This window comes from Rosa chinensis, chromosome 5 (assembly GCF_002994745.2).
Source record: "Rosa chinensis cultivar Old Blush chromosome 5, RchiOBHm-V2, whole genome shotgun sequence".
NCBI lineage: Eukaryota > Viridiplantae > Streptophyta > Magnoliopsida > Rosales > Rosaceae > Rosa > Rosa chinensis.
In genome coordinates this window covers 25,760,677-25,814,775 of record NC_037092.1, presented here as the reverse complement: position 1 = coordinate 25,814,775, position 54,099 = coordinate 25,760,677, and the positions used below count along the sequence as shown (strand labels likewise).

Below are 54,099 nucleotides of genomic sequence, written 5' to 3'. Positions count from 1 at the left end.
ATAGATTCCTAAATCTTCTATTGTTTTAATTGCATAAAACACAACAAAAACAATACTGACGCTTGTTGGAGATTTATTTCAGACGACAGAGTCATTCCAACAGTGTGGTGTGATATTCATTTCAAACATCATATAGTTGTGTTGCTGTTGTCTGAGATTCATCACACACAACACAGTTTTCCTAAAACTGTTGGTCTAATATAACTTTTCTCAACAGTTAATAAACGAACTGTCGTGTGAGTTTGTAACAGACAATAGTTAAACCTAATTATTTTAATTTGGAAATATTCAGACGACACATACTTAGCTATATATGTTGTGTGAATTTTGAACAGACAATGGTTTTTAACTGTCGTTTGAATGAGGTCAATCAGACAACAGGCTACTAGACAACAGCAACTTTTTCATTCAGACGACAGTTAATGAACTGTCATCTGTTTAACTTTGTGGTATAGTGTTTCTATGAAATACATGGACGGTTTATCATAATAGTAGTAAGTGTTGTTAGAACCATCCATTTGTTTGATTCAATTAGATAACTAAACGATTTCTGATTCGATTGATTTTTACAGATATGATCTTTAAAGGCTTATTTAAGATATGGACCGTTGGATTATAAATTTATTAAGTAAAAGTATGTTAATCGACAATAGGGGTGAATATGCTCGTTCACCCTAGGGGAGAACCTAAGAATTGTCCTATCCAAATATATTACTTTTTACAAGTTGCTATTACTTTAGGAAACTCATTGGTTTTTCGCCTTTCTACTATTCGCATTGAAAATTCTAAGCCTATAAATCCAATCAATCAATTTCTTCATCAAAAATGTAAGTCAAAGAACGGATAACTAGGACTCCACGGCCTCTAATCTACACAAAATTATCAAACTATTGAAAGCACATATGTAATTGATTCAGTTTGTTAGAATCTTTCAAGAAAACCGAAGATAGACGAGGAGTGTGATCAAAATCACAACATTGATGTGTGTTCTACTTACATGCCATATACATTTTAAATTTTAATGATATAAAGAGTCTTATCTATGAACACCAAGCATGTAATACTGTTCTAATGGTAGGTGAACCACCTTTTGGGGAACCACCTAGAGCCCACCTTAGGTGGCAGCTTATGTGGCGTATCCATATCATTAAAGCATAATTTCTGATTTTTATATTTCTATGTTTTCTTAATTACAAAAATTCCTTCTTCTTTTTTTTCTTTTTTTCTTTCTTGATTTTATCTTTTAAACCCTATTTTTTTTCTTTGTGATATTATCTGGGCAACGTCTAGATCTTCTCTATCAGACGTTGTTTTCTTTTCTCCTCCTCTCATCCCTCCTCAACCCTCTCACCTCTTCTTCAATTGATCAACGCATTCTCAACTTGATCTCGGTTTCCTCGCAAGTATCGTCAACAAACCCTAAGCCTAAATGTGGTTAGTTTTTTTTTTTTTCTTCCTGAGTATGAAACACGAATAGCATAGCTTGTTTGAAATTAGGGTTTAGGGGGAAGTGGATTTGAATTACGATTTGATCAACACATTCTCATTCTGATTTTAGTTTCCTCACAAGCATTGTTAATAGAGCCTTTGCCCATTCTAATCGTGGTTAGTTTGCTTTTTTTTTTTCCCTCTTTTTTCTTTTTTAGTGAAATCACGAATAAAATGTGTGTGTGTGTGTGTGTGTGTGTGTGTGGGGGGGGGGGGGGGGAGTGGATTTGATATGCTTCCATGTCCTAAGTATGAAATCTACTTGATTAAACTATGCTTCAATGTTCCACTTGATTTGGTTTTGACAAGAGAAAGAGAGTTACGTATGATTTGGCCTATAGATATAGGCCAGTGAGGTAGTGCCAATTTCAATTCATAATACATATGCACATAACTTTGACATCATAGATTAATATATTTCTTCAGTCGATAAAGGTTTTCCTTTGATACTTTTCCATCAGATTCATAATACATAGTAGGAGACAATAACAACGCACGAGACTGAAAGCTCCCAGACCTTATTTTTGAGCTTATAACAGACAGCCATAAAAGATCACAACTGGACAACCTAGAAACATAATGCAATTTTAACTAGCCATATTCAATCTTACATAGATTTGCTTTTCATGTCATTCTTTAACAATATTATAATATGTTACTTCTGGTTTATTGTTGCATAATGTTATATAGATTAAAACTATATGTCAAGAAGCCGGAATGCACGCAGTTCGTAAGAACCGATATGTCATACTCCCAAAGGACTTTGAAAAGGGTTATTAGAAGCCTCAAGCCTGATATTGACTTTGAATTCTACAAATGATCGGATGCAGGAAGTTCGTATGACATAGACCCTAAGGTCCTGAAGAGGCCTTGTTAAATCTTGTAGTTGCCTATATGGCTTCTTTGCCATTACAGCTCACTGGAAGGCTTTTCTAACTTAATGTCAAGTTTGTCTTGAGCTGTCAATTGAAACTATACTGTTGTTTATTGTGATAGCAGTTCTTCTAGCTTGTTACTTGATATTCTTTTTCGTTCTAAGCATGTGTCAAATTTATAAGAATACTTTCATGTTAACTAGAAGACGAGTCAAAAATACAAATTATTAGAGGCCGGATTATTCCTTCAGCAAAGTAGAATGGAATTTAATGAAGTGCTAAGCAAAACATTAAACAAAATGTTGAAATAATTGCATTAGGTACGTTAAACAAAATGTTGAAATAATTGACCTGCTTGTACTGAATGATTGTTTTCTATTAAAATGTGACATAAAAATCCTTCAACTGAAATATGGTTATATATGAAAATGCCAAAAAAAAAAAAAAAAAAATTGCAGTCCTAGTAAGTTGAAATCAAGTCACTGGTCACCATTTGCACTCGAACTGGATTACATACTTTACCTGCATCACATCAATTTTAGAGTATCAAAAATAAATAATATGTACAATAAATAACTTAATACACAAAGTTCGAATACATACCTTCAATCATTTTTTCCATTAAATTGTTTCCAACAATCTTTTGGACGGTATACGAACTGTTTTTGGATTGACATCACTTTCTGAGGGTGATAAAACCTTTAACATGCAAGCACACAATGTATCAGAAGAATTCTTTTCTCTATTCTCAGAATTATGAACCTACATAACACAATAAAAAATAGTCTCTTTACCTTCAATCCTTCTCCTTCATGATTAGGCTTTTTATTGGATGAAACATTATTTCTTCTATTTTGTTTGTTTTTGACCTCTTGCTCTTTCTTAGATCCAGTCTTTTTCAATGGAGGGCGACCTCTTGATTTTGACCCCTATAGAAACAACATAACAATACATAATATGGTATTATTCTTGGACAAAATGAAACTCAATATCTATTAAAAAAAAAAAAGGACTTTGCACTACTAAGTTGTGTACCTTCACTCCTACTTCTTCATTAGTACTGTTCCCACCACATTTGTTCTTTTGTTCTCTTTTCTGTTTCTTTTTTACCTCTTCCTCTATCTTAGATACCTTCCTTTTAGATGGTGGGCGACCTTTTCTCTTATTTACCAATGGAGTAAGTATATGTTGAGTTGGATTTGACATACCATCAACGTCGACACTCTCATTTCTATTGATAGGTGAGTCAGGAATAGGTTCAGCACCACCACTAGCACCAGTGTTCTTGGACTCATGTTTGGATAGTTCATCCTTTAGGTTATGCAAACAAGTCATAACAATCATGCACTTATCTTCAGAATCGTATGCTAGCTCCTTAATGTCATCAAAATTCTTCTGCATCTTGTTAAGTCTTTGTGATTCAGGTCTAGCATCCCATCTGCCATAACTGATTTTAACCTTTGTGTGCCATCTCTTCACATCCTTCCTCCATCTTCTCATGATATATTTATCTGTAATCATGTTTTTTTTATGACGAATCAAAGCATATATTGCATGCCTGCATAATATACCTCTAAACTGAAAGAGGCAACAATTGCAATTAACTGCATCCTTCTCTTTATTGAATGAAACATGAAAATGAACAGTTTTCTTCATCTCCCCAATCTTGATATCTTCAGAAACTATGTACTGTAAAATTGAGTTATCCACTTTAACTGAAATAAAGTCACAATACATTTTACATGTTAATTCATCTCGAAACTCTTTGAACTTCGAAGTTGTGTAGATATCATGTGCTTATTTTTCCATGTCATAATGAGTTGCACCAGGAAGACTATGAGAAACACTTGAAATCTTCATGGTTCTCTTTCTCCACCTTACTTCTCAATGCATTTTCATATTGCTCCACAAACTGTTTTAATGTCTAAGATTTAGCAGTAGCCGAACCTTGGTTAACACGGGTTTGAGGAGTGAACTGCTACCTATGATGTCCTAGTTGCTTCCGCTATCTGTCAAGTAAAATACAAAGGGCGTCAGAGGGAGACGATGGTTGACGGTCTTCTCTTCTCCGATGCCTAAGTTAGTCAACATATTTATGTTGACAAATAACGTTAGGTAAGTAGTAAATGCGTAATTAATGAGGAGAGAGGAGTGGACCTTTTATAGGTGGGGAAGAGACTGATCTCTTCTTTGTTTTCGATTTGGGACTAATATGCTTCAGTTTCCAGCTTCTGATGCTTCAGCGAGGTGATCTTGGCGCAGCGCGTGGTAGCGATGATCTCGGGGTGAGCCGGGGCTCAGGTGATAGCCTGTTTGGCTGTGTTTCCATAGGTCACACCCTCGATGGTTGTCGGTACCGTTGGCGACAATATGAGCGTGGCTAATTGTAGCTAATTATATATGCTTAGGCAAATGGTCATACAAGTACAAGTACCCCAAGTCCCCAGTCAAGCCCATAGTAAAGTCAAGCCCCACCACTCTTGGGTTTGACTAGACAAGTCGTATGGTCGTCCAACCCTCGCAGGTTGATGGTGAAAATGTTGCCGCCGCTCCAACCAATCCGTGAAGACATTGCCCTAGCTTTTTCAACTCTCTGTTTTTTTTTTTGTTGCCGTTGAGGCTTTTTATATCTGTAATCGGACAAAATTTTGGTTGGGGAGTCCCAACGTAGATTTATAATGAAGTGTTTATTTTTTAGCTGAGTTTTTCAAAGTGTGGGCTTGCCGTTGGCAAAATACTTGTGTTGTTTGAGTGTTAGTATACCGCTAGAGCTTGATTTATGCTTTTGTTTATCAATGAAACATTAAGGGAATTAAAATTGTTCAAAGTGCACGAAGTAGCGGACGTGGTCCGCTGAATGTTGTTGGCGTTGCCAGTTAACTTTTGTGCTGTGGAGAACAATGGTTTGAATAATTCCTCATTTCATTGATAGCTAATAGATCAGCGTTTACAAAAGACGGAGAGTACCCGTTGGCTAGCTTCCCTTAGCTAAATATTGCACAAAAATTTAGCTAAGTCAAGATGCTCTTGGGTTAACGGTATAATTACTTGTAGTAATACCGGAAGTGTTCGGTATTCCAAGGGTGGGTCATTGTGACGCCATCCTTATCGCTTAAGTAGAAAGTGCCGGGGCTGACGACTTCTATGATTTGGTATGGTCTTTCCTAAGTGGGGCAAAGTGCGGTTGGCGGTGGGATGACCTCTTTCATTACCCAGTCCCCAAGTTGGAGGTTCCGGGCTTTGACTCTAGCGTTGTAGAAACGCGATATCCGCTGCTTGTTTTGCAAATTGTGCAAGTGGGCCTTGCGGAGTTTTTCCTCGAGGAGATCCTTGTCAAGGTTGATGCCCTCAGCGTTGGTCTCGGAGCGGTAACCCTCGATCCTAGCGGTAGGTTGTGTGACTTCGATGGGCAGGACGGCTTCAGTCCCAAACATCATGTAGAATGGTGTTTCGCCGTTAGCGGATGTTGGGGTTGTCCTGATGGCCGACAAAACCTCCGGGAGCTTCTCCGCCTATAAACCCTTGGTGTCATCTAGTTTCTTTTTTAGCAGTTTCTTGATTATCTTATTTGCCGCTTCAACCTGCCCGTTGGTTTGGGGGAGCACCACAGATGCAAAGCGCATCGTGATGCCTAGATTAGTGGTGAAAGATATGATCTCCTCGTTGTTGAACTGTGCTCCGTTGTCTGTGATGATGGCATGGGGGACGCTGTACCGGCAATAGATGTTTTTCCAGAGGAAATGGGTTACTTTGGCTTTGGTGATTGCCGTCAGCGGTTCCGCTTCTATCCATTTGCTGTTGTAATCGATGGCAACGATGATATACTTGAACTGGCCCTTTGCGGTTAGTAACTTGCCAACTAGGTCGAGGCCCTATGTGGAGTGAATCCATGGGCCGATGATTATTGAGAGGGGCTCTGCTGGGGCATGAGGGAGGTCAGCATATTGTTGACACTTGTGGCATGACTTGGAGACCTCTCTGGCGTCGTTGCCGAGCGTGGGCCAAAAGTACCCTTGCCGCATGGTGCAATTTGCTAGAGATCTGGCACTTGAGTGATTTCCACATTCCCAGGCTTGTATCATTGCTAGAACGACTTTTCCCTCTTCTGGGGTTAGACATCGGAGGTTGGGATGGGTGAACCCCTGGCGGTAAAGCTTGCCATTCTGTATGTTATAGCGGGTTGCCCTCCACTTGAGCTGCCGCGCTTCGACCTTGTCGGGTTGGCAGCGTTCCGTTGTGCTTATATTCGATTATTTCATACATCCAACTGGGATTGACCTCAATGCTGAATATTTCCGCTAGGGTTTTGGTGATGCTTTGCCTGTCAAGGCATTCCACCCTTGTTTCCGCTGGACTTTGGTGTGGTTGAGCAGTTGCCAATCTTGCTAGAGAATCTGCCTTAGCGTTCTTTTCTCAGGGAATTTGCGTGATGGTGTAAAACTTGAACTTCTTTAGCAGAGTTTTGACGTATCCCAAGTATGCTGCTAACTGTTTGTCTTTGGCCTGGAAACTGTCGTTGACCTGGTTGACGACTAGCTGGGAGTCGCTGAATATGTTGACACTGTCAGCGTCGGAGTCGATGGCGAGAAGCAAGCCTGCAATGAGTGCTTCATACTCTGCCATGTTGTTTGAGGCTGTGAAGTTGAATTTCAGTGCATACTCCACGTTTAGTCCCCCTGGCCCTGTCAAGATAACTCCTACACCACAGGCCTTGGCGTAGGCTAAGCCGTCTACATGGAGGTTCCATTTTGACTGCTGCTTGAGTATTGGCCCCTCAGTGGTTGTTATGGCCGTGTCGCCTTCTCCTATCCCTGCACTCGGTTCATCCTAACGTTCAGTGAGCTCAGCGATGAAGTCTGCTACCGCTTGGCCTTTCATATGGGTTCGTGGCTTGTATTTGATGTCGAACTCGCTGAGCTCGATCGCCCACTTGCTGAGGAGGCCGGAGTTCTCGAGGTTCTGCAATACCTGCCTTAGCGGTTGATTTGTCAAGACATGGATTATATGGGCTTGGAAATATTGGCGGAGATGTTTAGGGGCGACGATGAGTGTGAGAGCGAGTTGCTCTAATAGGGTGTATCTGGTCCCAGTGCCATTCATACCTCTGCCGGCATAGAATACCGGGAGCTCGTCCTGTCCTTCTCTTCGTACGATGGCGCAGCTTACCGCTGATGTGGATATCGCCAGGTATATGTATAGTATCTCGCCTTGTACGGGATTGGAGAGGAGTGGGATTGACGCTAAATATTCCTTCAAACTCTGGAACGCCGCCTCACAATCGAGGGTCCAGTCAATTTATTTCTTGTGGGCCTCTTCATGGCTTTGAAGAATGAGAGACATATGTCGGTGAGCTTGGAGATGAAGTGAGAAAGAGCGGTTTGCTTACCCTGAAGGCTTTGAACATGCACCTTCCATACCGGGGATTACATGTTAAGGATGGCTTGTACCTTGTCAGGGTTAGCCTCTATGCCTCGTTCGCTGACGATGTAGCCCAAAAACTTGCTAGCGATAACGCCGAAAAAACATTTCTCTAGATTGAGGCGCATACTGTAGGCTAAGAGAATGGCGAATATGATGTGAAGGTTTGCCACATGTCCGCTGGCCTTGATGCTCTTGACTAGCATGTTGTCCACGTATACCTCTATTATTTTGCCGAGGTGTTCCACGAACATGGCGCATTCATCAGCCGCTAGTATGTTGCTCCGGTGTTTTTTAATCTGAAAGGCATCACATTGTAGCAGTATTGGCCTTTGTCGGTTGTGAAAGTGGTGCATTCCTGGTTACCGGGGTGCATCTTGATTTGGTTGTATTCGGAGAAAGCGTCCATCATGCTGAGCAGCTTGTGTCCCTCTGTTGCGTCGACCAGCTGGTCAATGCGGGGTAGCGGGAAGCTATCCTTGGGGCATGCCTTGTTAAGACCTTTGAAGTCCACATACATTCGCCACTTTTCGCTAGGCTTCTTCACCATGACCAAGTTGGAAATCCACTTGGGGTAATTGACTTGACGGATGAACCCGATGCCTTGTAGTTTTGCGACCTCTTCTCCTATTGCATGATATCTTGCTTCGTCAAAAGCCCTTCTCTTCTGTTTTATTGGATACAAAGATAGCTTGATGCTAAAATTGTGCGTGATGATCTCAGGGGAGATGCCCAGCATGTCAGCGTAGGACCATGCTAAGACGGTGACGTTGTCTCGCAGAAATTGCGTGAGTTCCACCTCTATCTCGGGGACAAGCTGAGCGTCGATGTTGACCGTTCGCTCAAGGTGCTCGTCCGAGATGCTGATGACCTATAGGGATATTTCCGGGTTGACAGGTTCCTTTTTTACATACTTCTCCTCGCCGTCAGCGGTACATGATTTCCCACCGTCAGGATTTCATGGCGGCGTGTTGACCGCGCCACAGTTGTTGAGTAGCATTCTCGCGCTTGCTATTGACTTCCCTTTACATAGCCCGTGCCGTTGGGTGTAGGGAACTTCATGAGAAACATATATCCGGCGATGATGCAGTTCAGCTTGTTGAGTGCCGGTCGGTCGATGATGGCATTGTAGGAACTAAAGCAATCGACAACAATAAATTATGTATGTACCTCCGCTGTACATGGGCTAGCGCCGATGGCTAGGCGCATGTAGTCGGAACCAAGTGGTTGTGTGACGTCGCCGGAGAAACTGAGCAGCGGCTCGTGATCCTGGAGTAGCTTTTGGTTCCGCTGGAGTTGGTTGTAGCAGCCATTGAAGATGACATTTACAGCGGATTCGCTGTCAACAAGGACCCTTCCCACTGACTATTTATCGAGCATGGCGTCTATGAGGAATGGATCGTAGTGGGGGAGGTGTACTCCTCGCTCTTCCTCTTCGAAGAAGGTTATGGGTTCCCACCCAGATCTTGGTAGCGTAGCAGACCTTTCATAACGGATGTTGCAAACTTCTTTGGGGTGGTTGGTGCGTGCATAACACTTTCTTGCCCTATGAGACATGTTGGTGATAGGGGCACCGCCGTCGATGGTGTTGATGCGGCGCATGAGCTCGATATTGGTGACCACTGGCGGTGCTGTCGCACCTTGAATTGCTCCAACTTGGCATCACGATACAAAGTCTCGATTGCCTTTTTTAGAGCATTGCAGTTGTTGGTGTTGTGACCGCTGTCCTCATAGTATTTGCACCACTTACTGGTGTTCCTCAGTTTTCCCACCCTCGGGAACTTTCTTGGAGGCGGCGGTGGGATATGGTCCTTGCATTGATCGTATGTCTCTTCATACGAGGCCGTGAGGAATGTGAACACTGCATACCGCTGGGAGGACTTCGCCTGTTTGTTATGGTTATCCCTGTGGGATGAGCGGTTGCTCTTGTTGTGGTAATGCTGGTCCTTTTGCCGCTTGCTTTGGTAGTTATTTTGCTGCCACTCTCGCTTTTTGTCGGTCGGCGGTGTGGGAGGGGTTTTGTTAGCTGTCTCCTACTGGCTGGAGGAAGGCTGAGTGGATTTTGCTCGCGTCAGCGGAGGTGGTGGGGTTTCTCCGTATGTGATGAATTCTGACAGTGCGTGGAGGACGGCCTTGCTCATGACGAGGTCAGATGCGGCATTTGGATGATTGGAGTTGAGATGATAGAGAAATGGTCCCTTTAGGAGTCCTTTCTTAAAGGCTGCCAGTGCCATTGTTTTATCAAGATCGTGGCACCGAGATGCCGCCGCTCTCCACCTAGTGACAAATGCCTTCAATGTTTCTTCTGCGCCCTGCTTGACGCTAAACAACTGGCTTGTGTTGTGATGTCCGACAGCCAACAGGATGAACCGTGACAGGAAAGTGTTTGATAGTGCATGAAATGAGTCGATGGATCCCGGTGGGTACTCGAAGAACCAGCTCATCGCCTCAGTATCCAACGTCTCACTGAATAAGTGACAGAGGGTGGCGTCATCGAATCCCTTGTTGTTAGTGACCTTCTTGAAGGTGTCCATATGGCCGAAAGGCTCCGTCAGGCCGCTGTACTATGGCATTTTTGGCGTTTTCGCGTGTGCTGTCCTGACGGCTTGCAGGATCCTGGCGGTGAATGGACTTGGCCTTGATGCAAAGAGAGGATTTTAAATTGGCGCTGGGGCGCCTGCTTCGGCCCAGATCAGTCTCTGCTCCTGTTGCTGTATCCTTTCCAAGATTAGGGCGGTTGCATCGCCAGCAGGTCCTACCTGGAGGTTTCGCTGAGCTAACTCCAGCCTAGAGGCAGGCGGGTTGCCCTCGGTTCTAGCTCTAGTTGCGGAGCGGTTGGTGCGCGGTTGTGATTCCGCCTCTTGTTCTATCATCAATTATGGTGGGGGTGGAGGACCCATTCCCAACAGCTCGAATGGGTTTAGCGGGACTTGCATATGTATGACTGGTGCAGGTACTGGTCTTCCGCTGTTAGGTCGACTTTGTCTGGTACTCTGTGATTGCTCACTCTGCGCTGGGTTAGCGTTTGCTTCCAACGCCTTCTTCAGTTCGTCGAACTTTGACATCAGCATGGCCACCTGCTTCGGGGCCTCGACCTTTTCCTTGTGCTCTTGTTCGCGCTCCCTGTTTACCTTGTGGAAATGTACCAATGCCAGCTCATACATAGCGGCAAGGTCCTGGCCCGGCTGGCCGCGACTGCTCCCCGGATGAGCCTCCGCTGTAGCTTCAGTTTGTTGGATCTGGGGCTCCATGTTGGGATTGATTGGAATGTTGACTAGGGCGCAATTAACATTAGTCACGGGGTTGGTTGGTTAGGGATTCACAGATTGGTCCGCTTGCTCTTTGGCGATTCCCCCACTACCGTTAGTCATGGTGATTGTTATGATGGGATGACCTTTTGCTCAAGGGTTCATATAGACGGCGCCAATGTTAATGTCTAAGATTCAGCGGTAGCTGAACTTTGGTTAACGCGGGTTCGAGGGGCGAACCGCTACCTGTGATGTCCTAGTTGCTTCCTCTATCTGTCAAGTAAAATACAAAGGACGTTAGAGGGAAACCGCGGTTGACGGTCTTCTCTTCTCCGATGCCTAAGTTAGTCAATGTATTTATGTTGACAGAATAATGTTAGGTAAGTAGTAAATGCGTAATTAATGAGGAAAGAGGAGTAGACATTTTATAGGTGAGGAAGAGACTGATCTCTTCTTTGTTTTCGATGTGGGACTGATATGCTTCAGTTCCCAGCTTCCGATGCTTCAATGAGGTGATCTTGGCGCAGCGCGTGGCGGCGAGTAAGTGGTGATCTCTGGGTGAGCCGGGGCTCAAGTGATAGCCTGTTTGGCTGTGTTTCCGTATGTCACACCCTCGATGGTTGTTGGTACCGCTGGTGGCAGTATGAGCGTGGCTCATTGTAGCTAATTATGCTTAGGCAAATGGTCATACAAGTACAGTAGAACACACATAAGAAGTGAAAAAGATAATCACAATCAACTCAAAGCTCCCCTTATGACACCGTGTGTGCATAATATTTTTTTCTTTTTGCCTTTCACACACTATGAAGCTCTTCATATATATATTTTTTTAAGAAAACTAAGACTCATGTAACAAGTTTTATGCCAGCAACTCCCAAGTCAGTTGACTTTAGGGTACTAGATGTAACAAGGACATCCCAAAGGACATATCAACTCGAGTCAATAGTTTCACAATCCACCGAGGCGACCAAACCATTCCCTTTTCTTCCCAAACCTCATATCGTTCACCACGACCAAGGCCTGTTTACTTTAGGAATAGCCTGGCTTTGCTTCAAATATTTGTACCTTTTTAACAGGGAGCAATAAAAATATTCACTCAGTTAGTATGTGTGAACCAAAATCAAATCAACCAAGAGGATACGTACCACCACAAAGGAGTACATGTGAGATACAAAGTGATAAAGAATATGTTGTTCATGCTCAAGATCACAAAGTGATGCAAGTTCCCATTCAAAACATGTTATTCGACTCATCACAATCATATTTAAGGAAAGTATCAGAACACTTGTCAATCTAAGTTCAATTTGATTGCTGTCAGACACTTAGGGATACAAACCACACATGCAATCCTGATTTTCTAGAAAACTGAAAACAAAATGCAGAAATAAAAAGCGTAATGCACTTATACTAATATAATATCATATACTATGAATTCATGCAAAATGGATCAAGCGAAGTGAGAGTATCAATACTTAGAGCATCCACCAATGGTGCTTCTAAGTGATTCAAATCGAGCTGTGTCTAAGGGCTTAGTAAACGAATCAACCAATTTGTGTTCAGTAGGAATAAAAGCAAGCCCAAGCATATTATCAAGATTCTCCATATGAGCAGAAAAATAATTATTAGAACCCTTTTTAATCTAGATTTGCTTCTGCTTCAAATTCTGCTCTATCGGGATTACAATGCGCTCTGCAATCCTGTTGATCAACTTCATATGCTCTTTCAGCTCAGCTTGCAGCGATGTAGTTGAGCTTATTTTTTGATGCTTTCCTCTGATTTTGAGTAACCCTGCGAAGCATATTACACTTAGGACGTATGTGTCCTAATTTTCCACAATAATGACAAGTGGGAGTAAAGCTTTTAGAGTTATGAACATACCTAGGCTGATGCACAGAGATGTGACTATCAGAACTTACCTGAGCAACTTTTTGATGGGTTTGAAGGTCTAATTTAGGCTCTGATCTTTTGGACAACTTAGGGACAGAATCATTGTCATTCGAAGTTTGAGATGGGCCCAATGAATTTTCACATTCCTTGCCTTTTACAAAGGTTAAGAGCCTGCAAGTTTCACCTTTATACCCCAATCCTTCTTTGTTGCAATGAGTTTTACCAAATCCAATCATCTTAGAGACTTTTTCAGACCCTATAGAGAACTGGTTGAAGCTTTCCTTAACTTTCAATAGCTCATCCTGCAATTTCTCATTTTCAAGGTTTTGTGAAACATTTAGAGTGGACTGAGCCTTAACTTCAACCTACAAAATTTTGATTTTGTTAATAAGATCATTATGCTCTTTGTCATAATCTTGAGACTTGACCTCACCCTACAAAACTTTAATCTTATCAACAAGGTCAGTATATATGCTCTTTTTCCCATTCTTTTAAAGAAGATTCAAATTTTTTATTTTCCACTCTTAATGACTTATTTTCTTCCTCAAGTTTGTAATTTTTTCGAAGATCAATTTTTGAAGCATTATACAATTGCTTACACCTTTCATTCGTTTCTTCATCAAGAGCTTCATCTTCCAAGTCAGAGTCATCAAATAAATCAATATTAAGAGAGGAAGTAAGGGCAAGATTTATCTCTTCATTCTCAGATTGAGAGCCTTCATCGCTGTCACTCCAAGTTGACTTAAGAGCCCTGTTATTTCGTGAGCTATATTTTCTGTTTCCACAATCAGAAGAAATATGACCAATACCACCACATTCATAACATTTAGGTTTTTCAACAATGCTTTTCTTTTGATCAGATGAACTATTTGAAGTACTACCAGAAGAATTTTTATTTTTAAGAAATTTTTTAAACTCTTTGGTTAGTAAGGCAAAATCCACAGAACCATTATCATCCACATCTTTCAATTTAACAGAAGAAAAAGCAATATTTTTTATCTTTTTCTCGGGCTTGATCCTCATCTCAAAGGTTTTGAGATTACCTATCAGTTCATCAAGAGAATAGGTGTCCAAGTCTTGAGCCTCCTCTATGGCTGTCTGTTTGGATTGAAACTTTGACGAAAGAGATCTAAGGATTTTCTTAACAATTCGATGCTCTTCAAAAGGATCGCCAAGACTATGACACTGACTTGTCACATTCAGAAGACGAGCATGAAAGTCATCTATTGATTCATCCTCCTCCATTTGCATGTTCTCAAACTCCAAGAGACAAGTCTCTGAAGTTTCTGGCCTCTAACCTTTTTGTTCCCTTCATAAGTGACCTGAAGAATATCTCATGCCTGTTTAGCCGTGTCACAGCGGCTAATTTTCACCCTCTCCTTCTTGGATAAAGCTGTGAATAGGGAATTTCGTGCCTTGTAATCACAACTTCTGTTCTGAACCTCCTCTTCTGTCCATTCCTTCCTAGGTTTAAGAACTCTTGCAGATGTCCCTTCTACTTTCTTTGAGTCTTCTGCCTTGGTTGGGTGTTTCCATCCAGTCTCAACTATATTCCACATATTTTCATCCTGAGAGTATAGGAATGCCCTCTTCATGATCTTCCATTGTGAGTAATCTTCACCATAAAACAAAGGGGGGCAGTTTATCAAACTGGAGGCTCTGTTATAATAACGTTCCATCATGTCCTCGGATCTACTAAAAAGTTTTAGAACCTGCTCTGATGCCAAGTGAAAATACTAGGAAAAACGTGAATCTGGGTGACAGGGATTGATAGGCACTTTTCAATCCTTACTGGGCAAAAACCAAAAATTCAAACAGAACACAGAATTTTTGGTTACGCAGTGAAAACGTCAAACATGAGATTAAAAACACTGTGGGGCTCTTACTCTTAAGAACCCAAAATAAGAACAATTAACTTATGATGAAGGATATGTTCTTTACAAACTCAAATAGCACTAGCTCGGCTACAATCACATGACAAAACAAATGAGAAGTTTTTCTTCAATCATGAACTCCTTCTTCACTTGAACGATCACCAACTATCGCTCTTCTTTCTTCATAGTCTCTCTACTGATCTCAAGAGAATCATTGCATATGAGCAAATGACCAAGAAAACTTAACCATGGAACAAGTGTTTTTGACTCTTATGAAAACTCGATCTTAAGCAAGCAAGACTCTCAAATAATTCTTGCGTCTCTAGTCTCCAACTATGACCGTATATTTTCTGAATATATGAGGGACCAATGTAATACCCAATCAACCAATAAGATTCTACCCTAATTCTATTCCTATTAGGAAAAAAATCTTTTTGATTAAAGATAACCAATTAAAGACACCAACTCCTATATTACTTAGGATTTCAATAACATGATTTGGCAAACAGAAAAATATCTTTTCATTAAAAAAATATTAAACCCGAAAGATACTTTCCTAGATCAAACACTCTTTACCATGCTTATGCATGAGATGCATATACCTGAGATTCTCTGAGATTAGCCTGTAGGATACTTCAATATTTTGTATGGGAATGCCAATATATCAAGTGCAAAGCTTGTACCTACACTTCTGCTATGCATCTACTCATCACAAACCCTCTGAACAAAAGTTCATGTCCGTATACAAATCGAAGAATACATATGATCCATGAATCCCATTACCCATATCATAATAACAATTGAGATCAAGCAAGTTTATCCAATTAAGAATCAAGATTCAAATGCTTTTATATAAACAGAACCAAAAAGAGAAAATTTGACCAAAGGAAAAACCAGAATGCAAAAAGAGGCCTTCTCATGGATATTACAAGCTACGATCATTGGCATATAAGCTGAGTAGCCATCCACTTACCGCGGCAACCTGCCATGGCCTCTTCATCGAGTTCTCTCGATGGAGAGAGTGAAACTCAAAAAATATGTTCTTTTTGTTCTGTTTTTTACAAAAAAATAATAATGATAAATGTTAACGGGGTTAAAGCCTGTTAACGTAATTGACAGGTGTCAAATTTTGATTGAAGAACAGGGAAGGAGACAGGGTTTTGGGGACAGAAGATCTCCTCCCGATTGTTGTAATGAACTTTGTGACAATGACAATATTGGCCATGTAAATGCTACGCGTGGTTGCTGATGACATGGTGACCAATTATGGCAGTTCTATTGCGGTAAGATTGTGTTAGTTAGACCTAGCCCAAATTAATCTAGCTTTGCTATGTCTATTGTTTGTTGGCTCTGATATCTTCCAAACCCAAAGGAAGTATGAGGTACCAATACATGAAGGATCAACAACCTCCTGTTTGCATACAATAGACGTTGCGAACTAACATCCATACTTCGATTTTTTTTGTTTTTGTTTTTTTGATCTCTTGCAAAGATTATGTGATTTTTTTATCCGAGTTTAATTAACAAGAAAGTATCAATTTTTTTTTTTTGCAGAGGTTATGTCACAATCATAATTAGTGCAATCATAGTTTTGGTTAGTGCAGTCACATTTTTTATTCGTCTAGTAAGTTTCGATGAACTGTAGTTTCAATTGATGGAATCGCAATGCAATAACAATAGTTACAATTGTGACGCATATGTAAATCACATTATTTCATTTTGTTTTTGTTTTTGGAGAAAAGGGATTTGAATCCCGATTTAGTTAGGAGACTCATCCTTCTATCTAGTTATTTTATCGAAGTGTTAAAGGAAAAACATATTATGTGCCTTCGTCAAAGTGACTGACGGAGAGGGAATCAAGGAATCAGCGATTACCATCAATCAGCACAATTATAGATCAATCAGCATTCAATGTATTTAATGTAAGTAATATTTCCGTTGTAATTCTATCTCTATATAAAGGGACTATGAAATGAAATGAGTAGAACAATTCCAATTGTCATTTTACTTTAACACAAAGTATTATTTCCTTCGTTGTGTTTTTCATGAAGCTAACTTCATGGCTATTGCAATTACTTCGTGGCTATCATATAAAAACCCACTGTGAGAATGGAACCGAATACCTTTATATTACCTCTAATGAATGTGGAAGGAAACGCATTTTAGAGAATAAGTCAATCTAGTGGACTGTACCTTACTACTATTCGAATCATTGAGTCCTATGCTGTCACCAACAATGAAATGTGGGACACTGACTCACACAGGCTTTGGCATGACCGCTTAGGGCACCTTGGTCGTGACATGATGATCCGTATTTTAAAGAACTCACACGGACATCCCTTCTTTCAAATGAAAAATATAATGGGACAAAAATCCGCCACACTACAAGGTGTCGGTCCTAGTACTGCTCAAATGCAGCCATTGCCTTCTGAAGTACCAGAAGCAATACCTCCATCCCATTATGCCTCACTGACTATTTCAAAGGCACATCACTCGTTTTGCAAAGCCTGCTCTTTAACAAAAACAGGATCGAGACCTTCCTATGCTAAAGATACAAAATAAAACATTTCATTCTTACAAAGAATACGAGGAGATATCTATGGACCTATCCATCCAGAATGTGGACCATTTAAGTACTTTATGGTTCTGGTGGATGCTTCGACACGCTGGTCACATGTCGCATTATTGTCCACAAGAAATGCTGCATTTGCAAAACTCCTAGCACAGATTATACGTTTAAGGGCTCACCACCTTGATCACCCTATTAAGTCTATAAGGCTTGATAACGCTGGAGAGTTCACATCAAAAGCATTTGATGATTATTGCATGTCTATTGGGATAAATGTAGAGCATCCTGCACCCCATATGAATACACAAAATGGTCTCGCAGAAGCCACCATCAAAAGGCTACATATAGTGGTTAGGGCACTAATTATGCGCACCAACCTGCCTATATCTACCTGGGGTTATGCAATATTGACAGGTTCCCCCCCGAATTTCACCCTAAAATCTGAGGTGGCCCTGTGGCACCCACCTTAGGAATAACTCTACTAAAAATTTGGCAGAGTCACCCCAAAAATGGACTACCCAAAACCTGTAGAAACACATTGCATTTCTAATAAATCAACGTTATCTTCTCGAGCCACCCCACTCCCCAAATTCTAACAACTCCACAAAAACAAATTAAATCCGACAATACAACATAATCCAAATACACATGTGTAACTTCCAAACTTTACAACATTTGTCCCACAGGTTATCAGAGCAATCTAAAAGATGAAAAAGGAAACAAGATACAAGTAGGTTCCATAAATAACCTACAATAAGGAATACAACAGTAGCAGATGCTATGCCCCAAATCCTACTATGCCGAACCAGCTACTCTGCAGACTGGGCATTTAAAACTGAATGGCCCAGGGGAAAGTAGATAAAAATGTTAGCGTGAGTGGACAAAAATAAGTAATTGAAAAGAAAAGGGATTTTATACTTTCCCACATTTATTCCTTTAAAAACCCGATGCATGCAACATTTATAAAACACATTTCTTTAAACTCGAAATCTCGTGAAAATATACCAGCCCCGCTGGTTAAGAGATATCGGACTAGCCCCGCTAGTCAAGCAACAATAGAGTATGGGGAAGGAGTTGTCACCATACAAGTAAGGGAGCCTCCCAGGCTCTTGAGCATCCCATGCTCTTTGCTCAACTCATCCACAAACACATAGTAAGCGGGGAGGAGTACTAATAGGCTAGCTAGTAATAAAATAAAATGACCCAGGTATGGTGGGTTAAAATCCACGAAAATCAAAAATCAGTAAGGCTTCCCCAAAATCTCGCAAATAAAAGCTCGAGTACGATTCCCAACCGTACTTAGAGAATCGCATGATAAATCACTTGAAACAACGACGTGTCCCACACGCCAAAAGGATATTCTCAAATCCATCAACAAATGAATATAATTTCCTCGAAATTCCATTTTCGAAAGCCTTTCAAAAATCTCAAAATCGACGAATAAAAATATAATATGCAATTCCGGAAATCACCTCGGAAAATAATTCATCAAAAATCAACATAAATTATAAATCCAAGTTCGAGCATAGAAAACTCATATTCAAAAATCATGATGGAAGAATCCATCGATAAACCAGACTATAATCCGAAACCAAAATAATATGCTCTACAAATATTATGATAATTAAGTAAAATGTTAATTCTGGAAAATAAATGCATGCATCATTACTTAAAACAAAAGTCAACTCACAGTATACGGCTAACGTGGTACCCAAGCGTAAGGATCCGCGTCGAGCGATGGGTCGGTACCTCGTCATGTACACAATTATATTCCGTAAACAACAAATCGACAATTAAAAAAGAATCTAATACGAAACCCAAAAACCCCTTGTAAACCAATATCTCCATTCCTTTCTGGACTCAACTCAAACTTCACCACTAATATCAATCCGTCGATTACAGTATTCCATAGCGGAAACAAGGGAAAACCAAAGGTCGGCTTCCCATAAATCGACATATGAAACTCCAAACTTTGAAAATTCACAATCAATATCAAACTTCTCCAAATTTCACCAAAATCACATTTACAGATTCTACAACTCATAAGTAATTTATCTAGCTAAAAAAATAGAAGCCAAAATCCTGCCCTACATGCCCCCAAGCTCCGGCGGCAACCTCCACCTCCGGCCACCAAATTTCTTGTAAAACATAATCTGAACATTTCCAACATGTTTCTCAACTGTGACAAAGTCAGAAAATACCTTGAAGTGGCCGGAAACCAAGCAAACCCGAAAAACCCGACGAGGAATAGTGCAGCAAAAATTTCCCGACGTAATTTCTCCTTTCACGCTTCGATCTGGGTTGTGAAACTTGGAGGGATTCAAGTACACTCCAAGGTACTACCAAAGAACCAAGTTTTGTTGCCGGTGGTGGCTGGATTTGGAAGAAATAGGTGAAAACCCCGATTACAACAGTAACATTCTCGGCCCAAATTCTCTCTTCTTCGGCCAAATCATGATGACCCACAGCTATGGGCGTGTGAAGGAGGAAGAAGCAGTTCCAAAAAGTCCGGTGGCACGAGAATTGGTGGCCGGACGGCAATAAATCGAAGAAAATGGTGAAGGAGGATGACGGGGAGAGAGAGAGAGAGAGATAGATAAAATGAAAATTACCGGCCTACCACAGTAACTTTTCAAATATATATACCAAGTTACCATGAACAGTAATTTTCATTTTTCACTTATAACTTTAGCATACGAACTCCGATTTTTATGTATCACATATACACGGACTCGGTTTAACATCCTCTATGACTTCCGTGAAGAAATTTTTTTCAAAAACTTATCCGAACAAAAAGTCAACTTTTAGGACCATTAAAAGTATCGAAACAAAGTAAAAAGTGAAAGTAGTTATAGTTTACCGTCCAAATGACTAGTGAACAGCTAAATTGAAATACGGGACGTAACAAATATTACACGCAGCTTTACTTATTCATTTCAGACCCACTGCTAGCCAACCATTTTCTGCGTACCAGTTGGTAACTGGATATGAGCCTGACATTTCACACTTACGCAGATTTGGTTGAGCAGTATATGTGCCTATTGCGCCCCCACAGCGCACCAAAATGGGTCCTCAAAGACGATTATGTAATTATGTTGGATACGAATCTCCAACAATTATTCGGTATTTGGAACCCTTAATAGGCGATCTCTTTACCGCTTGATTTGCGAATTGTCACTTTGATGAGACAGTCTTCCCTTCGTTAGGGGGAGATAGCTAGGAAAGAGGATTTTCCAAGGGAAAGACAAGAATTGTCGTGGTTTGTCCCCACTTTGTCTCATTTTGATCCCCGCACTTCACAATGTGAAAGTGAAGTAAAAAGAATAATGGGCTAAATACTGACTACTACCCTGTAGTTTGGGTCTAAAATCAATTCAGTCCTTAAACTTCTAATTTCATCAAGAGCACCCCTGCACTTTCAATTTTGATCTAATAGGTCCAATTTGTTAGTCTTCCGACAATTGAGTCATTTAACTTGTTGACGTGGCTCATATATGGCCTATGTTTTATGATGTGGTGTTGAGGTGGCCTGCATAGTCAATTTTGGAGTGAGTCCCACTATTAGAAATCTATCAAATAATCCAACTATAACTTGAATTCATAACAGAATATCAATGAATTGGACCTATTAGATCAAAATTTAAAGTACAGGGGTGTTTTTGATGAAATTAGAAGTCTAAGGACTGAATTGATTTTGGACCTAAACCATAAGTTAGTAACCAGTATTTAGAATCGATCTTCAGAACGTATCAGATTTGATGCCTGATGCGTTTACTGATATCGCAAAAGTGATGAGATCACATATACCAGCTATAAATGTGCCTGCAAGGTTAGAATTCCCCAACAAGGGGCACGGCGCCGCAGATAGAGGCGCTGCAACCACACTTAGTGGAGGTGTGGTTGAGGCCGTGGCTCCCCAAAGGAAGAAAGGGAGGCCACTTGGTTCGACTGACACTCACCCAAGGAAGAAGAGGGCGAGTAAGGCACAAACCGATCCATTAATCATCAATGTAGAGAATCCCTCCCATGAGATTGTCTCTGATTATAGTTATGTCCATGAATCAATACTGGAGGACGCTCCAATGTTTGAAATGATTCCAGAGAACAAAGAAATCTCAATGGATTATGAGAGTGTGTCTGAGTTGATGGAAAGATCTTCTATACACATTGATGATGTATTTACATGCAATGTTGCTCAAGAAATCATAGAGCACGATGATATCGAACCACGCTCTGTTGCAGAATGGCAACAAAGAGCAGATTGGCCTAAATGGAAAGAAGCAATCCAGGCAGAGCTAGATTCTCTGGCAAAGAGACAGGTATTAGGTCCGGTAGTGCTAACCCCACTAAGTGTAAAGCCTATAGGACATAAATGGGTCTTTGTCAGAAAGCGCAATGAGAAGAATGAAGTCCTGAGATACAAGGCTCGTCTTGTGGCACAAGGTTTCTCACAACTCCCTGGAATTGACTACGAGGAGACATACTCTCCTATAACGGATGTTATAACGTTCCGCTACTTAGTTAGCTTGGTAGTTTCCGAAGGACTGGAAATGCAGCTCATGGATGTAGTTACTGCATATCTCTATGGGGATCTTGATTCATATATATATATATATATATATATATATATAGTGCATGATGGCCTTACATTACCCATGTCAAGTGACTCTAAACCACAGAGTGCATTTGTAATTAGGTTGAAACGCTAACTTTACGGATTGAAACAATCCGGACGGATGTGGTATACCCGTCTAAGTGACTACTTGATTGGGAAGGGATATAAGAACAATAAATTATACCCCTGCGTATTCATAAAGAAAACAAGTTCCGGATTTGCAATTGTAGCTGTATATGTCGATGATATGAACATAATAGGTACTCTTGATGAAATAAGAGAAATCGCGAGCTACTTGAATCCAAATTTGAAATGAAGGATCTTGGGAAAACTCGATTCTGTCTAGGCCTTGAACTAGAACACCGAGTTTGTGGAATACTAATCCACCAGTCTGCGTATGTCCAAAAGATGCTCAGGCGATTTAACATGGACAAAGTGCATCCTGCTAACACTCCCATGATCGGTCAAAGTTGGATGCAAGGAAAGACCCATTTCGTCCAAAGGAAGATGACGAAGAGGTGTTCGGAGCTGAAATTCCCTATCTAAGTGCAACAGGCGCATTATTGTACTTAGCCCAGTGCACTAGACCAGATATTGCATTCTCAGTGAACTTGTTAGCTAGATTTAGCTCAACGCCAACGCAGCATCACTGGAATGGTATCAAAAATATTTTCCCATACCTAAAAGGAACCATTGACTTGAGACTGTTCTTTCCCTACAGAGAGACGAGAGGGACCCAGATGGAACTGCAATCCCTAAAGGAAATTTTGATGGCGAAAGCGCCACCCACTACACCGAAACCCCAAATAATGTTTTGGTTGGTTTTGCAGATGCTGGGTACCTCTCTGACCCACATAAAGGTCGTTCTCAAACTGGTTATGTATTTACCATTAGCAACATGGCGATATCTTGGAGATCAACCAAGCAAACCCTTGTGGCTACCTCCTCGAACCACTCTGAGATCATTGCTCTACATGAGGCGGTTCATGAATGTATATGGTTAAGGGTTATCATTACACATATTCGAGAGACTAGTGGTTTGAGTTCTACCACTGAAGAATCTACTTGCCTTTATGAAGATAATGCAGTTTGCATCGAACAGATGAAGCTAGGTTATATCAAGGGTGATAATACAAAACACATATCGCCAAAGTTTTTCTACAATCAGCAACAACATGCTCTCCTCAAGATTCAAGTGAATCAAGTAAGGTCTGAGGAGAATGTGGCAGATTTGTTTACCAAATCATTGCCTAAGGCCATATTTGAGAAACATGTGAAAAATATAGGAATGCGAAGACTTTCCAAGCTCCCTTGATTGATGTAAGGATCAGGGGGAGGTGTGGACTTCAGGGGGGGTTTAACACACACATGTCATCATCAAATGTAATAGGTGTGTTGTGCTCTTTTCTATCGACCAAGGTGCATTTTTCCCACAGGGTTTTTGTTGTTACTTGGCAAGGTTTTTAGTGAGGCAACAATTCATGCACCATTTCGTTTTTGACTTAGCACAAGGGGAAGTGTTAAAGGAAAACACGTTATGTGCATTCGTCAAAGTAACTGACGAATAAAGAATTAGGGAATGCACCTCAATCATCTATTATTGTCATTATTGTAGTTTCTATTACCATTGCAATCCTCACCTTATATAAAGGGATTATCTAATTAAATGAGTAGACGAATGTCCCCATTTTACTTTTACACATGGATAAATGTAGTATCAAAAAAAAAATTGAGGAAAGAAAAGGGGCCCAAAAAATAAAAGAAATAAAAAGTGAATGGCAAGAAAATGGAAGGACCTTACACCGACATTTGCGCTCAACAGAAGGAATTGAACAAAGTCTGCCCACAATTTTCACACAGGCATTCGACAGTTGGAACAGATAATGTGGAAATAATTGCCATGGCTTTCATATAAACTGAACAGAATAACATGAATCACATTTTTGAATCATGTCGGCAAGGACCGGTAATATAACCTAAGTTAGTCGTGGCCTCGTGACTCGTGACGACTTAGTCATCTCCAATTAATAAAGTTGGGTCCTAAAGTCCCTTAAAAGCAAAAAACAAAGAAGAAGAAGCTTCTGCTATGCGCGTATATAAAATATATGTGAGTGAGCCGTGGAGAGCCAATTAATAAAGTTGGGTCCTAAAGTCCCTTAAAAACAAGAAACAAAGAAGAAGAAGCTTTTGCTATGCGCGTATATACGTGGGTGAGCCGTGCATATATGTGGGTGAGTTAACAATTAATTCAATTTGAGGGTTGGCAACTTAGACTGAGAGTAGAACTTGCAACCGCTTGCCCGGTCCTCATTCTAGTTTTCTTTGTAGCAACTTCATAGTTGCTCTCGAAAGAACACAAATTGGAGATGGCTGTCAACACAACAGTACACCAGTTCTCACCAGAGCGGCTTCAGTTCCTTCTTCTTCTCTTGTTTGTTTTAACCTTCTCTGCAACCCCATTGACGTTCAACTTCTCCAGCTTTCCCGCCAACACCAGGACTCTATTTCTAGAGGGAGATGCTTCCATCGACGGCTCCCTCCGACTCACCAAAAGTGCTCTTGATGACGTAATGAACATGAGCACCGGTAGAGCCACCTTCGGTGAATCGTTCCTCCTCCGGCAGAATGAAAAACTAGCTGATTTCACTTCAAGTTTCACATTCTCCATTAGCTCCACCGACATCCACGGCGGTGACGGCTTGGTGTTCTTCATTGCTCCAAACGGCTCCTTATTACTCGACAAGGCATCAGAAGGAGGTTGCAATCTTGGCCTCCCTGTCAACACTAAGCGGCCAAAATTTACCACTAGGTACTCGTTTGTGGCAGTCGAGTTTGATATCTACCCTAATGGGCGTACTTCAGGCCAACCAACAATCGAAGATCCTGATTACGATCATGTGGGGATAGACATCAACTCTGTCAAGTCTTATCTTACCACGGAATGGAATGGTGGTATCATTGGAGGAAAACAAAATAATGCCACAATTAGCTACGACTCTAGCTCAAAAAATCTTAGTGTTGCCTTCACTACTTTTAAAAATGTAGATCGTTACAGCAGAGTACAGGTGATCAAAAAATTTTATTGCTTAATTGATCTGCTTCAATACTTGCCGGATAGGGTCATTGTTGGATTCTCTGCTTCCACGGGTACTGCAGTTGCTGTGCATAAGATCATTGCATGGAATTTTACCTCCACTCTTCTGGTGGATGATAATTCGACAAACAACAATCCTCTGGCTGGCAATAGTACGACGACGTCCGACAACAACGTAGGACTAGCAGTTGGATTGGGTGTTGGTGGATGTGTTACCTTGGTTGGTGCGTTGGCTTTGGTTCGGTTCATCTTCTGCACGCAGAAGAGGGGAACAGCTGGGGAAAGTACTGATGATGGTACTTTGGTACTTCATGATCCTATTCCTGATGAATTCGAAAAGGGGACAGGCCCCAGGAAGTTTTCCTACAATGAATTGGCCGATGCAACTAACAATTTTGCAGAAGGAGAAAAGCTTGGGCAAGGAGGATTTGGCGGAGTTTATAGAGGCTGCATCGATTTGAACTCATATGTTGCTGTTAAGAAGATATCCCCAGGGTCTAAACAAGGGTTGAAGGAGTATGTGGCAGAAGTAAATATCATCAGTCGGCTGAGGCATCGGAATCTAGTGCAACTAATTGGTTGGTGCCACGAAAAGGAACTCCTACTTGTCTACAAATACATGCCCAACGGAAGCTTAGATGCCCATCTGTTCAAAGAAGAAAGCTTGTTAACTTGGGAGGTAAGGTACAAAATTGCACATGGATTGGCCTCAGGATTGCTCTATCTACACCAAGAATGGGAACAGTGTGTGCTGCACAGGGATATCAAATCCAGCAATGTTATGTTGGACTCGAATTTCAACGCCAAACTTGGAGATTTTGGGTTAGCTCGACTTGTAGACCATGGAAAAAAGTCTCAAACTACGGTTGTAGCGGGAACAATGGGCTACATGGCTATGGAATATGTTACAACGGGAAAGGCTAGCAACGAAACAGATGTCTATAGTTTCGGAGTTGTTGCTTTGGAAATAGCTTGTGGGAGAAAACCCATTGATTCGAGTTATGAAGAGAAGCAAATCAATATGGTGGAGTGGGTTTGGGAGCTCTATGGAGATGGGAAAATTATCGAAGCAGCTGATCCGAAACTGCGTGGAGATTTTGATGTGAAACAAATGGAGTGCTTAATGATGGTTGGGTTGTGGTGCGCTCATCCGGATTACAATTTCAGGCCTTTGATACAAAAAGCAATTCAAGTGCTTAACTTCGAAGTTCCATTGCCCGATCTCCCACCAAAGATGCCAATGGCTTTTGGTCTTCCATCATCACTCTCAACGTTGTCCAATTGCAACACTACTTGAGGTCAAAGTGAGCCATCCATCAATACCTCATCTTCTACAACAAACTCTAATCCATCAGCAACATTATAGTAAGAAGAATTACTCTTACTTGTTGCTAAAAGGGGAGTAGATTTGATAATCTCTATCCTCGAGTTTTTCATGAATTTATGTTACATTTGTGTTTTGTTGTATTGTAAACCTTAATGTATGTAATGTACTATGTGTTGAAGGAAATTGACTTTTGTGTGCCTTGTCAAAATAGGATTAGTTCTATATATGGTTGTAACAGGAGAGAAGTTCTAGAATTCATAGTCCTATTCGGAATAGTTTTCCTTGTATCATTAGAACATGTATTTTGTAATCCCTATATATAGGGCTCCTAGTCTCAATAATGAAACACACAATTTTCTCTACAATCTAGAAGTTGAGTCTTCTACTACTTTCATCTTAGTTTCTCTAGTTGTACACTAATTGAGGTCTCTAGGCGGCTAGGTTACTACTTCATGGGAAGTTGGTAGCGAGGATTTTCTTTTTTGTGGTTAGGCTCAATAAGTGAGCGAATGTATTAACAGTGAGGGTCACCTGTCCTTTGTCTGGTAGCTTATACCATTCTGGCCATGGATAAATGAATGAAGTTATCTATTTTCTCAAAAAAAAAAATTCTCTCTGCAATCTCTCTTCACTACAACAAATTTGGGCATTAGTGACCAAATCCTAGTGACCAACTTGTAATTGGTCATTAATATAATAGAATTAGTGATCAACATCAGTCACTGGTCACTAAAACAGTTGGCGCAAAAATTTTCAGATTCCCGCCCAATCATTTGACCATTAGTGACCAAATGTATAATTAATAGTGACCAAGCTAGGTCTGGCCACTACATGTTTGATTACATTTGAACAAATTCGCTGTCGTTGTAGGGTTAGTGACCAATTATTTTATCTTTTTCTTCTTTTTTTCCAATGAATTTTCAAGCGGCAAACTTTTAGAGATATATCAAACCTAAACTCGCATACCTCGAGGTGAACGAATCGAAAGCTGGACTCCATCGCGTTCTTCCCTCGGCAACGACTCCGACTCCGACTCTGACTCCGTCAGATTGAATCTTCGCAAGGTTTTAGTCTGTCATTTGTTTCGCTTATCGCTAATTTCTTCATCCTAAGATCTATGAGTTTTCATTCTCTTTTTAATTTCTGGAATTTCAGGAAGCTTAGTGTACGAATCTGAGGACAATTCGAGAACCGGAGAATCACAATCAGCGGTTGCAGATTTTGATAATCTGAGAGCTTTGGTCACTAGCAATGGATTCGAAGCTTTGGCACCGAATTTTGATTGCGATTCAGGTACGATTCCATGTAAAATTGTAATCCGAAGCTTTCTTGTGCCTATTCGGTTGCTCAGAAAACGATACAGAATTAAACGAACTTGAAATTTGAACCGCTGGTTGTTTATTTTGCTCTCAATGAACTTGAAGATTTTGTTTTCCGTAGAGATGAGCCAAAAGTGTTATTCCTCTTTGGCAGAATTGGTTATAACTTACAACTATTCCACAAAATTTATAGGGATTCCATTTTTGTAGCTGTTGTTTGGTTTTTCTTTGTAGTTTCAAACTTGAATCTGCATAAATTAAAGAACATTTTTGCGTGTGGTGATTATGGAATTGTTATCTTTCTGGCTGCATTTCGATTAGTTTTATTGTGACAAAATGGTATTAGAGAGGGAAGTAGACTCCCAGGAATAATAACCTGTGGGAAGGAAGGAATTTTTGGAACAATGGTTGATAATGAAATGGTTTCACACTTCAGTGGTATCAAAGATTTTATCCTGGATGTGTTAAAGCTTTAAATAATCAGAAGTTAAGTATATTGATTTCTGTCATTCTAGTGTGATTCTATTTTTAGTGCTCCAAGTGTCCTTATAGTTTGTTTCTAGTTCTCATGTATGGATATTGATTTATTTTGTTGGTGTGTTCCTTCCATTTACTTGTTATGGAAAACTAAACTCCCTTTAAGCCTCATATAACTGTTGTTTTCTTTATATCAGTTTATATTGTGAATATGTTGAGATTTACTTTGTTGGCATTGATCGTACTTGTTGGACTCATTATAATTATTGCTGTTGAATTGGGTTCTTGGTGAATCTCTGAGAGGCTAGTCTAGTGTCATTGCCTCTGTTTGGCAGTGGGTAATGGGATTTTTGATGTGTTTTCAAGAAGAACATGGATGTATTCAGTGTTCTGTGTTTGTAAGCATATCACCTTTTGCATCAGCAAAATTCTGCTCTGATCTGGGTTGGTTAGAATATTAGAAATAAGAAGAATGTAGTGTTAGAAAATCTTAGATCATGATTTCAAAGCTTTAATAATTATTATGCCATAGATCAATGCCTTCATGCTCTAAGTGTTCTGTGAAACATTATTGAGATATCTTATGTAGAGGTACAGGTCTTCACCTAGTTGGAATCTGCAAAATATGGAATTGAAAATTAATTCCATAGTAGCATTGCAATTTCAACAAGTGTTCTGTGTAGATGTAATACCATGATCATAAAATTTGTCTAACCATGTGGTTTACTTACCTTTTGTGCAAGTAGGCAGTCCATGCCAAATCTTATAATAGTGTTTTGTTTTTTTGTTGAACTGTTGGAACAACATTATGTCTTTCCCCAGAAACCTATTCTTATGGATGGTAAATATTTCATTATAAATTTAGTGGAGCTGTTGACTGACTGAGCAGGCAGAACAAAACGATGTCATCAGTTTAAAGGTCAACCCCCTAGGATCACCTAATATGCTCATTAAATTATCACCACCTTGAAGCTAAGAAAGTTATCTCTCTGTGCCACCAGAAACTAAGGTATCTTCTGAGTCTTAAGTCCTGTTTTATGTAGAACTAGGAAATTGAATTCTGCATAGACTTCTATATGGACTTTGACTGTAATGAAAAAAAAAAAAACAAAGCTTTCTTTACATTCTAGATTCTAGATATATCCTGTGGCTGTATGCTCTCATGACAAATGACTGTTATGATATTTTTATGTACTGAAGATTGCTTTTAACTGGACATTTGATTATATGGAAGGATATCTGTTGTGCCAACTCTAATCATGTCTTAATTTTTGTAGTGATTATTGAAAAAAAAAAAAGAAAAAAAAAAAGGATGTTGTGAGTAGTTAGACCTCAGTATTTTCAATCAATTTGATATCAGGGTTAATGTAGGTACAGACTTTTAAGTTTTGCTGGAATGTTTGTGCATTTCATAGTATAATATCACTGTAAGGCCATGACTCCGAGTGTATGTGGCATGGATCACTTGAACCTATCTTTTACTCATTATAGATTGAATTCCAGGCTTTGACATTTGTTTGGACTCTCTAAGCATGAGTGATGAATTTGATAAGAAATACTATTTTGCTTCCTACTGTTCTATTTTTCTCTGCAGCGATGTGTATGATAGATGATTTCATCTCAGTTTTCTAATCCTTTCGAAAGCATATATAGACTAGCCATTTTGTCTGGGATTGTAATTGATTGTGCAATATATACAATGATATAAATGTTTCCATCTTTGAATAAGCATGATGGTGGTTTTGTTGACTGTGAATCCATGGTAGACACTAGGCTAACTGATTACTATCTATGTAGGTATTCCTAGCTGCTATGATTTTGGGTATTGGTTTTAAACTGATAGAAAATTATTGTAGTTGTCCTTCTCAGAATAGAATGCTGGTGCAGTTTCTTTCATTTTCCCTTTTCTGGAATAATAAGTCCAGTAATGGGGGTTGGATTTCCTCATTTTAGTTTATATATGAATCTCATAACACTAATCACTGAATGTGAATAAGATATTTGGTTTCCATTTAACGTTTGTGTTCTTTGGATAGCATTAAGATTGAATCAAAATACTAGATATGCATTTACTTTCTGAGGTTTGTGAACTCGTCTATGAATCAACGTCTTCTTAGACTATTTTGGGCTATATCAGGCCTGCGGGCTCCTAAGTTTCTGTAGATATTCCTAAGTAAACGTAGCTGAATTTTCCTTTCTTTCTAATTTCTTGGGTCAGTGAGCTAATATATATAAACCAAGGAGGTCAGAATTTGCATGGTGTGATAATGGACCTTCTTCAAATGTATACTCTGATCACCCTTGGTTAAATTTAATTCCTTAATTGCAATCGATACTTTAGATACAATGGTGTTAAATCTTTTAGCATGCATATGATTGAACCGGATTCGCATGTCACCTGACTATTGGGATTTTGTGACTCCTTTTGGACATGTATCTACCCTTGGTTTGGATTGCAATCGGTCTTACAGTATATAGGTGCCATAATACGATGACTTGCAATTTTGATGTTAGCTAGGACCCCATTATGAACAGGTTATAGAGGCTGTATAAGACTAGAATTTATACACAGCAAGTTACTTCATAGCCATTAAATATGGCAAATTTTATTGGGAAGCATAAGTATTTACAAGTGAATAATATTAGTATCCTAGCAAAGTTTAAATTGAGTTCTTCTGATAAATTTGGAGGAAGAAATTTTTTGAAGGGCGGTAGATTGTGACATTTATCATCTGCATTCCAAACACGAAACTAACTCATAATAGTAGACTAAAATGATCATATGAGTTCTGGATTTATGAACTTCTTGCAATGAAGCAGAGATCTGTAAGTTAGCCAAAAGTGTATCTCAGTTAAAGTATTATCACTATTTCCTTATCTTGTTTTGTTGAACCCTGTGGATGTAGTGAACTTCGTTGGTCATCGAGTTCTTCCCCCAACTCCGACTCTGTCGATCTTCTCCTCCAACGAATTACTTGATTGTAAGTATCTCTTTCAATCATTGAGAGGCTTGTTGAACTGATTTCACTTCATGATTGAGCTATTTGACAATCAATGAAGTCAAAGGTGTATTTCAATAGTGTTTATAGGGCATAGCTAACTTACTTTGTGAAACACTAGCTAGGCATCCTAAATGTTTGAGCCAACTGAGGTGTATTTCAAGATGTTCCTTTGGGTTATCAAGTTTTCAAAAGTTCCTGGGTATTCTAGTTACTTGTCCTTAACTGTCAGATGGCATAAATAGATTTATAGCTTACAAATTTAAAGTCTACTGCAGAAAATACAACCTTCCCCTCAGAAAATACATTAGCACAGCTTCACTATGAGTCAAAGTTGTACATGCTTCTTCAAGGAGGAAGTGAGTTTACTCTATAGTTTCTTTTCTTTTTTCCTGAGTTCACTGTTAGAAGCCAAAATAAACTTATATATTTGCTTATGTATTTAGCGGGTGTACCCCATCTTAAATGGTTCGGAGTTGAGGGTGAATATAATGTCATGGTTATTGACCTTCTTGGCCCAAGCCTAGAAGACTTGTTCAACTATTGCAATCCGAAGTTCACTTTGAAGACAGTTTTAATGCTTGCAGATCAATTAGTAAGTTATTATATTAAAGGATGGTTGATGTTTTCATATGAGAAAAATGGACATGGCTCCCATGCTTATGCTTCCCCCTTATTTCTGTAGATTAACCGAGTGGAGTACATGCACTCACGGGGATTTCTTCACCGTGACATAAAGCCTGACAACTTCTTAATGGGTCTGGGGCGTAAAGCTAATCAGGTACTTGAGCCTTTAGGGTGCTTGTCTCAAATCATGTTCATAACTTTGTGTTTTCATGCTTGATTGGAATCTTTTCAATTGCTGCTTAAGACTCTTTGTGGTTGCTTCCATTGTGATTTTGGATGTCGAGGTGTTGAATATCTTGGGAAAGTAATTTCATTCTAATAAAGGCAAATGTAAGCCATATATGATTACTTCATGGGGATTGATGTGGGATGTAAAAACAGAGCTAAACAACATGTTTGGTTAATTTACAAGAAAGAAGTTTGACCTTTATATGCTGACTGTTATTAGTTTATGTTTTGTTGTGCTAGTTGAAACAATAAGCATGTTGCTATAAATGATAATGACTATTCATGCAATAGGTATTGCTTAATGTATGCGATTGACAGACTCGTAATATATGCGATTGACATACTTGTAATGTGCGATTGATTAGTATAGCTATTATGTATTGCCTTTTGTATACATGATGTAACCCTATATAAACCTCATGGTGAGATGAATACAATACAATGATCCAATTCTCTACAACACGTTATCAGCACGATACTCTAACCCAAGCCCTAGCCAGAAAAAAAAAATCCTAACACCCGAAATTTCTTTCACCAAAAACTGCCAAAAGCTCCTAGCCCTTGCTAGCCATACCGTGCGCTGCTCCTGCAGCCCTTGAGCACCCGTGTGCCTCCTACAGCCCCTGCAGCATCGTCGCACGCTTGCTGCCCCTGCAGCACAGTAGCACGCTCGTTCCTGTGCAGATCAGTTTGTTTGTACACCCGAAACATCTTGATAGGGACCTCAGATCAAAATCCTTCCTTCATCAAAGTTGTTCGTCTCTGACTCTTCTATCTGACCTTCAAATTTCAGCCCTATTGGAGTCATTTTGAGATCTGTACACCATGAGATCTGTACACCATTCGAAGTGGGAGCTATTCAAAAGCGAATCTACTCCGAATTTCAACAAATAAGTTTTAAAGATTAAAGTTCCTGCTTTCTTGTCTTTTAAATTCTTTTATTTTCTGCAGGATTTTCAATATACGAACATGGGTTCGATTATTTAATAAAGCGGAATTGTGGGGATTCACGCTTAACGAACTAAGAGTGTTCGTATGAACTAAGAGTGTTCATAATGCTCGGACTAAGAGTGTCCGTAAGCATTAAATTGTGACCATATTAAAATATTATTGTTTGGTCTAATCCAAAAGAGATTCTTGGAAATTGTTTTCTTGGTAGCATGGCTCGGAAATCTTATTATTTTAGTTTTCGTGGAAGTTTAGCTCCGAAACTAATATATCTTCTCTTCTTATTTTTAGGATGTCGAATGAACCTAGACTCGACTTTCCCATGCTTGACTCAACAGGCTTGGATTACCACAATTGGGTAACCGATATTGAGAACCACCTCACTTCAAAGGGAATATTACCCATAATCCAGGCACCTAACCCGGATCGTGTGTTCGGGCAAACACCTACAAAGCATGCTCAAGCAGTTATCTTGATGCGACGCCATATGGACAAGGCACTCAGATTTGAGTATATGTCGATCAAGGATGCAAGAGAGCTATGGGTAGCGCTAGAAGAGCGCTTTGGCAATGTCTAAGATTCCCTCCTCCCTGACTTGAAAGTTCAATAGAACAATCTGCGCTTTGCTGATTTTAAGTCTGTTGCTGAATATAATTCAAAAGCTCTTCGCCTACAGTCCATGTTGAGGTTTTGTGGACAACATGTCACAGAGCTAGAGCTAATTGAGAAAACTCTCTCCACCTTCCCCGTTTAAGCCATTGTGGTATCAAAGCAATACTGCACTGAAGTCAATGCTGGACAGATCACGAGGTTTCATCAGCTTATCAATCTCATATCTGTAGTTGAGAAACATGATAATATACTCGTGAGGAATTATAATTCAAGGCCCATTGGAACTAAAAGCGTTCATGAGGCTAATTATCATGCACCCAAAAGAGGGCGCAAGGAGCGGAACCCTAAGAATAAGGGATATGAGGGACGTATGGGTCCATATAACCGCCCTAACAAGGAAGTAAACCGCAAGTTTAGTGCAGATACACTTGGTGGCAATGCCACACGTGGGAGAGGTGGTCGTGGTATCCCTGGTCGTGGTGGAGGCGCCATGGGTCGTGGTGGTGGCGCCAACCCTCCTAGGGAATATGCACAACGAGCACCTCAGTTAAAGGGAGGAAACCACAATGACATGTGTCATCGATGTGGATCAAGTGAGCGCAATGCAAGGCAAACGAGCAACTAGCTTCAAGATACAGGGCATACAGGGACCTGAGGGAGCAAGAAGTGTACCTTGCAGAAGAAGAAGAAAATGGTGGAGACATCCATCTCACCAAAGAGGACTTCGAAGCTGACGATGAAGTGCACAAGGATGCCGCAGACTTTGATTAGATTAGTCCTTTTATTTTCCAAGAATTTTTGTAATGGCAATATGTCTTAGTCAATAAATGACAATTGTATTAAACTCTTTCTTATGTGGTGCACCAAATGAAATATGATGTCTAGGAAAGTCATTGAGATTAATGGTACTTAAGAGAGCCTCGCTCCACCAACATGTCTCTCTATTTTCCTGGTTATATTTGATTGGAGTTACCAAACGGATAGAGTGACTACAATGTGTCTTAGTTTGATTTTATTTTGGATTAGACTTTTTGAGACCTTTGATGTAATCACTGGCTATCTTTATTAATAAAGTATCCTATTATTATTCGATGTCATGGACATGTTTTAAGTCCGAACTTTATTATTTTTCAGTATGTTTCCTGGAGAGTTGGAATGCCTTGTTGATAGTGGCACCACACATACTATATTGCGACATAGGCAACTATTTCTATGGATGACGCCTAGTCGATCTTCTGTGACTACGATGGCTGGACCATCACAATTGATTCATGGTCGAGGACCAGCTCAATTTATGTTGCCAAATGGCATAAGTATTAATGTCACCGAAGCTGTATATGCTCCTAGGGCTGGAAGGACCCTATTGAGTTTTAAAGATATAAGAGCCAATGGTTTTCATGTGGAAACACATTGTGAGAATGGACAAGAGTTCCTTTGCATCACCTCTAATGACTACGGACATAAACGAGTATTAGAGAAACTTATGTGTCGATCTAGTGGGTTGTATGCAACCACTATTCGAATTATTGAATCCAACCATGTCAAGTGAGATGACTTATGGGATTCTGACACATATAGGTTTTGGCATGACCTTTTGGGACACTCAGGTCGTGATATGAAGATCCGAATATTAAAGACTTCACACGGACATCCATTTTTCAAAATGAAAAGAAGTCAGAACCAAAATTAGATCCAAGATAGGGCTGGCGCCGCCTACCCCCTGCGGCCCAAAAGTGGTATTGACGCCACCAATACCTCCTTGGTTCCTTTTTCTACTTCTAAAGTCAATTGTGACTTCGTGGCTCAACCGGATACTTCCCTGGTTGCTTCTAAAGTCCATCTTTCATTTTGCAAAGCCTGCTCTTTAGCAAAATTAGGATCGAGACCATCCTATGCAAAAGACACTAAAGAAAATATTCCATTCTTACAAAGAATCCAAGGTGATATTTGTGGACCTATTCAACCAACTTGCGGACCATTTAGATATTTTATGGTGTTAGTTGATGCATCGACACGATGGTCACATGTCATGCTATTGTCCACAAGAAATGCTGCATTTACTAAACTCTTAGCACAAATCATTAAATTAAGGGCTCACCACCCTAATCATCCCATTAAGTCAATTCGTCTTGACAATGCTGGAGAGTTTACATCAAAAACATTTGATGACTATTGCATGTCCATTGGGATTGAGATTGAACACCCTGTTCCTCATGTTCACACCCAAAATGGTCTCGCAGAAGCTGTCATTAAAAGACTTCAAATGGTCGCTAGAGCTTTGGTTATGCACACCAATCTCCCTGTTTCTGCTTGGGGCTATGCAATATTGCATGCAACTGTGCTCATTCGTCTGAAGCCTACTGCCACTCAACCCTTTTCTGCGTCCCAGATGGTTACTGGATATGAGCCTGATGTCTTACACTTACGCATATTTGGGTGTACAGTTTATGTGACAATTGCGCCGCTACAGTGCACCAAAATAGGTCCTCAAAGACGATTAGGCATTTATGTTGGATATGACTCTCTAACCATTATCCGCTATTTAGAACCCTTGACAGGCGATCTATTTACCGCTAGATTTACGGATTGTCACTTTGATGAGATAGTCTTCCCGTCGTTAGGGGGAGATAGGAACAATAATGTTCAACAGGAACGACAAGAATTGTCGTGGTCTGTCCCTACTTTGTCTCATCTTGATCCCCGAACTGCACAGTCCGAAATTGAAGTGCGGAGAATTCTCAATCTTCAAAACGTAGCAGACTCTATGCCTGATGCGTTTTCTAATATCGCTAAAGTGACAAGATCACATATACCTGCTGCAAACATGCCTGCAAGGATTGATGTCCCTAAAAATCATGGACATGGCGCCACCCCTAGGGGTATTGGGCATGGCGCCTCCACCACTAATAGTGATGGCAATGTGGCTCAGGCTGGGCTCCCAGCAAGGAAACGTGGGAGGCCCAAAGGTTCGATGGATTCTTGCCCGAGAAAGAAAGCGAGTTTGGCACAGAAAGATCCATTAATCATCGACATAAATAACCCATCTCATGAAGATATTCCGGATTATGGTTATGTCCAAGAGACATCATTGGGGGACGCTCCAATGTTAGAACCAATTCCAGGGAGTAGGGAGATCTCCATGAATTACACTAGTGTACATCAGATGTTGAATCAAGATTCTATTATCCTTGATGGTGTGTTTGCATATTCTATTGCTCATGGAATTATAGAACACGATGATATCAAACCTCGCTCCGTTGAGGAATGTCAATGAAGAGCAGACTGGTCTAAATGGAAAGATGCGATATAGGTTGAATTTGATTCACTAACAAAGAGACAGGTATTTGGGCCTATAACGCTGACACCCCATAGTATAAAGCCTGTTGGCCATAAATGGGTCTTTGTTAGAAAGCGTAATGAGAAAAATGAGGTTGTTAAATACAAAGCCCGCCTTGTGGCGCAAGGTTTCTCACAACGCCCTGGAATCGACTATGAGGAAACATATTCTCCCGTAATGGACGTTATAACGTTCCGCTACCTTGTCAGTTTGGTAGTTTCTGAAAAACTTGACATGCAGCTTATGGATGTGGTTACAACATATCTCTATGGGGATCTAGATTCAGAGATATATATGAAGGTTCCAGATGGACTTCAATTACCCAAGTCAAGTGGCTCTAAACCACGGAGCGCGTTTTCAATAAGATTGAGACGCTCACTATATGGATTGAAACAATCCAGACGGATGTGGTATAACCGTCTAAGTGACTACTTGATTGGGAAGGGATATGTCAACAATGAAATATGCCCATGTGTGTTTATAAAGAGGACAAGTTCCGGATTTGCAATTGTAGCAGTTTATGTCAATGACATGAACCTAATTGGAACTCTAGATGAGTTAAAGGAAACTACTAAGTACTTGAAATCCGAATTTGAGATGAAAGATCTGGGGAAAACACGGTTTTGCCTCGGACTAGAACTCGAGCACCGTAGTGATGGGATTATGATCCATCAGTCAGCATATACTCAAAAATTATAAGGCGCTTTAATGAAGATAAAGCAAAGCCTGTGAGTACTCCCATGATCAGTCGTAGTCTTGAGCCTAAAAAAGATCTGTTTCGTCCAAGGGATGAGGACGAAGACTTATTAGAGGCTGAAGTGCCCTATCTAAGTGCAATAGGCGCATTATTGTACTTAGCTCAATGCACAAGACTGGATATCTCATTCGCAGTGAACTTGTTAGCTCGACACTGTTTTGCGCCAACATGTTGCCATTGGATTGGCATAAAGACAATCTTTCGATACTTGAGAGGTACGATTGATATGGAATTGTTCTATCCCTACAGAGAGAAAAGAAATAACGGAAGTGTGGGATCAGACTCCACAAGGAAAAACGCCACCTTCCGTGCTCCTCCTCCTTTCTGACGCGGGCGGAAGTAACCCTAGGTTTACAAGCAATAAACCTAAAACAAAGAGTCTGGAGTCCACCAGAGATAAAAGAGAAAACTCTCAATTTTGATTGATAATATCATAAAAGATAGTTCTGCAGCCGTTTAAGGTTGCTTATATATGAGAAAATAAACCCTAGGGTGACTAACAATGAATCCCTAAAGCCCACGGGTTAAAACAAAACAAATCCAAAATAAACTAGAAAACCTAAAATAAAAAGAATGTAAAACTAACCTAAAAATATTAAATCACGAATCGGATAATTAAGACGATACATTTTGCCCTAAATCTGATAGGGCTCACTAAAGTGAGTCTTGAAGATCTCGTCGTTCCCATTCTGGAAAGGTATCATGCATTTCAAACGGACATTCTGGCCAAAAGTTAGTCAAATCTGATTCAAAATCAAAACCTGACTTTTCGCACGAGAAACCCGAAAAGTCCAAAACCAAATCTTCTTGAATATTCCAGCGGCTAGTAACCTGATTACGCGTGAGTTACTTATTTTCCAATCACTCTTCGTGATTCTACACCGCTTCTTTACTTTTATGGTTTTTCGGCTAAACTGGATCCATTCTCGTCCTACATCATTCTCCTCCACTATGAAAGAACTCGCCCTCGAGTTCATCTTGAATAAAGGACAAGAATAGGTAGACAAAAGACCTGAGAAAAAATTAGACAATTGAACCTGTGGATTATTGGCCTGATCCTCTACAAATTTTGATGGCACAATCATGAACCCAACGCCAAAGATGAGTCTGTCATATGCACTTTGGATGTCATAGGCAACCTTAGTAGATTCTTCACAGCTCTCAAGGTTGTATTCTTGAATAACATCTGGCTCTGAATGATTTATTTTAGGCTCCAAGACTTCATCAGTACAAATAACCATGTCTTCATGAGCAATTTCATCTTTAACCTCTTCTTGGTCTTCATCCATGAATTCTTGTGGAGGTTCTTCCATTAGAAATTCTTCTGGCTTTTCTTCAATTAAACTATTAATCTCAACCGGCAAAGAAAACTTGGACTCTAACTTCTTCTCGAAAACCATAGGAGGATAATTCTTGATGTTCTTCCTTCCAGGCTTGATTTTAATTTTGTGTGACTCCCACCTAAATAAATATGTGTCATCTTTGCAATAACCACCTTTGACGCTTTCATGCCATGGCCTTCCAAAAAGCACATTAGTGTCATCCATGTCAATCACATGACAAGTAATCTCTTCTTTATAAAATTTTCCCATAGAGACAGGAACTTTACAAACCTCTGTTACTTGTGCATATTCATCTTCTCCAAATGGAATCCAGTATGGATCACTCAGCTTCATTGTCGGCAATTGAAAATAATCCACAATTTTGTTTGCTACAAAATTCTCTCGTAGACCACTGTCAATTATTACAGAGCATACCTTGTCTTTGATGACACATGTAGTTCGGAAGTCGTCGTAATCCGGCGTTGTGAATATCCAATGTTCCATGTTTCTTCTTTCTTCTTTTTTTTTTTTTCCTTTTTTTTTTTTTGATTGATGAGGTTGTCCTAGGGCAAATCCCTTGGTATGTTCCTCTTTAACGAAACTTTCTTTGATAGATACTCTACGACCAGCGTCGTTGAGTTTGGTGGTAGTGAACTTCTCCCTTGGATCATCGTCTGCTAAGAAGCGGGCGAAACCCGCTCTGATACCAACTGATGCGGGCGGAAGTAACCCTAGGTTTACAAGCAATAAACCTAAAACAAAGATTCTGGAGTCCACCAGAGATAAAAGAGAAAACTCTCAATTTTGATTGATAATATGATAAAAGATAGTTCTGCAGCCATTTAAGGTTGCTTATATATGAGAAAATAACTCTCAATTTTGATTGATAATATGATAAAAGATAGTTCTGCAGCCGTTTAAGGTTGCTTATATATGAGAAAATAAACCCTAGGGCGACTAACAATGAATCCCTAAAGCCCACGGGTTAAAACAAAACAAATCCAAAATAAACTAGAAAACCTAAAATAAAAAGAATGTAAAACTAACCTAAAAATATTAAATCACGAATCGGATAATTAAGACGATACATTTTGGCCTAAATCTGATAGGGCTCACTAAAGTGAGTCTTGAAGATCTCGTCGTTCCCATTCTGGAAAGGTATCATGCGTTTCAAACGGACATTCTGGCCAAAAGTTAGTCAAATCTGATTCAAAATCAAAACCTGACTTTTCGCACGAGAAACCCGAAAAGTCCAAAACCAAATCTTCTTGAATATTCCAGCGGCTAGTAACCTGATTACGCGTGAGTTACCTATTTTCCAATCACTCTTCGTGATTCTACACCGCTTCTTTACTTTTATGGTTTTTCGGCTAAACTGGATCCATTCTCGTCCTACATCACTTTCTATCAAAATGACAACGATGTCTTGATGGGTTTTGCTGATGCAGGGTATCTCTCTGACCCTCACAAAGGTCGCTCCCAAATGGGTTATGTCTTTACCATGGGAAACACTGCGATATCTTGGAGGTCTACAAAGCAGACCCTTGTTGCTACTTCCTCAAATCATGCAGAGATTATCGCTCTACATGAAGCCGTGCGAGAATGCATATGGCTAAGGTCTGTAGTTAGACACATTCGAGAAACTTGTGATTTGAAGTCTACCACAGATGAACCTACATGTATTTATGAAGATAATGCAGCTTGTATTGAGCAAATGAAGTTAGGTTTCATCAAGGACGACCACACCAAGCATATATTGCCTAAGTTCTTTTACAATCAGCAACAACAAACACTTCTAAATATTGAAGTGAATCAAATCCATTCAGAGGATAATGTAGTGGACTTGTTTACCAAGTCGTTATCTAAATCCACCTTCGAGAAACATGTGAAGAGCATAGGATTAAGAAAGTTATCTGAACTCCCATAATTGTAGAAATCAGGGGGAGACCTTGACATCCGGGGGAGGTATGATGTCTACATGTTCAATCTCGAAGAGTGAAGGACGTGTTGTGCTATTTTTGCCCTTCGACCAGAGTTATTTTTGTCCCATAGGGTTTTTGTTACCGGCCAAGATTTTTAGTAAGGCAACGATCAAAACTTCATCACCGAGTTTGAGCGGCACAAGGGGGAGTGTGGAAGGATGTCGACTACTCTACATTCACGCGTGTTGTGCTCTTTTTCTCCTTCGACCAAGTTTGTTTTTTCCCACAGGGTTTTTATTACTTGGCAAGGTTTTTGAAGAGGCAACTTAGAAGTGCATAGCAAAGGCAACACTATTGACATGGAATATCCAAGGGGGAGTGTTGTAAATGATAATGACTATTCATGCAATAGGTATTGCTTAATGTATGTGATTGACAGACTCGTAATGTATGCTATTGACAGACTAGTAATGTATGTGATTGACATACTTGTAATGTGCTATTGATTAGTATAGCTATTATGTATTGCCTTTTGTATACATGATGTAACCCTATATAAACCTCATGGTGAGATGAATACAATACAATTATCCAATTCTCTACAACAAATTCCTTGTTTTTGTGCATAGCCTTTAGCTACCAACCTAGCTTTGTACCGTGATCTTTCCTTTTTAGCAAACACCAACTTGCAACCAATTGCTCTCTTCCCATGCGGTAACTGAAGCAACTCCCATGTTTTATTCTTGTGAAGGGACTTCATCTCCTCACCCATAGCATTTCCCCACTCTACACAATCTGCATGTATGACAGCTTCTTCATAAGTAGTATGAATTTCTTCTTCAATAACTAGAAGTGCATAAGTCACCATATCATTAAGCCAAGCTGGCTTCTGAGCATTCCTTTTTCCCTTTATAGTTGCAATTGGTCCATCTTGTTGTGTAGGCTCTTGGATTGGAGCCTCTACTTCAACACTCATGCCCTCAATATTTAAATCATTTGAATCAATAGTAGGACTCACTAGATCAATTGGAGTTTCAACAATTTTTTTTCTTTAACCCCACCTGCTGCAAATTCTCTACGGTCATTCTCTGCTCTTCAGAATTTTTCTACTTGTTCTGATCAACCATAATAGCCTCATCAAAACTCACATCTTTGCTTACAACAACTTTCTTCACATCTAGACACCAAAGCCTAAATCCCTTAACACCCTCATTAAATCCCAAGAATATAGCGTTCTTGGCCCTTGGATCAAGCTTGCTTTCCCTGACATGAAAATAAACAAGACAACCAAAAATATGTAAATAATGATAATTAGTAGCAGGTTTACCAGACCATACCTCCATGAGAGTTTTTCCCTCAAGTGCAGCAGTAGGTAACCAATTAATGAGATGACTTGCATACACAACTGCCTCAGCCCAAAATTCTTTGCCTAATCCAGCATTAGACAACATACACCAAATTTTCTCCAATAAAGTCTGATTCATGCGCTCTGCCACCCCATTCTGTTGTGGTGTCTCTCTAACTGTGAAGTGTCTCACAATGCCCTCATCTTGACATAGTTTCAAGAACGGATCAGATTTGTACTCACCACCATTATCTGACCTGAGCCTCTTAATTTTTCGACCGGTCTGAGTCTCAATCATCTTCTTCCACTTTACAAATATATCTAAGACTTCATTTTTATGCTTCATGGTGTACACCCATACTCTTCTAGAGAAGTCATCAACAAAAGAGACATAATAATGCTTACCTCCCAAAGATGCAGTTTTGGTAGGTCCCCCCATACATCAGTGTGAACATAATCTAGAGTACCTTTAGTCTGATGAACTGTGGTGCCAAATTTAACTCTAGTCTGTTTTCTCAAGACACAATATTCACAAAATTCTAATTTTCCAGTCTTTGTACCTTTCAATAGACCTTGCTTCACTAATCCCTGCATTGCTTTCTCACCAGCATGTCCAAGACGCATATGCCGTAATTTTGTATTGTCTGCATCATCATCATCTGTAGTCTCAGATATTGCTGTTTCACTTGTCACTGTCCTTGTAGAAAATACAAATTTATGAACCTTTCACCTCTCATCATCACAAGTGAACCCAAGATAACTTTAGCAACTCCACATTTCAATGTAATTGTTTGCCCTTTTGATTCTAAAGTTCTCAAAGAGATAAGATTTTTCTTCAAATTTGGAACATACCGGACGTTAGTTAACTATCTGACTACTCCATCATGCATCTTGAGACGAATTGTACCAATCCCTCTTGTACTACAAGGACTGTTGTCTCCCATCAAAACTACTCCATCATTCAGCTCCTTGAAAGTAGAGAACCATTCCCTATTAGGACACATATGATGTGAACAACCTGAATCCATAATCCACTTGTCAGAATAACCAATTGCAGATGAACTAGCCAAAGCAAACTCAATCTCATCTTCTTCAAAATCTTCAAAAGCTGATGAACAACTCAAAGCAAAATCAAAGTTGTCATCTTCATCATCTCTTACAACATTCACTTCAGAACCCTTCTTGTCTCTGTTCTTGTTTCTTCCAATGACCTTTGTTGCGACAAAAAACACACTCATCTTTTGCAGGAAATTTACTTCTTGACTTGGAACGAGATTTACCTCTTTTTCCAATAGATTTTTTCTCATCAGCTCTACCCCTTACTACAAGTGCTTCACCTGACACATTCTAAAGTTGCTTCTCTTTCTTTCGGCACTCATTATTTATCAATGAATTACACACATCATCAAATTTCACATCTTTCTTTCCATGCAACAAAGTTGTAATCAAATGCTCATACTCGTCAGGAAGATAATTTAGCAAACAAAAAGCTTTATCCTCATCACTAATTTGCACATCCAAATTAGCAAAATCTACAAGTATCTTATTGAAATCACTTATGTGTTCAGACACAGAGACACCTTGTCGATAATTGAATCAGAAAAGTAGCCTCTTCAGGTGAAACTGGTTTTCAGCACTCTTGATCATATATTGGTCTTCTAGTTTCTTCCACAACTCTTTTGCAGAAGTTTCTTTCATGACAAAGAATTTCTGATCTTTTGCAAGGCACATTCTGATAGAACCACAAGCCCACTTGTTAATTCTCGCCCACTCCACATCATCTATGTTTGCAGGTTTATCTTCCAGAGCTATATCCAATTCTTGTTGACACAAGACATCCATCATCTCACACTGCCACATGCCAAAATTGTTGGTGCCATTAATCTTTTCAACTTCAAATTTGGCATTACCAATTGATAGCCTAGAAGTGGACCAACGCGAAGAGCCTGAAGACTCAACCCCTTTCTTTTTCTCGTCAACCATGGTTTTCAATCAATCACTATGCCAAAAAGGCCTTCAAACGACAGAACTGTTCTGTCGTTTGAACGAACAAAAATATGTCGTCTAGTACGGTGTCGTCTCTTGGGGGCATCAGACGACAGAAGTGTTCTGTCATCTGATTTTTCAGACGACATAAAAAAATAAAAGTCTTGTGTTGTCTGATGAGTTTTGCATTTTGGGAACATTGTGATCTGTATCTTTAAAAACATTCAAACAACAGTTTTGTATTGTCTGATTAACAGAACAACCACAGTATTTTTTAAATACTATTGTGTGAAGCATATTTGCAAGACTTATTTGTGTGGTCTGAATGTCCTTAAATAAGAAATATGAAGACTCGTATGTAGTGTCTTCTCTCATACTTAAAGGTTGTGCTAATTTACTTTAAACGACAATTATGTGTGGTCGTAAAAAGCATCAGAGAACAATTATGTGTCGTTCTAGGGTACGTTCAGATGACAATTAAGTGTTGTTTGAAAGGTTTTGAAACTGTACTTATGTGATGTTGATAAATGGTTAAGACAATAGATATCATATTCTTTCTGTTATGTTAGTTTCATTACAACAACAATTTACTGTCGTTTGAGATTGTTAACATGACAAATATTTGTGAAATAATGACAAACAATAAGTAATTCACTTTATTGAATAAGGACACAGTTACATAGTTGCTATCTCCAAAATACAGTACAAAATCTAGATTTTCTAGGTTGATGTGCTCATATATAGTATAGAATTGCCTCTAAGCATTGTGTCGAGTCTGGAGGAAAAGCTAATGTAAATTCTAAGACAGATATATACTGCAATTTATGCTTGGGTTGTCATTCAATTCCAAGTTTGTAGGACCATGAGTTTTATCTCCTCCATGGAATCCACGGATTGGGGATTGTTGCACTAACTGATAGACCATCAAGTTATCAAAGCCATGCTTTTCATAGCTCATGAATGCACCCAATGCTCCAAGAAACCCTTCGTACCTTGAAAACATTGATTTGGCTTCACCTTTAGACATGTAAAGAAGGACCAGAGGAACGAGATTGTAATAATAAATCATGAGAAATGATGGATGAGTAAAAACCAAACTTCATCATGTTCGCGGTTCAGCCCAGAAAGGAATCATTTGTGACATCAGCAAGGGAATTGTTCTATATAAGGAATAGAAGATACTTACGTGAAGGTTAAGATCGTACCTTAGACGGGAGGTAAAAAGAAGAAATTTGAGGTGCATCTCCTAATGTCAGAGATATATACAGGAACATTACCAGATAGGTTACCTGATATGATATAGGACAAGAAGAATTAAAATGCCTATTTCAGTATAAGGTCAAGTATAGTAAAGTTTGCAGTATGGTCAAGATATCATGAAGACATTTATCTCTTGCATATTGCTTGAGTAATGTAAAAACATCGAAGTCTGGGACTTACTATTATGGTTGTAACATCAGCAGTACTTTCTCTTTTTAACTCTTCCTCAATTGAGCTTTCGGCTGAAAATGAGAGATCAGTTCCAAGACAGCACCAGTAGTTTTTCCTATAAACATATTTGCTCCAGATCTCAATATCAAGTATCATTAGTATAAAAGTTTACGAAAATCAATATATTTGCTCCATATTTGCATAAAATCTGAAATGCCCACAGGAAACAGCAACAATGCAATGCAGGATGTGCATTGCACAGTGTTTAAACCTTTGCTAACTGAATAAAAGCCTTCTCCCAAGCCAGTGCATTCCCATTCTCATTTCCTACATTATCAATTGCGTTATTAATTGAGTAGGTGACTATGAATGTAGAAGCCTGGAATTTGAAGATCATCATAGAATTAGCATACAGATAGATATCATAGAATTACCTCATAGTAGTAGTTTATGGAGATTCCTCCCAAGGCAATGCTTGGATCAAGTGGAGCTTGAAAGGCACTTAAACATGTATCTGCAGAAGAATAATGTTACAGGTGAAAACAAGGCGAGGTAACTAAATATACAATAATCAAATAAAATGTCAAAAACCACAAGACAATATGAGCAGGAAAAAGGAATACATTTTCCAACAGTAACAAAAATGAAAGGAAAAAAAAAACAGTACTAGAAATGAACAACAACAGCAATGGAGTCCATGGTATAAGCATGACTCCGAAGATGAGCATATTTCCACATTACTGTTCTACTGACTAATAGACCATAACCAAACAACCGACAAGGAACAATTCAATTCAGATCAGAACAAAACAACAATAGAAGCATAAACCTTTACCTTTTTTGTGTTGCGGAAAATAACAGCCTGTGTAATTGTAAGAGTACCATAAAGATCACATAAAAGTATCAAGTAAACCTACATAATCATAACTGATTTCAGACCAGCAATCTAATTTTGACAGGACTATGCAATATTAGATCTTACTGTGATCAGAAACAATATGTACAGAGGGATATAAAATGCAGAAATAAACCTAGAGCTAAGGTAAGATATCTGGGAGAGAAAAGTACATGATCTATTTAGTTTTACTCTGGGAGAGAAGAGTAATGATTGTTACCTACCCACATGTTTGTTATTTTTTATATAACATCATCAAAATGAGGCAAGAAAGCAGCCTGGAGTCTTTCCTGATCTCATTTCCTCTAGAAATAAACAACAGAGAACACTTAAGCTTCTATGACCAAGTTATAAATGAGCAAGTTTAGAGAAAGCGCATATGTAGTTTTACCTAATATCCTAAGATTTGAATAACTGAAATTGGAAGCTGAAATGAAATTTTTTCAAGAAGGAAAGGCATGGCTTCTATGAAACCATGATGGAGAGAATCGAGAGATATCCAATCTAAACCATATTGCAAAAGAAAACTCTAGATTAATCAATATCCCATCAAATTGCAAAGCATTCTTATCTAATAGACACAAATTTAACCAATTAGATGTTATGAGCTAATTTATCAACACCAAAATGCAACCAAGATAATCATTTAGCTCCAAGATCCAATAAAATCCAAAGCTAAAAGAGGGAAAAAAAAAACTCACAAACTTCAAGATCGCTGCTACAGAACTCATTTTTGCAGCCAAGACAGGCAAGAAGGAACCAGCCCATGAAAGAAGGGAGAACACAGACTTCATCTGATAAAAGTTTTGCTCTTTGATCTCTCTCCTTTCAGGTGTTTTCCTGAACATAGTTCATCCAAACCAGTTTAGAACAAAGGTAGTAGATCAATATATTTCCCCCATTTAAGTCACAATTCCAAGTAAGAAAATGGTTTTGGACTTTGCTTCAACTAAAGAAAAGCAATTACTGCCACTTGAAATCTTATTAAATTTGGTACCCACCTGTCCATAGTATTTAAACGCTAAGATTTATACAGGATTTATGATCCACTGAACTAAAACCGCATATGTTTCAGATGCATCAATGGTTTAAGCAAAACTGCAAATAGACATAATGCCCGCAGAAAAAAGGTTAATAGAAGACAAACCAATGTAATATAAATTTAAGAAAGATACGAACAAAAAATTAATTAATTTCTCTGATGAGCCGACAGCTTCTAGGAAGCAAGAATCATACAGAGAACTCAAAAGATATTTATGAAGAATACCCACTACAAGTTCGAGATGTCAGTAAGAAACATATACAGAGTAAGTTCTTAAGAAAGGAAAATGGGATAGAATGTACCATATATTTCTGGCCATGATGATGACCAAAATGACCAAAATGAGTAAGAAACATATACAGAGTAATCTCTTCTGAACTATAGGCAAATCTAAGGCAACCCATGTTTGTTATGATTTAGTGATTTCCACATTACTATCAACTTGGGGTTCAAGTTTAAAAAGCAGTCTCAATAAGCATGCAAGTGTTGCAGAAAAATGGTAATAGATGTGCGGCAAACATAGTAAAATGAACGACTGCTAAAGAGGAACTTTCTAATTTGGGGTTATATTTGGTTGCTTCATTAGCCAAATCATATTTTATAATGTTACAAATTCCAGACAAGTAAGCTTTCACTCTTGTACATGCAATAAACACAAAACAACCGGCTTTGCCTTTGAATATAGTCGCTTGCGTTAATTCAAGGCTGCCATACCACACACATTCAAAATCGAAACAAACCATATTCATGCTAGGCAGTAACAGAGCACATTAACCATGAGAGCCGAGAAATACCTTTGCTATTGCAGAGGTTATATATTCTGGAATTCCGTGTCACCAATTCTAAGGGGAATTATTTTCGCATCAGGGTACTTCTCCAGGTGCGCATTCCTCCTCCTAGCAATCTAAAACCACCACCCAAACACAACAAAAACGAAATCTTACATAAAAAAAATCAATCACGCAACCACAATCAGCATTATCGCAACCGATTACGATACTCAGAACAGATTAACAAACATAAAAACTTCAGAGATCGATGGTGAATCGAGGACTTCCCTAACAAAATCAACATTAACAAAAGTCCCAAACACAAGCAAAAATGACAAGATTTCATGAAAAACAAACATATTTCTCAAATTAGCAGTCTCAAGATTAGAGCAGTACCTGGACGCCGGAATCAAAGGCTCCATGGACGGAGTTCTCAGGAAGCATCTCAAGGCCGTGGCGGCAACAGACTATTCAACTTGGCCGCTGGCGAAGGCTTCGAATCCAAGGCCATATAGAGGAAATCTGAAGGCGGAGACTCGTTCTCCTTGGCGGCTTTATGCTTTCATGGAGGCTTGCCAGACCTTACTGGGGCGGCTCCATCGTCTCCCGTAAGAAATTGTGGCGCAGATAGACTTCATCTCCGTCAATTTCAGAGAGAGGATTGTAGAGAGAGAATGTGAGATTCGGAGACACAGACAGAGGGAGAGGGAGAGGGAGAGTAGGGTTTGGAAAGACAAGGGAGCGAGAGAGAAGGAGAAGAGAGTTGGTAGATCTTCTACTGAAGTGGCCAGATTTGATAGAAATATGATGAAGAAGTTCAATCTTAGCCAACAAAGAATCGAGAGAGTGAGAATCGAGATTTGAGAGAGCTGAGTGAGAAGGAGAGAGGGCTGGTGTTTGAGTTTTCCTCGCGGTTTCTAGGTCGAGCTGAGAGAGCCCGAGTGAGAAGGAGAGAGAATGAGTGAAGGGTCGAGGTCGATCTCTATAAGCACAGGTCAAAATAATTAGAAAATTTTAAAAGAAGCTCCACACTCGGACAACATTTAAATGTTGTCTGAATGTCACAATATTTTCTAGTCAACTAGGGATTGGTTATTTGAGAGGGAAAAGTACCAAATCAATTTTTGGATATCCCTCCAAATTTGAGATAGGAAATCACAATCTTCTACAACAACAAATATGTGTTGTCTGAATGGTGACCATTTTTTCAAATTGAACGAGTATGGTTTTAGTCTATATTCAGACAACAGAAAAAAAAATTATGTCGTCTGAAAAACTCAAACGACATAAAACAATTCTTATGTCGTCTGAAGTGTGTCGTCTGAAGGACTTTTTGGCATAGTGAATGAATCAATTCCCAATTCAGAACCAGAGCTCTGATGTCAGTTTGTTGTGCGGAAGCGTAACAAACACAATATTGATATGGAACTAGATGAGCAACCAAGCAACGAAAAAAAACCAAACACAAGAACACAAGAATTTATAGTGGTTCACTCAATCAATGTGATTGAGCTACGTCCACTTTCAGAGCCGGTGAGAAATTCCACTATAATCAATTGGAGAGAATACAATTAGAGTTTAAGAATAAACTCTCTACCAAAAATCCCAAATACAATTAGGTTAATTGTCTAATCTCTCACACCAAAAAGTCCCTGCGGCAGCAAGACATATATATATATATATATATATATATATATATATATATATATATTCCCTAGTTAACTTAGGGATACATACATACCCTAATTAACCTAGGCAGCCCACGTGATCACCATGGGCTTCTCTATTATAGATTTTGTCCACCCTTTAATTAAAGCCAATATTCAATGGTAAATGATTGTTAAAGTCAGGATCAATGGAGGTATTGATCTAATTAGCAGCGGGCCACACTCTTTCCTAGTCATCCGATCCTTTTGTCGTGGTATCCAAGCGTGTTATCCATTCCAGTTACGATATAGCCTCGACTGATTGAGCCACCAACATCATGAAAACTAACATGCCAATTGATATGGATGACCGAATTGGAACCTACCAATTACATCAAAATTTAACTAAAACTCGAATGATGTGGGTGCCAATTATATATGTGTCTCCGACACTTTGTTCCACACCATTACTATATGAGTTTACCAAACACGAAATACAAAATCAACCCAAACCATAAATAATAAGAAACTTGAATCCCATCGCTTCACCTTTTGGCAACATCTTGCCGCGTGAAAACGGCAAGTATCTCCACGGGATGTAGGGAGATAGCTCAACCCGATAGACCGCGACTGGTAGGCCCCTTTATTTCGGGGCACCGTCGTTTCCATGGAGCATGCAAAAGGATGAGCAATCACTCCGGAAACTTCCCTTCCTTGGAGGCATCCTGAGGCTCACCTAGCACTACCAGCGCGAGCATAGCCAATGAAACCATACAGTCATGCATGGGGACAGTGTACGCTGCACAGGAATATCAAATCCAGCAATGTTATGTTGGACTCGAATTTCAACGCCAAACTTGGAGATTTTGGGTTAGCTCGACTTGCATGTGTAGACCATGGAAAAGTGTCTCAAACTATGATTGTAGCGGGAAACCATAGGTTACATGGCTATGGAATATGTTACCACAGGAAAGTGGTTGCTCTGGAAATAGCCTGTCAGAGAAAACCCATTGATCCTAAATATGAAGAAATGCAAATAATTATGCTGAAGTGGATCTGGGATGGGAGCTCTATGGAGATAAGAAAATTATCGAAGCAGCTGATCCAAAATTGAGTGGAGATTTTGATGTGATCGAAATAAATGGAGTGCTTAATGATGGTTGGGTTGTGGTGCGCTCATCCAGATCACAATTTCAGGCCTTTGATACAACAAGCAATTCAAGTCCTTAACTTCGAATTTCCATTGCCCGATCTCCCATCAAAGATGTCAATGGCTTTCGCTCTTCCATTATCACTCTCAACGTTGTCCAATGGCGACTACTGGAGGTCAAAGTGAGCCTTCCATCAATTATTCACAGTTCACCACATTGTCTACAACAAGCTCTAATTCATCAGCAAAATTTCTATAAGCAGAGTTACCATTACTTGTTGCTATAGGGTGAGTGAATTTGATAATCTCTGCTATCCTCAAGTTTTTCATGAATTTATGTTATATTTGTATTTTGTTGTATTGTAATCCTTAATATATGTAATGTTCTATGTGAAATTTGATTTCCCTCTTTCGATTTTTCAAGTATTCTAAATTTTCTTCATCTTTCTAAATGTAAATTTTGCCTCAATCCCTCCTCCCAGCAATTCTAATCTCTCCCACGAATTAGTTCCAGATCGACTTCCCTCAGATAGACATTCCTTCACCGACATTGCGCTCAACATAAGGAGTTCAACAAAGTCTTCCCACAATTTTCACACAGGCTTTCGACAGATGGAACAGATCATGTGGAAATAATTGCCATTAGCTTTTATATAAACTGAACAGGACATGAATCTAAAGAAAGTAGGTGTCTGAAATAGCATTATTTCTGCATATCACTTACAAATGAAGCATTGTACCTCCTCTCTAAAAACTATCACTACTACAATAAGATAATCAGACGACGGTGGTTTTGTGTTGTGTGATGATTAGCCTCACTGTGGTCTAAATGAGTGTTGTGTGAATTCACCGTTGTGCAATATCCATTTCCTCAACAGATATTTAGTTCTATTGTGCGAATTCTGTGCAGGCATGTGCCTGGCATGGCATGTGCGGGGGCGCCTCGAAACATTCAGACAACAGAAAAAGAAACTTTGCTGTTTTCTGAGATTCATAACACACAACAGATATAACTCATTCTTTGTTGTCTGAGGCTCATAACACACAACAGATATTACTCATTTTTTGTTGTCTGAGATTAATAACACACAACAGAAATAACTCATTATTTGTTGTCTGAGATATGTAACACACAACCAAAGTGAAATTATCTCCCTTGCCTGTTGATTCACTCAGACAACAGAGATGATTTTATTTCTGTTGTGTGTTATGAATCTCACACAACAGAATTTTATTTTCTTTTGTTGTTGGTTGTTAGTTTACACAACAACTATATTTGGTTAGCTGTGGTGTGAATATTGTAATCAAATTGGGTAACAACCAGTGACTGTTGTAGGAGAAACCTCAATTTTGAACTCTTTTACAGTCATACAACACATTGTTTTGTATTGTGTTATATGACTAAACCTTGAACAACAACAAGAATATCAATATAAATGTTTGTCCAAAATAATGCTCAATATATTACCATATAAACAGTACTCTAATCCATATCATTCAAGTACCATTATTCAAGCATTCATACATTCAAATAACTAGATAATGCACTAAACAAGAGCATTCCTATTTAGCTACACAAGAATATAAAAAAACATTCTTATTCTCTATAGCTCTCATCCTTCAACTGCTTTTGGCTTCAACAAAACCTGGAATGTCTCACTCTCACAATTGGCCTGCAAGATGCAAACTTGTTTAGTGATTTGATGAAAGTTGATAATGTTTGCATCAGGTACAACATGATTTAATGGTTGCAGATCGAAGAAACAAACGAGATAGCAAAACTGCATGGGAATGTGAAGAAAGAGCAGTGAAACAAGAAAACAAAAATGCAGGAAATTAATAGCAAAGAACAGAGAGTGCAAGTGAAACCAAAACCAGCAAAGTCCAAAAATCACAATATAAATACATTGATTTCCACCATTACCACGAGTACATGACTCATGACTCTAGATACAAAATGGACATGTTCTTTCTCTCAAGGACAACAAAAATGAGATTTAGCTTAGCTTAGAAAGATAATACATAGCTTAGCTTAGAAAGATAATACATAGCCGTTCCAACTTTTTTTTGTTTTCACTTTGCTAACAGACCCTCCCAAAATAGAAACAGTGTGAGAAAGGTAATAAAAATTAAAGTAAAATGCAAGGCGAGATAGCAAAGTGATGATTTCATCAATGAGTAGGAGCAAAGTACCTCTAGGATATCTTTGAGTTTGCTCCCTTCTACTCTCAGATCTAGAGATGAGTCACGATGAATTGCAGACATGTCAGGAGTCATGCACATAATATAGCAACGTAAAGACTCGCTAAGACTTACTCAACTTATAAATGGGTTTAATGAAACACATGCAGAAAGCTTATACATACTTGAAGCTGAATAAACAATAAAAGAAGTTGCCATTGCCACAAAATACAAGGTTTAGGCCAAACAATTAATCAAAAGTGTTGCCATATACCTTAATACGAAAGGAACTTTCAGTTTGGGTGGAACAGTATCACCAAAAAGGGCAGCTTCTTCAGCTATCTTCAACAAAACTCTACGCACAATGTAACAGGAATAATATTCTCAAAGATTTGTAAAACAAATAAAATCCCTGATCAAATCTAGATCAGCAATAATGGTAATGTCGCTCTATGGGATATTTTCACTTATGCTCTTTCTTTGTAGGAGACACATTTGTACAACTTCAATAACATGTAAGAAATAAGGCAACAATGTAACAAGGATTTAGAAAACCACACATCTAAAAGACTAAAACATATTGTAGAAGTAGCTACTTACCCACAAGCACCTTGCTGTTAACATGGGGCCCAACGTATCAATTGGGGTAAAATCAAATTTTGTTTTAGAATTTCTCATTTAAAGTCATTTCATTGCTGACTTCATTAACC

General features: G+C 39.3%; 1 protein-coding gene and 1 long non-coding RNA gene across 5 annotated transcripts; both read left to right on the top strand.

Moving 5' to 3' along the window:
* The first annotated feature begins 24,241 nt into the window (after positions 1–24,241).
* Positions 24,242–26,493, top strand: LOC112202290 (L-type lectin-domain containing receptor kinase IX.1). Its single transcript, XM_024343231.2, has one exon. The coding sequence runs from the start codon at positions 24,341–24,343 to the stop codon at positions 26,363–26,365; it is 2,025 nt and encodes a 674-aa protein (XP_024198999.1). The 5' UTR covers positions 24,242–24,340; the 3' UTR covers positions 26,366–26,493.
* A 756-nt stretch (positions 26,494–27,249) lies between these two features.
* On the top strand, positions 27,250–51,708 carry LOC112167031. Of its 4 annotated transcripts, none has more exons than XR_005799182.1 (7): positions 27,250–27,459; positions 27,551–27,688; positions 31,098–31,172; positions 31,469–31,549; positions 31,637–31,785; positions 31,876–31,971; positions 51,691–51,708. It is a non-coding gene; the product is annotated as an uncharacterized LOC112167031 (long non-coding RNA). The 4 variants fall into 4 exon arrangements; XR_005799181.1 differs by lacking the exon at positions 51,691–51,708 and adding an exon at positions 33,285–33,477; XR_002923564.2 differs by lacking the exon at positions 51,691–51,708 and having other exon boundaries at positions 27,252–27,459; positions 31,459–31,549; positions 31,876–32,330.
* The last annotated feature ends 2,391 nt before the right edge of the window (positions 51,709–54,099 follow it).

Coding starts and splice junctions, on each gene's coding strand:
- LOC112202290 (XM_024343231.2), top strand. CDS start 24,341: ATGGCTGTCAACACAACAGTACACCAGTTCTCACCAGAGCGGCTTCAG.